At 54.8% G+C, this 70,662-nt stretch overlaps 1 protein-coding gene across 3 annotated transcripts; it reads right to left on the bottom strand.

Annotated features, from left to right (window-relative positions):
• Positions 1-20,539: 20,539 nt before the first annotated feature.
• On the bottom strand, positions 20,540-65,671 carry ACTR3B (actin related protein 3B). Of its 3 annotated transcripts, XM_054574774.1 has the most exons (12): positions 65,512-65,671; positions 56,351-56,406; positions 49,159-49,283; positions 48,264-48,374; positions 40,727-40,822; positions 39,610-39,717; positions 36,590-36,733; positions 34,553-34,726; positions 33,088-33,180; positions 22,632-22,757; positions 21,530-21,613; positions 20,540-21,022 (listed from the first exon to the last, which is right to left on the bottom strand). In XM_054574774.1, the coding sequence occupies exons 1-12, from the start codon at positions 65,553-65,555 to the stop codon at positions 20,927-20,929; spliced, it is 1,257 nt and encodes a 418-aa protein (XP_054430749.1). In that variant the 5' UTR covers positions 65,556-65,671; the 3' UTR covers positions 20,540-20,926. The 3 variants fall into 3 exon arrangements, with proteins under 3 accessions (XP_054430749.1, XP_054430750.1, XP_054430751.1); XM_054574775.1 differs by lacking the exons at positions 36,590-36,733; positions 39,610-39,717; XM_054574776.1 differs by lacking the exons at positions 48,264-48,374; positions 49,159-49,283; positions 56,351-56,406; positions 65,512-65,671 and adding an exon at positions 41,692-41,768.
• Between the last annotated feature and the right edge of the window lie 4,991 nt (positions 65,672-70,662).

The raw sequence follows: 70,662 nt of genomic DNA, 5'->3' as shown, positions 1-70,662 counted from the left end.
GGGACAGCCAGGACCACCTGCGTCCCCACCCCGGGCCTCCCGGACTGCCCCTGTGCGGACAGGCCCAGGAATCTGCGTTTTCCCAGGCTACCCCAGTGTTTCCAAAAGGTACCAAACTCCCAGGTCTCGGCTCCAACCCCCAAGGAACTAGAAACCTGGCCACAAATTTGCTGATGTCGTTTTGGTGAACCAGCTTCCCTACACAACGAAGCAGGCAAGGGGAGGGCGCAGGAAGGGCCCCTCCCCGTTCAAGAACGAAGTCCCGTCCTTTCAGCAAGTGATTCGTGAAGTGGGCAGCGTCCCGAGCACCTCGACGGACGCTCAGAGGGGCCGCGCCCGACAGGAGGTTCTTACACGCAGAAGAGCAGGGCAAAGGTGCTCTTTAGCCGAAGGGAAGACTGTTTCAGGTCAGGGTGTCTTCCCTGGGGGGAGGGGACCTGCGTTGGCCGTTGAAAGGCCATGTTCCTGGGCGAGGCCGAACGCTGCCATTAAGCCTCCGCTTGCTGTCCTTCTCGGGCAAAGGACCGCCTGTTGGGCCCGTCCTTGCCTTGCCTATCACCCTGCTAGCTTTAAGGAGATAACGCCTCCCCACCCCCGCCCAGGCATCGGGACAAGCCCTGGTTTTTCGCTTGTTTTGTGTTGTTTCAGTGCGAACCCACCCAAGACAATGGACCACCCTTCAAACAGGGGTCCCGGATGCGCATACGTCGGTAAAGGTGATTTTTTCCTCTAATGTTCTATATCGCTTCCAGTACACTCAGGATGTGACTTCCCCAGCACTGCAGGGCGACGTTCTTTACCGCCCCGTCAATCACAGGATAGGAGCTCATTGAAACCCGCTGGCCCTCTCCTAGCGGCTGCGTCTCTCACCGGGAAAGCCAGCGGCCGGCAATTAAAATGCTAATGCAGGCGCACCCCCGCTGGGTGCTCGCCGGGGCGGAGCGGCCTCCGCAGAATCTGTCTCAGTCAGGCCGACTTCATTTAGACGCTGTGGTCATCGATGTATCGGGCTGCTGCGGGCAGCACGGCAGACGCGGCTGGCCAACGGAGAACCACAGCAATGATAGCAATAGAAAAAGGACTGACCGCTGCGCACACAAGACATGGACTTCATGCAGATGCCATCGATTTAACAGAGCTGCAAATAACACTATAGGAAAGTAATCCTGGGCCCTGGCCAAGCTGCTCAGTTGGTCGGAGCATCGTCCAGACACCAAAAGGTTGTGGGTTCGATCCCCAGTCAGGGCACAACCTAGGCTGAGGGTCTGATCCCCAGTCGGGGTTCCTACAGGAGGCAACCGATCAATGTTTCTCTCTCTCTCTCTCTCTCATCAATAAACATATCCTCAGGTTAGGATTTTTAAAAACTTGCAACTGTAATGCAGAGATGAATGTTAACTAAACATCGTGGTAATCATTTTACAATATATGTGTGTGAAGTCATTCTGCTGTACAGCTTAAGTTTATACAGAAGCTGTATGTCAATTATATCTCAATAAAACTGGGAGGAAAAAAAACACCGTAAGGCATGTTTTGCCAATGGGAAATAACAGCAGCAGCTATAATAATAAAAAAATTGATCGTCAGGGTGCAAACCAAATGATTCTCAATGATCTGAGTGTAGTCAGCTCGGTTGTTTAGAACTTACTGCAGATAAAACCAGCATCTCGGGCTCAGCCCCCCAAGGGTTGCTTTTCTGGGGACCCAGCCTGTGGGACAAGCCGCAGCTACCACAGATGAAGGCTCAGGACCCCAGAAATGTCACCGAGGCATGTTAGCGTGGGCTGATCTTACGAACTCTGGAGCCGAACTGACCTCCGTCACTTGCTAGCGCCTGACCTCTGGCAAGCTACTTCCTTTCCCGCTGCCTCAGTTTCCTCATCTGTACAACAGGGAAATGAACAACGCCCGCCACACGAAACGATCGTGAGAGTTGAGTGATGACGAGCAGCGAGTGAACACCGCGCATGCCCCGGGGTCTGCTCACCTCAGGGATTCTCACGGCCGTCACCATTACCGTTCGTCTCCCCGGGCTCCGCCCGCTCTGGCCTCGCCCCCCCCCCCCCCCGCTTTGGCCGCCGCAGCTGCGGCATCTCTGCTTTGAGCCTGTTCTCGGGGCGTCTCCCCAAAGCCCCCCATCATGGCTCCGTTAGGAATCTCAGCCCAGACTCACGTGGCCCTGCTCCCCGGTGTTCCCAGGCGGGGGGAGCTCAACATGTACCTACCAAATTCCCTCCCACGGAGGGGAACTTGAGAGCCAACGATCTGCGTAAATTCCAATTCAATTCAAACACCAGTAGGCCCAGCGTGTGTTACAGGCCAGGCGCCGCGCGGGCGGGCGCGGTGTTGCTGCCCTTCCACGGTGCTTCGCTCTGGTGTTCGACGGTCAGCCCATCAGCTTCCCGCGCAAGGATGTCCCCACGCAAGGATGTCCCCACGCAAATCCCCAGCACCTGCTAATATGCTCCCTTGCACGGCCGAGGGTCTTTGCCACGTGATCGAGCTACAAAGAGGTCACGCTGGATTGGGGTGGTTCCTGAATCCAAAGGCTGGCGACCTCCCAAGGAAAGAGGGAATTGGAGACAGAAACATACACACAGAGGAGAAGGCCACGTGACAACGGAGGCAGAGAGCAGAGTGATGCACCTACGAGCCCGTGAACACTAAAGACTAGTGGCCACCATTCAAAATCTAGAAACCAAGCCCTGACCAGCGCGGCTCAGCGGGTTGGGCACCGTCCTGCAAAGCAAAGGGTCGCCAGTTCGATTCCTGGTCAGGGCACAGGCCTGGGTTGCGGGTTCTGTCCCCGGTCGGGGTGCGTGGGAGAGGCAACCAACCGAGCGATGCTTCTCTCTCACATCGGTGTGTCTCTCCCTCTCTTTCTCCCTCCCTTCCCGTCTCTCTAAAAATAAATAAAATGTTTGAAAACAAAAACAACCCCACAACCTAGAAGCCAGGAAGGATCCCCCCCAGGGCCTTCAGAGGGCACACAGCTATGCCAACACCTTGATCTCCAGTCTCCAGAACAGAGAGAATATATGTCAGATTTCAGCCACCCGGTCTGTGGTCCTTCGCCGTGCCCGCCCTAGGAAGGCTTTAGAGAACGTAAGTCCCCTTAGGCTGTTCTAGTGGCAGCAAACTGGGATGGAGGCTTGGACATCAACAGGCCCGTGAGTGGGGACAGCAGCAGAGCGGCTGCCTGAGTCATCCTGGAAGCTAGGAAGAGCCAACCACGTCTCTCTCTCTCCCTCTCTCTGATCAACAGAAAGATATTATGTGGGGTCATGAGAAAGGGTCCGATCATGCAGAGAAAAGAGAAGAAAGGGCCAGGGGCATCCTCACTAAGGAAAGACGGAGGGAACGGAAGCCGGAAAAAAAGAAATAGGCAGAGCGACTAGGACGAGACCCAGCTGAGAGCAGCGTCCCAGAATCCAACGCGGAGCTTAAACCATAAATGAATCAAGGCGGTGGAAGAGATCCCACGACCAGCACCGCAGAGTGACCTGGGGAAGAAAAAGGCTGGGCTCTCGGCTTTGAGTTGGTGCTTCGCAAACGCCAGAATCAATGAACAAAGCACATGGGCAAACCCTGTCATGTGTCACACAGGTGTGACCGTGGAGAGCCTCACCGGCGTACGAGGATTTCCACCGTAGTCACTGAGGCTCAGCCCTCCAGAATCCTGACTCCTTAGCCGAGCTAGGAACTGTTTCCTGTCCGCGCAACCTCCAAAGGTCCTTTAGAAACTCTTCCCAGTCGCCTGGCGCCCAGAGACCTGCCCAGGTCGGTCCACCAGGTCATCCAGCCACCGTGGGACAGAGCCCCCGCTGGGTGCCCACCCTCCCTCCCTCCTACCCCGCTCTCGGATGACGGCCCCGTTACCAGACTCTAACCGCCTGTCCGCCTGTGTGGCCTGTGGGTATCCTGCCCACTGAGGATGCTGTCTCTTCCTCTTTGTCTCCCCCGCCCCCGCCCTATGTCAGCCGCATACTGACGCTTGAGTAGACGCGAGAGGATCAACACCAGAAGCCACTTCCACCATGAAAATCCTATCTTCGTGACATCTCCGTTTTACTATGGATGCCCCAAAACGATCGGCTCGCTGGCTGAACAGTCTGCTGTGGCACCATCTTCTAAACGTCGTGGATTTTGGTGCTTCCCAAGAACCTGTGAGCCTTCTGCAGGCGTCTGTCCGGCACACCGGGGGTCCGCCGAAGCGGAACAAGGACAGAGACGCAGGGTGCACGTCGCCAGGCGACCTCGGCGGAACTGTTCACAGGAGCTCAGCTCGGACACGCAGCGCTTGCCGCGGCGCCCGCTCCTCCGCTCCCGGAAGAGAACAAGAAAACTGCTGCAAACCAACCAGCGAACAACCTCGGGCTAATCAAATCCACAGTCCCTGCAAATTAGGTTTGTAAATGGACGTGTTTAAAGACCTTTAAAAAAAACACACTGGGATTCTTTCCTTCCGGGGCCGACATGGGAGGGCAAGTCGGCAAGTGGGGGAGAGTAAAGGGAGGGCGCAGGACTGTCTTCGGCTGCCAAAAAGTCGGTTGTCATTGAGAAATGCCAGAGTGACATGTAAGGACCCTTTCTGCCCCCACGGAGCTCGTACCTGCACAATCCTCGTCAGCCGGGCACAGTCGCCCCTGCAGAGTCCACGGCAACAGCGAGCACTTGTCTCCCCCGTTAAACCTGGCACCCGGGGGTCCGTTTCTCAGACACCCTTGGGAACAGGGTGCTGCGGAGCACCCTGGGGCCCCAAGAAGAACAAACAACACGCCAGAGAGGTCGCCGCGCCGCGCCCTCCGCGGTGCCTGGCTTTGACCAAACCCGTTTGCTTTCCAAGCTGTTGCTTATTCGTAACACAGTGGACAAAGTCAGCCGCAACCGGCAGAGCTGGGGATGCGGGACCCGGGTTTGAAACGGTACGATCTGGAGCAAAGGCGGGCCATCCTAGCGACCCCAGAGGCACACTTTCCCCGTCTTCCCGCCCTGAAAGCGGGATTTCCTACAGTCCTGCCACGGCGGTCCCACTGCCTCCTCCTAACGCGCGACAGAGGGTCCCGCGGTCACGGCCGCCAAGCTGCTCGCCTCTCCTGGCTTCTAGACCTGCCCGCCTCGCCGCCTCGGACCCACAGCCCCTTCGTCCGCCTCCGGAGCCAGCAGCGCGACACCTGTCCGTCCCGCTGCTTTCTTCTCCGGCCAAAGCTCCCGCTGCCTCCCCTTCTGTAAGGGCACTGTGGCGGCTGTTCGGGCCACTCACGGGATCCAGGATAGCTCCCCAACGCAGGACGCTTAGCAATCACACCTGCTAAGCCTCATCTGCGATATCACAGCCACGGGAGCAGCGTCTCTTTGGGGGCAAGAACTCGGCTCACCACCCTCCCCCACGAGACGGCGGCCGCCCCTCAGGGGCAACGACGCCCTCGGAGACTCTGTACTTCGGGGAGCCTGTCCAGCGCCTGGTAAGCTCGACGTGCTCAGCAAAGTTCGCAGGATGAATCAGAGCCAGGCCCTGCCCACCCTTCTTCTGGGTTCCCTTGGCCGCGGACAGATCGCTGTTTTATACAAATACACTACTTGCTTTATACCCCGTTTTGCATAATCACTTTTAAAACGGCGAACCATCCATTTTTATCTCCGCATTCCCTTCTAACTCTGGCTCTCCGTGGTTTTGGAAAGATTTAGTGCCTCCCCTTTCCATTCATCTTCTTTGTTTCTCCAGGCATCCCATAAATTTCCTCCCGGCCTCGATCCCAGGGCCAGCAGGCGCCCGCGGAGAGGGGCCGCCCTGGTCCCCGGGCACCGCCCACTCAGGACAGCCTGTCCCATATCTCAGCCGCCAGCCGCTCTCATCGCCCCTTCGAGGGGAAGCTCGGCGTGTGGATAAATCAGAGCACCTCTGCGGGCGAGGTTCCTGGGGAGAAAACGTCACCTGCCAATGTGTCTGTTTCTAGGCCATCCGTCAGATCACCCACAGTGCCTTTCTCTGGATGAGAGACTCCAAGTCTCACAAGGACAAACTGCCCTGCGAGCGGAAGGAGCCGGGCTCACCTCACGGCGTCTTTTTTTATTTTTTAAGTACAATTTCCTCACCGTAAATTTGTCCTGGTTAACCCAAGGGGACGTGTGGTGTTTGATTTGTATGAGCAAACATCTTCCATCTCACAGCGAAATCCAAGTCCCTAAATCTAAGTGTTTCTGCTGACGAGAGAAGGAAATCTGGAAGGCTCGGACTGGACAGGCGTTTTTCTGGGTTTTGGCACTCCCCACCGGCGGCTGTCACCTGGACGTTGCCACTTTGATGAGGTTGTTTGGCCCCGAGAATGGAAAAGACAACAGGAGACAGAGGCCCGCCCCTCCCGTGAGCCTGAGCGACCGGCGACACCCTCGGGGGGCTGGGGACAGGTTCCGACAGCCACAGGGACAAACGTGTCCGGGGCAGAAGACACGCCAGAAATGCCATGGCGATGCTGCCAGTCCTTGGGCCCCAGTCAACATGCGAGGGAGGGGCCCAAACCAGCGGAATTGATTTATTAAAAACCGTGTATTAATTCCAACACGGTTAAACTTCAGTCGCCTTCGAAGTCCTCTCCATTGGATGCCACACACCTAGCGAGACGTTTTTCCCACTTCTCGGAACAGTGTTGGAACTCGTCGGTGATGACGCCTTTTGGTGCTCCTGCTGCTTTTGTTTCGCCTCTTCCACATCAGCAAAATGTTTCTCTTGGAGGACTTTTTTCATTTGGGAAGACAAACAAAAAAAAAAGTTGCTTGAGGGGAGAGCAGATGAATAGAGAGTGTAGGGCAGGGGGATCCTGCTGTTTTGGGTCAAAAACTGCCGAACACTTAGCGCGATGTGGGCAGGTTCACTCGTAGATCACCCATCATGCAATGGGCAAATGCGTTGAAAGTCTTCCAAAAAAAAATCAGTGAAGCCAAACGCAGCCTCTCACAATACCAGCCGGTCACTGACACAGATGGGTTCCTGGAACACTCACCCAGCAGAGGAAGCCTGTACTACAAGGGGCCAGCCCTCCAGAAGATAATTCCACTTTTTTTCCACATTCGGAGATTTTTATTAACTTAAATGGACACGGTTTGTATGCCAAGTCCTTGGTAAACATGCCTTTATTTGATGCAAACCTACACATTGTTCCCAGCATCACAGTATCATGAGGACCTGCAGTTTCTGGTGCTTTGTAATGATTAAAACAATGTTTAAATAACTATAACTAAGTTACCTTACTGAAATATTTAAAAGACCATCCTGAGGAGTGTTTGAAAGCTGTGTCTATAAATAGTGGTTGATAGATTTAGTTAGGTATTTGGTGTTGAGGATAAACACTTCTTAAATAAAACATCGTTTTATTCCATCGCTCTGCTAATTTGCAGGAAGCCCAGACCACACGGGCACCTGGAGACTGTTCCAGCTGAGAGTCCCAGGCAGGGGGTCAGCCAAAATCCGGCAGCCAGACATGTGAGTGAGTGAATGTCTTCAGAAGATTCCAGACCATAGGCCTTCAAGCCACCCCAGCTGATGCTCAACAGGGTAAACACCTGCTACCCCCACAGGGTCCTGTCCAAATTTCGGATTCATAGTCAAAATACGTGTTCCTTTTTTTTAAGTTATCAAGTTTGTGGGTAAAGTGTTACCCGGCCAGAGTCCATAGAACAACGTGGAGGCTGGAGGTCAAGACTGTCCACAGGCTAATGGCCAGGACCAAGGTGCTAAGCAGAAGAGCAGCAGGCAAAGCCGGCTACACGCCCAGCGCTGAGGCCGACGCCAGGTCCGAAAGGTCACGGGGCCTTGGGGGTTATGACATCAAGAATCCTCCATTTCTCCAGCTGTGGAAACAACTGGAATCTGTTTTCACAACCAAGGGCCGCCTCCACTGTGGTCAGGAACATCGTACGTCTCCCAGCTAAGTTCCCCTTTTACAGGACGAAGTAATCAGGGGACCCCCGGGGCCAGGATCCCCGCATTGGGCCATCGCGGCAGCAAAGATCATACCGTTACCAGCCTGACGGGAGAAAAACGTGGTCCCCTCGCTACGGTTTTCTTAATTAAATCTAGCCAGACTGAACACAGGGTGTAATTTAGAGAACAAGTGAGGTCAAATCTAAGTTTGATACCAGCTCTGCTATTTATTACGTCTGTAGCCTTGGAAAATCCACCTAAATCCTACAGAACGTGAACAGCAGTGGTTGTGGGGGCGAAATGGAGATCCCTTCGCCAAGCGCTGGACACAGAGAGTTCTCAGTGCTCCTTGGTTACTATCAAAAGTGGCCAGGTTTTTCCTCCAACCGTGTGGCTCAGTGGGTTGGACTATCATCCCACAAAGGGAAAGGTTGCCGGTTCAATTCCCAGTCAGACCACATGTCTGGGTTGTGGGTTCCATCCCCAGTTAGGGCACATTTGAGAGGTGTTTCTCTCTCACATCAATGTTTCTCTCCATCTCCTTCTCCCTCCCTTCCCCTCTCTCTAAAAATAAATTTTAAAAGATTTTACTTTAAAAAAAGTGTCCAATTTTTGAGCCAGCGCCTTCGGTAATCAGGGTTCTCTGGACGCTTCCTCCAAGTAATTACACAATTTCCCAGAAAAGAAATAACAGGCTCAACCTCCAGTTATTATTACACTTACAACGCACCAGGAATTGTTCTGAGTTATAAATACTATTTTTCATCTTCCCAACAACCCCAGGCAATAAGCTCATGATTAGCCTTAATTTACAGATGAGGAAAACCAAGAACAGAGAAATCAGTAATTTGCCGGGGTCAAATTACTGAGTAGCCCGGACTCAAGGCAGGTAGGTGGCCCAGCCACAGAGCTGCTCCGGGTCTTGCTAGCGTCCCCCACGGGGGTGGTTGGCACGTTCCCCACCCCATGCAGAGCAGGGGCCTCGCCCCAGGGTGCGTTCCAAGATAGACTGTGCATTAAAGACAGTTCAGGAAAGTAGACATTAAATTTGCCTCCAAGATGGTGTAGCGTGGGGAAGAGCGAGCTGCAGACGCACCCACCCCACATGACGTGAGGCCTCTGCTTGCCGGCCACCACCTCGAGCCAGAGAGGACCCTCCTGCCAGAGGGGCGGGGTGAAACGCGAGAGCCCCGTCACCCCGCCCACGGGGGAGGCCGCAGCAAGTCAGCTGCGCAGCGGCCTCCACGGGTGATTGGAGGGAGGAAACTGCTGTAACGAGCACTTTTTTCTGTTAATTCTCCTACATGAAATAACTGATAACATATCAAGCCTCTCCTCTAAGACATCCATCTTATCCTTGCGCTTAATAGACAGCTATTCTTGGCCCGCTCCCCTCGGCCGCAGCAAACGATTATTTCAACGGCTGCGTTTCAGCCCTGTGGTATTAAAATCATCGGGGCAGCTTCTCTGATGAGAGGAAACTGAGGGCAACGCCAGCTCAGCCCAGATCTTCGACGCGACCTATTCTCCCCATAAGGAGAGGCTGCCCGTGGTCACCGCAAATGGGAGTGGACTCGACTGCCCTTGCCGTTTAAAGGACCGGCGGCGTGACTTTCTGTCGACAGGGAAGCCAGCCTCAGGCCGCAGTGAGCTGGCGAAACTCCCTTTGCTATCTGGGCACTGGGGCTGTCCGGTTGGATCGTGTGGCCTTTCGGGATTCGGAATACACCAGCGATGTGCAATTCCGCCCCCTCTGCTCACGATACACAGCCTGCAAGGGTCCCGGACGCGGGTGCCCGCGGGCGGTAGTCCCCACTTCCCTTCAGCAAAGCGATGGCTTCTAGACTCTGCCAGCGTCCGAGAGCTCTTTATACTCAGGGGACCCTCCTCAGATGACCTGTAAGTAGCGGTGAAATATAATCCCAGATCAGCCAAAGAGGATGACCATTTATCCTTCTAGGGCTCGAATCAATACCCGGGGAGCTCCCACGGAGCCCGTAATCCGTATCTATTGTTTAATTGCTTCTTATTTTGACCACAGCTGCGGCCGCTCCGAGGGCCATTTGGAAATGACTTGGCCAGTGTGCTACTTTGTCAGACTCTGTCCCATCCCCCGCCCGCCCCGGGTCAGCAGCAGGCGCTCATTTCTGCGGTTACCACCGCACACTCAGCCCAACGCCGCAGTGTCCCCCAGCGGACCAGGGAGAACGAGCTACAGGCACTTCATTCAGACGGCTAATGTTGCTTTTCCTCGGTGGCCTCAGTTATGACACCCAGGGCGAGGGTCTCCCCCCTGCCCCGGGCGGAACAAGTCCCGAGATCACCTGGAAATCGGGTTGTGCCATCGGGAGGCACCACGGGGGTTGAGCTCCTGAGAGGCCCCGTGGGACCCTTTCCCACTTGAACTCCTGGACCCATGAGGCAGCTGACGGGCCATCAGAACTGCTCAAGGACAGAGGGAGGAGGGCTGGCCCGCCTTGGGGACAGCAAGATGCCACTGGAGGCTGAGGGCCAGGCCCCTTCCCTGGACCCAGAGCTGGGAAATCAGGCTGTCCCTGCGCAGAGCCTGCCTCTCGGAATCTGCGCCCGCTGACCTTCGTCTGGGCTGCCAAAATCCTGACGTTGGTTTTAGAAGGAAATACGAAGCTTTGCACCAAGTTTTCTGAAAGGTATATGGACAGTGCAAATAAATGTGAAAGAAACCAGTTTGCTAAGAATCCTGGAGGCCTGCAGGAGGCGCGTAACCCAGTTTTGCGGGACGGACAATCCCTGAAAGAGCCATCGGTCCTCCCTGCCCCTCCCTCGCCCTCCCTCTCCCCTTCCCAGGACCCATCTGTCCCCCCAGCCCTCCCTGCTGCCTGGCCTCCCTGATCGGCGTCCCAGGCCTCTCTCCGCCAGGACGGAAGCTCCGCGGAGCCCATGCCAGTCTGGCCTCTGCTGTGCTCGCAAGGCACGTAGCAGACCCCCGGCAGCCCACGCCCCGTTCTCCCGCAGGGTCGGTGGAGCAGTCAGGGTTCTCCAGGGCAACAGAACCGGGACCATTTAAATACAACCCACAGGAAACGCCCCTGCAGGCGAGAGGTCAGCCACCCCACGCAGTCTCTGAAGTCCACCTTCCACGAAACCTCTCGACGTCTGTGTGAGCGCGGGCCGGTGCTCTCTGAAGCAAGCAATCCCTTTTCCCCAGCACGTCCTGGGTCATCTGGAATACAAACCCAGGCAGGCAACCTCCAGGAAAGGATGGTGTGTTGTGAGGTGTAGGTTCCAGGGATCCCGAGAAAAGATGACCCAAAGGGTATGGACACCCAGGGACCTCGGGGAAAGGGTCTCGGGGCCTCAGGCCACGCCTCCCACTGATGGGACGAGCTCAGTGTCGGCTTCCGCTCTGTCCATCTGCTCTTGACTCGGTCCCTGAGTGCCCACGTTCAAATTCTCACAGGAGGATTCTTTGGGTCCGTCTTAGACCCAGCTCCCACCCTCGACCTAGCAGCCATGGCCGGGAAGGACGTGGGGACACAGCCCAGTCACAGCGGCGCGGACGCACTTCCTTAACAGAGCACGGGGTCCGCAGAGAACTTTGCGGATACGAGGTCAAAATGGCAAGTGCTACTTCTCCCGGTCAGGTTTTCTCCTGGGTGTTTCTGAATTTTCTCTCCAACGGCAGCATCGGTGCTGTTGTTTCTGCCTCTCCCCCGTCCTGGTTCATGGACCAACACCGCCCTCATCCCGCCAGGTAGTGAGGGCCTCCTGCCCGGGTCCCTGGCACATGCCTGGGTGGGAAGGGAGCCTGAGAAGGTGAGCACGTGGATTCGGAGGGAGAAGGGAGCAGAGCAGCTCTGCCCCTTGTCCTGTGTCCTTGGCACGTAGGCAATGTCACGGGACTTCACATGTGCACCATCTGTTTCACCGGCCACATGACGTGATTGATCTTGTTAGACATGACAAGAAATCGATGGGAAAAACATATAGGTACCTTCCCGGAATGGGCTCTCCATCTTCAGGTGAGAGAACAATCTAACGAGTGTCTGGGAAGATCCAAGCAGCAGCCTTGGGAAGCATTACTGAGCCGGGGCCCGGGAGAGGCTGCCTTCTGACCTCCAAAGGCCCAAGGGAACGAGGAGGGAGACAGGTGAAAGGGCCCCCTCCCAACAATCCAGGGCTGTCCCCTCCAGGGGACCCTGGGGGCTTCAGCAAAGACCAGCTGCCGGCCGGCTAAGTCACTCCCCTCTTGAGGACCGTGTCCTCGCCCGGGAAATGAAGAGGCGGGGCCAGTTCTGTGCTCTGCACCCCGCATCTCCCAGCTCGGGGTTCAGCAGTCAGTAAACCTGCTGCAAAGGATGCGGCCGGTCCCAGAACCGAGGCAGCCGCGGGGCTGGCGCGCCCTCTGGCGTCCGCCTCTGGGACAGGCGGCCGAGGGTCGACCGACCCACGTGGGCACCTCTGGAACCCCGGACGCTCCCTCCCTGAAGACCTAAGGGGTCAGAGAGCAAAGGGCGGCAAGAGAAGGAAGGACCAGGCACCCAGAAGTGTCGCACCTCAGTGCTGGCGCCTCCCCACCTCCTTCCCGCCTCCCGCCACCCTGACAGTTCAGTTGCATCCTCCGTGTCGGGACGAGGAAACGGAGGGCCAGAGGTGAGGAAATGCGCCGAGGTTCGCACGCTCACTCCAGGAGGACCCGGGACGTCAACCCTGGCCCCCAGCTCCTCAACTCGGGGCTTCTAACACCGTCTTGAACCAATTAACGGAGGAGAAGCGGAGCGTGGTGGGCGTGGCCTTGACCTTCCGGCGCGCTCCAGGACGAAGGGAGAGCAGCGCCCCCTCGCGGTGAGCGTGGCGAGTGACACCGCGCACCCGGGAGGCGCTCGGCACGCGCTGCTGTTTTTGCTCCCGGATAGTGCGGGCTGCGGGCCCCGGAGCCGGGGGGGGGGGGGGGGGGGGCCCATTTCCTGCTGCCCTGCCCTGGGCTGTTTCGAGGACGACTGCTGCGGAAAGAGCGAGCGGGCCCGCTCCCCGAGGGCCCGAAGATGCGTGTGTCTGAGCCTGCTGATGGACGCCCCCAGCCCCTGGCAACGAGCCTAGTTGTTAGGATATATTTGCTTCGCTTGTGAGCAAACATTTAAAAAATTAATCTGCAGTCATGGGCTGCGGTTAATTCTCCTCATTTATGAATGCCTCAATGAGACATTTGCATTCTGCGTTATTTCTAAGTGGAAAATTTAAATGACCTATTAGGCATTCACTCAAAAATGGGTAGTGTTGTATACCTTCAACTCTGACAAGGCTCTATGTGGCTTTTATCTCAACAAAGCCGGGGGAAACAAAACAAAGGAGGTAGTAAAATTTGGGAGGTGTCCGTTTGTGAGGCGGGTGGAGGATGGCAGGGTGTCCTCTTGGGCTCATCCTTGAATCCCTGTCCCCCCTCCGCATCCCCCCCGCACCCCGGCTGGGGCACCCTGTCCCCCACACACTCCTCGCTCCTCCATCAACCTCCCCACACTGAATGCAGCTCCCCCAGGAAGGGGCCACCGGCGCCGCAGCCTGTCTGCTGCCCACCGAGGGACGGCCTCAGGCCACGGAAGCACCCTGCTCCGTCCCCAGGGTACCCACCCCTCAGCCCTTCTCGAGGCCGGCTGCCCTGAGAACTCTCAACCATTCGACCACAAGCCTTTCTGAATTTGAATCCAGGGCTCAAACTTTGCTGGAATCATTAGGGCAAGTTTGTAGCAACTCCAATGACTTGTGGCTCCCCCCACACCACCCCCCCCAACAAGCGCAAATTGCCAGAGAGCCGGTTGCATCGTGTGCACGGGTTCAGCGCACCCAGGGTGCATCCGGGAGATGCTGCTGGTCCGGGAGCAGCACGGATCCAGGTGATCACAGGGAGGGCCAACTCTGACTCTGGGCCTCACAGCCCCGAGCTTTGGGGAAATTGAGGTTTTGTTTGGTTGGTTCTAAAAAGATTTTATTCATTTATTTTTAGACAGAGGGGAAGGGAGAAAGAGAGAGAAACATCCGTGTGTGGTTGCCTCTCACGCACCCCCTACCAGGGACCGGGCCCGCAACCCAGGCCTGTGCCCTGACCGGGAATCAAACCAGCGACCCTTTGGTTCGCAGGCCTGCATTCAATCCACTGAGCCACACGGGCCAGGACATTGTTTGTTTTTGTTTTGATTTGTTTTGTTTTATTTTCCTCCTCATCTTTCAAGACCCCTCGATGCTGAAACCCAGAGAGAAGTAAAAAGCTCGGGCACGGCCAGGGATGCCGTTCCCCTCGGCGGGCGCCTGCATCTCAGACGGTCGGTCTGAACAGATGTGTCCACGGTGACCAGCACAGGCGCCCGGTGCTGTCGAAACAAAGGACCACCGACTGGCGGCTCAGAACAGCAGGCACGTATCCCCTCCCGGGGCTGGCGTCTGGAAGTCCACACCCAAGGTGCAGGGCCGCGCTTCCTCGCCGAACTTCGGTGGTGGGTGGTCCACAGCCCTAGGCTTGGATAATAACTGCACCTTATTTCCTTTTGTGATTTTACCGTTCTAATCCCTGGATATGTTTTATGTTTCAGTCCAATAAGAAAACTGAACCTCTGTCTCCTCAGGCCAGTTTCCACTCCTGGTTCTTAGTGTCTGAGAAACACTCTGATTTCTACAATTACTGAAAGAATTTGATCCTGGACGAAAACACGGTTTACGTAAATTTGGAGCTGGTGTTTGTATGCCTGCGTATCTCCTCCCACACAATCCCTCTTCTCCTCTGCTTCTGTCCCTTCCTTCACCAACGTTCCAGGTCCCTGCGAGCAGCAGCATCCCACGGGAGCTGCTTGTGCGGGGTGGGGAGCTAGGCCGGCTTCCAGAGGCTCTGGGTGCAGAGTTCCGCTCCACCAGCCCAGGAATAAGGCAAAGTGTATGCGATCAGATTGGTTACAAATGAGCAGAGAGGACGGCAGGGGTCTGAGGAATCCTGACATGAACGGGGAACCTCAACTGCCTTCTCCAGGGATAGCAGTTCAAGCAATCCGTCCACGGGACACACCCCAGGAGGACACTGCACCTCCGACCGGCTTTCCGTGGCTGACGGGCACTCAGCCAGTGTGCGCTGACCCGCACGGGGACTGAGCACAGTACCCGGAACTGCACTAGCACTCAATAAATGATGGCTTTTCCCCATTTAAGAAAAAAAGTCATAAAATTCGAGGCAAGGAAGATCATGGCCCCAACCCAGAGGGTGTGGCTGCTACCGACTGCACACTGAGGGGTGCCCCCCGAGGTGGGCGGTGAGAGCGGTCACTCCCCCCAGCAGCTCGTCTCCCCACCAGACTCCGCCGTCTGTCTGTTGCCCCCGCAGGTCCCATGACACGACTCCAGGGGAGACGAGCCGAGAGGGGACCGACCTGAGCAGCCGAGGGCAACGCGAGAGCGAACGCAGGACGTCCGAGGCCTGACTCTGCTCCGGCCCCCAACCCTGCTACAGGGTTACGAGCAAATCACACGGCGTCACCCTCTCCAGAAACCGTTACCACTGCGTCACCCGTGCCGGTCGCAGACGAGCAGCAACAAGAAAGACGACTCAAGTCCGATGGAAAACTACTCGGAATTTATCTGCAGTGAGTCCTCATGCCGCCGAGAGCGAATTACATCAACCGGCACAGCTGAGCTGACACTTAATGCTGAAAAGGTAACCAGCACCACATCATGTCAATTTTCCTCCTCAAATCTGAGGATTGTAATTATTGTTTAATAACTTAAAGCTATAGTACCAATTAAATTTTCAATCCTCTTTTACCAATGAAAGACTTCCGAAATTCTTAGTAGCACACACTTATTTTTTTTTAAGATTTTATTTTTTTATTTATTTGTAGAGAGAGGGAAAAGGAGGGAGAAAGAGAGGGAGAGAAACACCAACGTGAGAGAGAAACATTGAGTGGTTGCTCTTGTAGGTGCCCCAGCCGGGAACTATACCTGCAGCCCAGGTAGGTGCCCTGACTGGGAACTGAACCAGCGAGCTTTCACTCTGCAGAACGACACCCAACCAACTGAGAGACTTTTCTCTTTTTTTTAAAGATTTTATTTATTTTTAGAGAGAGGGGAAGAGAAGGAGAGAGAGGGAAACATCCATGTGTGGTTGCCTCTTGCACGCCCCCTACTGGGGACCTGGCCTGCAACCCAGGAATGTGCCCTGACTGGGAATCGAACTGGCGACCCCTTGGTCCACAGTCCATCACTCAATCCACAGAGCCACAGCAGCCAGAGCTTTTAATTGATTTTAGAGAGGGAGAGGAAAGGAGAGAAACATCTGTTTGTTGTTCCACTTATTTGCGCATTCATTGGTTGATTCCTGTTTGTGCCCCGAGTAGGGACTGAACCAGCAACCTTGGCATGTCTGGACGACACTCCAACTGAGCCACCCAGCCAGGGCGGCAAATACTAGTCATGTATATACACAACTGTACATACACACAACCAGAAATAATCTGTAGCCCTCCCAAGCTAAAAGTAAGTGTAAAACTTGAGACGTCGACCTGCAGGGAATAAATTCCTGCTCACTTTGAGACATAATACAAGATAGAACAAACCAGTATTTTAACACTAGAAAAACCCTTCCATCACGTGAATATGAAGCTATCATTTATTTTCTTTTTAAAAAAATTTTATTTCCATCTGACCAAGTGAAATTGATGTAATTGCCAATGAAAACCCCCACACAATTATTTTGCCAATCTATTTCTCTTTAACAAGCCTGACAGTTACTTTTAAAAGAAACATAATGAAATATTCCTCAATTAAGTAAAGAATTATTTAACAGATAAATATTCTTAACGGGCTCTCTTGCGGTGTTAAATAAGCTGTGCACTTGATTAACCTCACAAGCTTGTTTGGCACGATCGTAATTTTCACAAACGAGATAGAAGGGAGAGATCACAAAGGAGGAATTAATCACTCCAGTCACACGAGAGCTCGTCAGTCACGGCGCGACGCTGGCTACTCCTACTGTAACACGCACGTCCGTCCGCCCTGTTGCCACAGGACAGCTCCTTCGGCAAGCTCCCCTGCTGGTCTCACGGCAGGCAGGCGGTCGCCGCGGTGGAGGGACCGGGTGGGCTGTGGCTCCCGCGTCGCCGGTGAGCAGCACGGACAGCCACGGGAGTCCCAACGCACGGGCTAGACTTCCCATCGTTCGGTCCTACGCCAACGGTAGCTGACAGCCTGAACGCTCCAAGCCAGGCTTCCTCTGCGGTTCCCCCAACGCGCCATGTAGAGCGCGCATCCTGGGAGACCGGGGGCGGGGCCCCTGTGGGGAGCTGATCAGCTCCGGGGGCTCCCCACCATCCTGCCGCCGAAACAGCAGTGACACCAAGAGTGGTTCTCGAAAGCTCAGAGGGTTCCACGGGAGCAGGGCCCCAGAACACGCATGACCAGAGCCGAGGACATCCTCACGTGGCCCACAAAGGATGACTCACGGGGGCGGCAGGGGGGGGGGGGGCCGCGTCAAGCACAGGGCGCCTTTTTATTCTGTAGACAGTAAGCGACTGGATGATATCAGCAATGGCACGGCAGGAACAGGGCCTGGAGATGTTCGGACTCCACAACTGTGTATTAGTATCTTTTAAAAAGTAGTGTCTTGCCCTGACCCATGTGGCTCCGTTGGTTGGGCGGCGTCCCGCGAAGCGAAGGGTCGCCGGTTCGGCTCCCGGTCAGGGCCCAGGCCGGGGTGGCAGGATCGGGCCCCGGTCAGGGCGGGTGTGAGACGCAGCCGATCGATCGATCGATGCGTCTCTCACACCGATGTTTCTCCCCCTCCCTTGCTCCCTCCCTCCCTCCCCGCCCCCTCCAAAAATAAATCAATCAAATCCTTTTAAAAATATTTTCTTGCTGGAAGTCCCAAAGACCACTTAGCTCGTGGACCTAAAATTCTCTTTTCTCCACCCAAACCATCTTTTTGATGCCACTCTGACGGGCAGGGCTCTGAGGGCACCACAGGTGCTTTCTCCCGGAGCGACGGCGGCTAAAATTCACTGGACGCTCGCTATGGGCCCTTGTGGCTCTAAGTGCTCAGATGAACAATGCCCTTTTATCACATTTGCCTTATGACACACAATAAAGCCAAGGCACATGGCAAACATCTATCAGCAACGCACTTTGAACAAAAATAAAATTAATTATACATCAAAACCTCCGGTATCAGCAGCTTCCTCGAAGACACGACCAACCGAAGGGTCTGCATCCAGGGGTGTTTTTTCTAGCTCCCCACTGCCGCTCCCGAACGCTACTTGTCAGCATCTCAGAAAATCACTCCGCAGACTCAGGTCCTCGGCTGACACCCCCCGCCCCCGCCCCACTCAGTGGCCGTTAATCTACCTACTTCCATGGGACTGGTTAAGAACGCACACTGAGACCAGATCAAGACTTCTCCGCACCCTCGCGGTGTGATCTCAGCCATGCCGGTGTCTTTCAGCCAGTTTCCTGCCTGGAAAACGGGGACCAGGCCCCGGTCTCACGGGGGCGCTGGCATGCGCAGCCAGCACCCGGCGGGGTTGCCGGCACAGCGTCAGCGCTCAGCTCAGGGCGCCCCCCCACGCCGGCTTCGGGACCCCCGCTCTGCTCTCGCCTCCGAGGCCCCGGGCCCCCCAGCAGACGCCAGCCCCCCGCCAGACCGCCCACCAGACCGCCCACCCGCCACCCTGAACTCCTCCGTGTCCAATGAATTTGACCCCCGCGCGACGACCCTGTTGTCGCCGAGAGGCACTCCACGTCCGTGGCCCGCCTCCGGACCTTGGAGCTTGAGGCCCTCAGCCCCCAGCCCCCTCCCCACCTCTCACTTCCCTTTGCTCCCCGCCTTTCCTGGGCTTCGCAGTGGCCTCAGCCCCAGGGAGCCCCTGGACACCTGTCACCTCACTTGCTGGCTAAACCCCGACCCGAAAGAGGCCACGTGAGGGGCCCCTCCCCTTTCCCCTCTGGGCTCCACAGACACTCGGCGGGGGTCCCCCTGCACGGGCACCTGCCCCTCACACCCCTGGTGCTTTCAGACCGCCCTCCTGCGTCCTCTTGAGGCCCGCCCCCTCCGACGCCGGCTCCTCTCGCTGGCGGTTTTCTCCCTTGCATATGTAGGAACAAAACCTCAGTCTTGCGCAATTCAATCCAGTCTTGGCTAGAAACGTAATAAAAGTGGAAGCGGAAGCCATCAGGAACAGTGGGCAGCGACCCCTGCGTAGAACAGAGGTGTCCCCCCACGGCACTGGCAGAGCAGCCCCGGGCGGCCGCTACCCGCTGTCAGTATGACGACACTAGAGAACATTCGCGCAGCAGTTACCAGACTTCGAGTCAACGCGTCCTGTGACGTCCTCAGCGTCACAAAGTGCAGTTTAGATCGACATCTGCTAAGCAGGGCAAAGCAACTTCCTCCACCATTAGAAAGTGCAACGGTTCCAAAAACTACTGAGTTATAAATTTTAGAACGTTCGTTAAGGTGTGTGTGTGTTGAGATGTTTTTACAGAAAACTTCAGGGAGGCATCTTATCACAGAAGGTTGATTTTACCCATCAGCATCGTTATATGACGGTTGGATTCAATCTGCAGAAAAGGTACACGCAGACTTTCTTAAAATCACTAGCGTAACTAGCAAATCCTTCTTTATGAGGGCAAATTTTGAGAGAATAAAACGTATTTTATGTCCCGGAAGAAATACCATAAACACCGGTTTAAAAAGGAGCCTAGGGCCCTGGGTGGGTGCTCAGTTAGCTGAAGCGTCATCCAACGACGACAGGTCGCGGGTCCAGTGTCGCGGGTCGGGTGCCCCGGTCCGGGCGCCTACGACAGGCGCCTGATGGGCGTTCCCCTCCCTCCCCCCACCTCCTTTCCCCTAAAACAAATAAATAGCGTTATATGAATGGAGTAAACTTATATCTCTTAATTTAGCAAATGACCTTTCAAGCCAGCGACCTACTGAGTAAAGGTCAAAGTACTTACTGAACTCTCGAGGTCGTGAATTCTGAATTCCTCGGAAAAGACCCTGGAAATCACCCGGGGCACCCCTCCCCCCACACACACACTGACCGGGTCACACCGCACCACCTCCGACGGCTGAGCGGTCGCTGCGCACGGGACGGGGCACCCACATCAGTCTAGGAAACTTCCTCCCACAGACTCGGTATGAACCATCAGACCCTCCACGGGTGTGAAGCCAACCCCAACACTGTTTGAAAGAAACATGGGCACCCAGGAGAAAGGCAGCGCGCCCCGCAGGCCATCCTACCGCGAGTCCTCTCCTCCCTGGGCAGGCAGCACCCCGCGCCGCGCGCGCCCGCGACGAGCCGGCACCCCCACCCACACCACGGCCCCCCAGCAGGCTCACGCAAGGACACGGCAGCGCCTGTTACTGGGGACGGCTCTCACGTGACGCTCTGCAGCGCCGAGGCCGCACGTCGCCCCGGCACCACGGAGTCACGGTCCAGCCAACGTGGCCGAGCCCGCAGTCCGATGCCTGTGCCTATGCCCCGACCAGGGCGCGTCCCAGGGAGGGGCCAGGGCGCCTGCCTTGGGGACAGCAGCGTCCGCTCGGGACCAGCCACTGCACCGGCCACCACGAAGTATGGAATGACGGGAAACATGGACATCTATTTGTGTTTCCAGATTATAACGTTTTATTTACAAAAATAGGCTGGAAGGACAGGGTTTACGGCCCCACATTCTTTCAGGGGGGACTAGTTTGCATCATGTTCTAGGCTGTTTTTCCTAATGATTGTTCAAGTTGCAGTTAAACGCCCTCAGAACAGTACTCATCACTAGAAGCTCGGGTGGACGGCAGGGACGTGAGAGGGAGGGAGGCCACGGAGGCGGCACACGATGGCCGTCACTGAGCTGGCGCCGCTGTGCCACCCACACTCAGCGCCACAGGTCCCCTCCTCGACATCGACACCAAACGCCACGTTCACAGGGGCCGCGGTATCTCCGGCTCTGAAGGACACTTGCTCACCGACATGACACTACTGGCTGGCGACGTCATGGCCAGCGCTAAGACATGACCCCAAAGACGGGGTTGTGGCGGCAGATGCTGGGGCCATACTCCTCGTAGTCCTTCTTGGTGTGGCAGACCTGGAAGAACTCGGGCTGAGGGGCAACAACCAGGAGACCGTGAATGTTCCAGAAAAGAAGGCGAGGCAGCAAACTGTCCAGCAAGCGAGCCCCTCCCCTCGTGCAACCTCCCCACCTCCAGACCCAGCTCGGACCACGCTGCCCTGGTCCAGGGCTGGACAACTCGTTTGTTAAAAATCTGTCCAGCCTGTTTAGGACCGACTATGCACTTGCCCTAAATCCGCAATTCGCTATCAGTTCGCACACGTGAGGAGGAGGGTGCGTCGTAAGTGCCTGGGAAAGCCTGGGACCCTATGGCTGACGCGGGCGTCTTAGGTTACATTTGGATTTCACAGCTCGCCACGCTCTCGCCCCTCGTCAGCAAGGACGCGTGAGGACTTCAACGGCCACGTGTGTTCTATCTCGCGGAGTTAAATGTGGGAGTGTTTTGAGCCTCGGCCACTATTGAACCTTCATGAGGCAGTATTTGTCCAAACGCAACAGAGGACCAGCGTGCAGGCATGGCGCCCACGGGGGACTTACCGTGGAGGCGAGCATGGAGCCCCCGAACCACACGGCGTAGCGCTGCATGTGGTGCGTGATCACCTGCACCTCCACGGGCCTGGGCTGCAAAGGAGGGGCGCGGGTCACTCGGGGCAGACCGACGTCTCCGGCCACCTTCCCCCGGACAGACACAGCCTCCTCCCACCCAGACAGCACAGGCTCTCCACGTTCCCGTCCCTCTGTGGCCGCGACGGCCACCTGCTGCCTCAGAAAGGAAGGTTCCGCTGCCAAATCCCCCCGGTCCCCCACCCCGGGCCCCCGGCTCCCCCACACCTAGCTCCCAAGTACCCTGTCCCCCCCACCCCCACTCCAACCCCTGGACCTCCACTCCAGCCCCCCGCCCCCCACACCCTGCCCCCAGCCCCCAGCCCCCAGCCCAGGGTGGTGCAGAGAACAAAGCAGGCAAGTCAGGGAGGGCTTGTTTTTCACACTAAAGGCATTTAAATAAGAATTAAATAATCCATGCAACTAACCCAGTTCATTTTTTTCAACTGAACAAATGTTTTAGTGTTGTAGTAATAATTCCAAATAACACTAAGTATCCCAAAAATGCTGCGAGAAATGACGTTTGCCAACAGTGTGACCAGCAGGTGAGGACATGCGCGTGCTCCTGGTCACCGCGCATGGAGGCCCAAGCTTGCCCTGGGGCCCGGGCGGGGCCTCCGAGCAGGGAGGGCTCTCTCAGGCGGGACCTGCGGGCACTCCCCGAGCGGGTGGGCCGTTTCAGTCCCTGGGGACGTTCCCGAAGGACTCAGCAGCCCTGCCTGTGAAGAGGGCCCCTCTCCGTGGGAGACCGGCCATCACAGGCCTGACCTCACAACCAAGGGCAATCTGGGGGCAGCCAGGGCAGGGGAGCAGACTGCGGCTGTGGCTGCATCGCTGGGCCCGTCGGTCTTCAGGACACACGCGAAGGGGTCCCGCAGCAAACATCGGAGCGCAACCTCGCAGCATGGCTGAGCGGGGATCCGAACACCGCTCTACACCCTGCCGCGTGGGCAGCCGCGCTCCGTGGGCTCCGGGTCAGAGAGAGAGCCAAGGCCGCCCGGGAACAGAGCCTCCCGCACCCCCGCCCGGTCCCCACCTTTATTCTGCCGCCGCTGAGCTCTTCGCTGAGTCTTAGCCTGGCATCCACTACCCTCTTCAAATCTCTCTGCAGCCGACGTCCAAAATCCCTGAACATGGTCGAGCCGCCCGAAAGAACGACATTCTAGAAAACACAAAGCAGGGGGTTTCCTTGGGTGGGCCGCCCGCCTGCCCCCCCCAGCTCCCCATGCGCCTGGTCACCCACAGGACCAGCGCATTTCAGTCCAGCGAAGCTCAGGGGCACCGCCAAAGAGGGGCGCGCGGCGCTTCCCCAGCTCACGAACCCTCCCCGCAGCTCTCCTCCTCAATCACAGCCCAGGGAACCGAGGAGGCCGTCTGCCGTGTGCCCGCCGCTTCCTATTCGGTCACCACGTCTTAGAACAGGACGCAAGTGGCATCCGGCTCGTGCACTAACGGCTGGTCAGACCGGCCGACTGTTTTCTGGGGGGAGAGGCCTCGGCTTACAGCCAAGCAAGAGCGGATCCCAGGCCGAGGGGGCAGGGACGGCGCCTGCCTGAAATCAGACGCTTTTAAGGTGCTCTGCTGAAGTGCTTTGTTTTGGGTTTTTTGGGGAGTCTTTTGCTATTGTTTTTCATTTACTTTTATTTCTTAAACTCCACAGCAGAGAGCTGCTCTGGAACCTTCTTTCCTGGCTAGGAGGACCCATCCCTGCTCCACCGCAGGGAGCTCGGAGGCTTGGCCTCCCGACCGCCTTGGCGATGGCCGAGGGGGTGGCCTGCCGACGAGCTTCCGGCGCCACAGCCCCCTCCGCGTGGCTCTGAGTCTCCTCCTCCTGTGCACGGCCGTCCAAGAGGGGGAGCTGCTTGTAACCGAAACACAGGAAACACCGAGAACCTCACCGCTGGGCTGCTGCCCTTTTGCAGGGTAACCTGAAGGGTGCGTGATCCCTTCGTGCCCGTAAGCAACCCGCACTGCAACGTCACTACAGCGCAACAGCCCCCAGAGCCAGCCGTGCCCCAGGGTCCCGCGGTTTCACGCGGAGGTGCCTCGCTCCACTCCAGGCCCCCCAGGCCCGGAGGCAAGGGCTGTGGGAGGCGGTTCACGTCGCCCCCTTCTGGGGCGGCTGGTGGAGCCCTACACCAAGGATCTGAGGAGGGGCTGTTCCCCAGGTCTCAGCGTCAGGAAGAGCCGCACCTCACGGGAGGACGCACTGGCCCCGCTCTGGTTGCGGGAGGCTCTGGGGCACGTGGGCCCTTCTACTGTTTCGGCTCGCCCTGGGCCACAGGTTCAAATGTGAGGCTTAAAACTAAAGGACTGCAGAAAAAATGTCTTTAATCTTCATGAATATGATATAGGCAAAAATGTCTTTGATGGGAGATAAAAACAATGAACCATAAAGATAAAAATTGGTTTAATTTATAACAGCTGAAAGAAGAAGGTAAGAACCGGTAATAAATAGGTATGATAAAGTAAAAACCCATTAATGTGAGAAATTTTCGCCCAAAGCTACCTATGACCTACAGCAACCTGGTAAATTACACCTTTGCTGCAAAACTAAAACCTTTATCTATTCCTACCTGCCCCCCACAATCCCAGGCGCTCTACCTATCCACGCGCGACCAAATGTAACGGTGCTGACTCCCAGATTCATGTTACCAGTTTAAAGAAATCCTGCCTGAACTGGACTGCCCGACCAACAGAGCGCGTGAAACTTCAAATTCCGTGGCAGTGGGGCAGGTGGCGTGTGCCGTGGACAGCCAGGCCAAGACTGTGGACCACGCCTGCAGAGTGACACCTCCTCCTCCTGTCCCCAGACCACAGTTCCTCCCCCGTTACAAGTAAGGTGCGAGGCCAAGCACTCGCTGCATCAGTTACTGTTTCCCTCTTTCCTGTACTTTTTTTTTTTTTTAAGATTTTATTTATTTTTAGAGAGAGGAAAAAGAAGGAAGAGGGGGGAGAAACATCTATGTGAGAGAGAAGCATCAATCGGGTGCCTCTTGCACACCTCCAGCCAGGGACCTGGCCTGCAACCCAGGCATGTGCCCTGGCTGGGAATCAAACCGGCGACCTTTGTTTTACAGAACATGCAACCCACTGAGCCACACCAGTCAGGGCTCCCCCTTATTTCTGACTGGGAAGTTAACTCCACATTGAACGTCATCTTTAAACCTATTTCAAGGTCAGAATGCACCACTAGTTGAACGCACTGCCAAGGACGTCTGGTATCTGTTGACATCAGCTCCAATAACAGCGCCAGATCTGAGAGGGCACTTTCCCTGGGGCGGGTATCACGGTAACCGCCCGGCAACAGCCCACCAGCATACACCATTCCATCCCCCTGCACGAGTTACGGAGACAACGGGCCGTCCCCCGGCTGAGCAAGGCAGGGCCCGCTATCGCTCAAGCTCCCGGCTGCACCGGGGTGAAACGTCTCTGCTAAGATAGGGCCAGGACTGGGGTTCGAGCCGAATGACTGAGTGCAGTGCCCACTGACGCCTCGTGGCCCCTGAACGCCTGCCTGCCTGCCTGCCTGCCCTGAGGTGCTGCCTCCTGGTTCAGATCCAGTCTTCACATTGAACCGAGCCTGTTCTTTGTTAGAGAAATTTCGCCTTTACAACACCGCTCATTTCGCGCAGCTCGATGTCCGGAAGACGCCACGCCGGCTGCAGCGGCTCAGCGCTTCCAGTTGAGCCCCGCGGCCTTTGCCATGTCCTACGAGAGCTTCCGGGACCCACAGCAGGTGTTCGCCAGAGAAGAAACATGGCGGTGAAGCCGCCCTCTGCTCTGACGCACCACTCCGGGCGCTCGCAGGGGCCCAGGCCTCCTGAAAACACACTCCCCCCTCCCCCACGCATGGGATACGACACACTGGGACGGAGCCCTCCTGGTGATGAGGGGTCAACTGTGGGGTAGGTCGCCCACATCAGCCACAGACAACGGAGAACCAACGATGCTTTTCATAACTCATCAGAGCGGCCTTCTGATGACTGATCAATACTGCTTTCAAGGAAAGATCTTGATCAAAAGAGGATCATGTTAAAAAAAAAATACCATACACAGAGTGACTTTATAAGGGAGCTAGAGTGCCCTGGCCGCTGTGGCTCAGTGGACTGAGTACCCACCAGCCAACCAAAGGGTCACCTGTTCCATTCCCAGTCAGGGCACAGGCCTGGGTTGCGGGCCAGGTCCCCAGCAGGGGGTGTGCGAGAGGCAACCACTGATGTTTCTCTCCCTCCCTTCCCCTCTCTAAAAATAAATAAATAAAATCTTTAAAAAAAAAATAAAAGGGAGCTGGAGCTGCCCCCCAGAGGGACTGCCCTGCACGCCTGGTGCCTCAGACAGAACCCTGGATGTTACCACGGGACAAAGTGCCCTTTGCAGGGGGCGGGGCGGGGGCGGGGGCGGGGGCGGGCGGGGGGGGGGCCTGCAGCCGCGGTGGATCCCAAAGGACCGTTCAGGAGGGTAACAGGAACGCAGCTCTTACGACTACCGGCCTGATGGCTGCCAGCCTGAGAACCAGAAACACTGCTGAGAAGCAGCGCCATGACGTGAGCTGCTCTGCGCCAGCAGCGCCCTCCCGCAGTGGGGTCGCTGCCCCCTTCCCGTCTGTCGCGCTGCCTTGCTCCTAAGTTCCCCCCGCCTCTGTCAACAAGACCTGGGCTTCTGCCTGAATCAGTGCTTCCTGAGCAGCTGTTCTTTGCTCTCCAATAAACGCCCGTTGCCTCTCGCTTTGAAAAGCGTTTTGTCTCCATGGTTAACATCTAATAGAGCAAAACACATCACACCCAACGCAGCAAGAATTAAAGGAAGGCCCCGGACTTTTCAAGTCCCGTTCAGGGAAAGGGACTAGGCAAGTTCTTGCAGTCACCAGCCAGGATGCACAGTGCAAACAGGAAATCAGAAATTAAGTGTTACAATAACTAATCAAGGAAAACCATTCTCACCACAACGCTCAACTATGAAGATACACCTTTCCCCTCACCCCAATCAAAATGTTAATGCAAAGTCCTCGCGTGCCCAGAAAGCAGGCCGGGCCTCACGTCGCTGCCTCCAGCGCGCGGCTCCTACGCCCGAAAACACGAAACACAGAACGAACGGCCGCGAAGCCGGCCCCGCAGTCCACCCCAAGGGACCCCAGTGACTGCTCAGAGGACAGTGCCAACGGCTTCAATTTGGCTTATAGGTTTATCATCACCTGCGCTCGCTTCACTCTCAGCGGGAGGAAAACAACGAAAAGTGAAATTATCCATAAATTTACTTCCGGTTCATTTCCAAGTAAAGCCACAGCGCTTATTTTGATTATTCTGTACCCCAGAAACACGAACCCTCAGCCTAACAGGATTCTTAATTTCCACGGGAAGGAGTTAGGTAAACGTGCTCCTAAGGAGGCCTTTAAGTAAGATATCGCACACCGAACTGTAATATTCTAAACGCGAACGCCTTAGTTACAGAAGAGCCGCTGGCACTGCCTCCCCCGCGGCAGCGCACGGCTCAGCGCGGCCTCTCCAGGGGAGGCTTTGAACCCGCGGCGCGCGCTGGGCCGCTGCAACGCCGGCGGAGCAGACCTTCCGCACGCTTTTCACGGAGATTCTAGACTCGGTCTTGTCTGAGCCACAACTCCGCGAGCATCAGACAGAGGGCCCCACTCTCCGCCCATCCCCTCCCCGGCACCGACACCCCCGCCCCCACAGCCCCGCGTGGTCTCAGGCGCCGCGCGTCCTCACTTGACTCACCTGTGTCTGACACCCCCACCGCGCCGCGTTCCCGTAGACGCTGCATGTTCCCACGTGACTCACCTGGGCCTGGCACACCCTCCCCCGGTTCCGCGTTCTCTACACACTGCGTGTTCCCACGTGATGCTGCGTCTTCCCACGTCACTCGCCTGTGCCCAACCCCGCCCTCCCACGTTCTCCTAGACGCCTCATGTCCCCACGTGACTCATCTGTGCCTGACACCCCTGCCCCACAGACGCGGGATGGAGCATTCAGTCCTATTAAAAAGGTTTTGAAGAATGGTAATTCAGAAAATGTTCACAATACTAATATACAAGATACAAAGTATAAATATAGCCTGACAGGTCTACCTATATTTAAGAATAAAACATAAAATATTCAATAATAACTGATAAGCGGTGGGGGAAGAGGAGAGACTTCTGTTTTCTTTATTAAAGATTGTGGTTCCCCTCAACCTCTCTAAATGCATTTTAAGCTGGAAATAATATTCTTTGCTCATCTGTAAAGACTGAACATTTTTCACGATAATGGCCCTTCGCAAGGCAGCCCCCGGGCCTGAGCGGCCGGGGCGGGGCTCCCTGAGGCCCCGCCCACCCGCCTTTCCACCGCCCTCCGCACCGCAGCCACACCTTGCTTTGCCGCCCAGGTGTCCTTCCGGGGTGTCAAGTGACAGCCTCCGGTGTAAGTGACCGCTCCAGAAGCAGGGGCCTGTCTCTACGCCAGTGAAACATCACACTCACACCACTGCAAACACCACGTATCACCTGTCCGTCCGGAATTTAAGTCAGAAAGACTCTTAACACCCCATACTGTTTAAAAAAATAAACGACGAAAATCCCCCTTGCTGTAAAGCTAAGCATATTCGTGCGGGAGGCGCTGCCCTGAATCCAGTGTGCCGGACGCGGTGCCACCTCCTGGCCGCGCCAGGTGACGTTAACCCCGTAACCGACCCCCCAGTCCACCGCAGAGCGACGTCAGCGCCCGCCCGCCGCAGGGTGAGAAGGCGGCTGTCAGGAGCCCCTGGCGCCGTCCCTGCGCTGCGGTGCTGGGGGGCTGTCCCTCTTTAGGGACGAGGAATTCTGTGTGCCGGACCCGGACCCAGGGCCTGCGGTGCCAGCAAAGCCGGAGAGCGCGAGCCCGCTTCTAAGACCCGAGCAGTGCCCGTCCAGGAGCGCGAGAGGAAGGGCCGCGGAATCCCGGGGCTGGCCCGGGACAGCGGCCGGTCCCAGGCAAGGAACGGCCGGGTCTCCGCCTCGGGGGAGCTGTCCCACGCCCGACCCGCCCGCGCATTTGTCTAATACCAGAACCTCCCCTGCACACAGGCCCGCTTTGAAAAGGGTTGAACACCCCCAATGACATCTACCTTGAAGTGTCTATTTTTCTCACATATTAAAGACATTTGAACTCATTCAACATTAAAAATGAAAAATGATATATATAACTCATTTATTCTGCAACCTGCTTCTCTACTTAAAAGGCATGAACACAACTATAATACGAACCCGATTCAGGCAATTTTGTTAAAAGAGTCATTCCCTGAATTACATCAAAATGTGTTCACACCTGCTTGACAAACATAACGAATAACAATTTTTCACTCCCAACCCACGGCTACAGCAGGTTTCCAACTGTTTTACCGCTGCCCAGCCCCCACCACCACTTCGAAGCCTCTGGGCCCCCCCACCCCCAACAGACTTCTGAAACAGCGGCCAGCTCGCCTACCTCTGTGAGTTGAGTCCCCCCACCTGGCGGTGTCCCCGCCCACCCCTGCAGGCCACGCCCTGGGACTGAGCTCCAATGCCACCTTCTCTCAGTGATCGCACTTTGTGTGACTCATCTGAATGATATTTAGCTTGTAGTGGTTCCCATTAGAATTATTTTGGCATTATTTTTAGCTTTTTTATAAGCTCTTGAAGACAAGAACCTTCTCTCATACATACCTGAATCCTCTGGTTTAACAACAATAGCGTCTTGTACTTGGTAGGCCCTCGGGTATCTGATAAACGGAATTCAGGAATGAAGACATCCAGTTGCATAATAAAGCAACTCAAAATCAGCCTGGGCCTCAGGTAAAGAAGGCCACTAAATGCTAAGGTGAGGCCAGCTGCTATCAGTGCTTCTCAATTTAGGTGCACATTCCAATCACCTGGGCCCCACCAGGCCCAGCGCCATCAGCATCCCTGGGGGCGGGACCAGAAGTCGGCTTCGGCACTCCCCGGGAGCGACGCCCGTTTGTTTTAAGCAGCACCTGCTCCCTGTAAAGACCTGGCCTTAGGGGACATCACAGGCCCGAGACACAGTTCTCACACAAGAGCCCCCCCAGCCCAAGGCCCTCGGGCGCCGACCTCCACGCTGTACTTAGAGGCTGCAAACAGCCCTTACCTACAGGCCAGACAGAAATAAAAATTGGGTTATGTACGACTACTCTCTTCTAAAAAGAACTGTCCTTCCTCAGAGACTCTCAGCTCCAAAGCCCCTCGCATCCTCCCCACCACCGTCCACACACCCTCGCCCAGCGGTGCGGCCAGGTGGCCGCTCCTGAGCAGCAAGGCAGCCAATTCAGGGGGCTGCGGCCGGGCCCTGCCACCAGCACCCCCACCCCCTGCCACCAGCTCGCCCGCCACAGAGCCTGCACCCGGGTCCAGGCAAGTCTGCAAGGACAGCAGTCCGGGCCTGGCCGGTCCGGATGGCACCTCTAGAATTTTAGTTTGTTTTTTTCTCCCATAAAGAGGGGTTCAAGTAGGAAATTTTTTCTGATAATAAAAATAACACTTTTTAACTATAAAATTTCAAACAATTTTAAATGACAAAAACTATAAAGTAAAAGTTATCCCTCTGCCACCCCAAAGACATCTTATTTAAGAGTTTAGTATACAGAGAGTCTAGTCAAGGTGGCTCGAATCCTCCCACAACCACATCAAAATTACAACTTAACTACAGAATCACCACCACTTGAGAACCGCCTGAAATATAGCTGAAGAGAAGTCCTATAAAACTAAGGGTTTAAAGAATAAGCCACGTCAAGGCTGGGATTCCACGATGGAATAGGTGAAGCGGAGGACTGAATCAACGATTTGGATGAAAAAGATGCAGGAAAAAACCCAATCAGAAGAGCAAAAAGAAAAAAAGAATCCAAACAAAATGAGGACAGTACAAGGAGCCTCCGGGACAACTGCCAATGTACCAACATTCGCATCACGGGGGAGCCAGAAGGAGAAGAGAAACCAAGGAAATGAAAACCCGGGTGAAAAAATGATGATGGAAAACTCCCCTCTCCTGGTGAAGGAAACAGACATGCAAGTCCAGGAAGCACAGAGAGTCCCACACAAGAGGAACCCAAACAGGCCCGCACCGACACACATCATAATTAAAATGCCAAAGGTTAAAGACAAAGAGAGAACCTTAAAAGCAGTGAGAGGAAAGCAGCTGGTTACTGACAGGGGAGCTGCCATAAGACCTCCAGCGGATTTCTCAACAGAGGCTGAGCAGGCCAGCAGGGCTGGCGAGAAGTATTCAAAGCAAAAAAAAGCAGGGACCTACAGCCAAGAATGCTCTACCCAGCAAAGCTATCACTTAGAACCAAAGGGCAGATAATGAGCTTCCCAGACAAAATAAATAAATAAATAAACCCTAAAAGAGTTCATCACCACCAAACCAGTATTAGAAGAAATGTTAAGTGGTCTTTTTTAGGAAGAAAAAAAAGATAAAAATATGTATACATGAGAATACCACAATGGCAATAAAGGCGTATGTATCAATAATACATACTTTAAATGCAAATGGCTTAAATGCTCCAAGTAAAAGACACACCATGGCTGAATGGATAACAAGACCCTTCCATAAGCTGCCCAGAAGAGAATCACTTCAGGTTGAAAGACACAGACAGACTGAAAGTAAAGGGATGGAAAGTGATATTTCATGAAAACAAAAACAAAAAAACAAAACAAACTAGGGTAGCAACACTTGTACCAGATACAACAGATTTTACAACAAAGGTTATACAACAAGAGACAAAGAAGGACCCCACAATTCCACTTCTGGGTATTTAAGAACCACAAAACACTAAATCAAAAAGATATATACATCCATATGTTCGCTGCAGCATTATTTACAACAGTCAAGATAGGGAAGCAACCTAAATGCCCACCAGCAGATGAGAGGGTAAAGTGGCACATGCACACAACGGACGACTTAGCCAAAAAAAAGAAAATGAAATCTTGCCGTCTGCCACAACAGGGATGATCTCGAGGGTACTGTGCTGAGTGAAGTAAGTCGGACAGAGGAAGACAAAGCCTTCTGATTTCACTTATACGTGGAATCTAAAAATAACAAAGCAAACAAACAAGCAGAAGAGAAACAAACTCAGAGAGAGCACATTTTCACAGATGCCAGATGGGAGGGGCGGGAGGGGGGCCGGGTGAAGAAAAGGAACAGATGAAGAAGTACAGACTGGCAGCCACAGAGATGTCACGGGGATGTAACATACAGCACAGGGAGCGCCGTCGGCAACACGGCACTGACTATGTGTGGGGTCAGGTGGGTACTAGATCCATGGGGGTGATCACTTCTGTTTACTCACTGTACATCAATAACTGGAAAGGAGAAAGTTATTCCAAGTTAAAAAAGGATTAAAGAACTGACATACCCCCCCCAAAAAATTTAGCATATATCATTCAGAACCTTTCCTTCTATATATATATGCAAACTATATTTTTACACAAAGCAAAATACGGTATGTAAATTTTACAATCTGCTTTTCACTTAGCAATATACACTGGTATCTTTCCATTTGAATTTACATGGATTTACCTCATTTAAAGGCTCCATCTTACAGATGAAAAAAACTTATCACGGCCTCTCTACAGAGCCCGATCCCCTCCTCTCCGCAGCGCACGCCGGCCCGGTGCGCGCGGTGGGGCGCGGCCCTGAGGCTGGGCCGGGAGCCGGGGCCTCACACAGACGCGCCGGTAAGTCAGAGGTGAAGGCTGCTGCCTGACCTGCCTCTCCACTCAGTATCTGACCGTCAGCAGTATCTCCTTTTATCCTATAATCACATGGATCGGCATTTTTCTCAAGTTTCAAAATTCCTGTGATTAAAGAATTTGGGGGGAAAAACACCGCATGAGTGTTTCTACTGGGTTGTTCCATGTCAGGCTCTGACTTCCTCCAGCGACACCGCTTGGGCACTGAACTAGAACCCGCATCCAACAGAACAGCACGAGAGGACAGATCACTTTTATCTTAAGCAATACATAGAGTTAACATTGTCCAATTTAATACACAGCTTGTGCCCTGGCTGGGGTGGCTCCGTGGACTGAGCGCCAGCCTGCGAACCGGCAGGTTGCCAGTTTGATTCCCAGTCAGGGCACAGGCCTGGGTTGTACGTCAGGTCCCCAGTAGGGGGCGTGTGAGAGGCAACGATAGATGTGTCTCTCACACATCGGTATTTCTCTTCTTGTCTTTCTCCCTTCCCTTCTCGTAAAAATAAGTATCTTTAAAATACACCTTGCCAGCTAAGAATAAAAGATAGTAGAATGCTTAAATACTTCCAGGTTCCAAGTAGTACTTGCAAACATTTAAGGCATCCACACTCTAAGAAAAGCCCTTTGCCATCACACTAGCCTTTAGCACGGCCTCGGAGACAGGAGGGGACACAGGGACGCCTGCACGTCGAGGTCCTCAGCCTGCTGTACAGACGCCGGGCCCCTGACGGCCGACTGAGCTCACGGCGCCGGGCTGACCTGAGCGCGCGGTTCGTACCTTGTAGAGCGGACGGCGCACGTCGATGGGGCAGTTCTGGATTACTTCATCCACAACATCCGAGATGGATTCCATGAAATCTGGGTTGGCAAACTGCATTTTATACAAACACAAAGAAACATGACACATTTCCTCAATAGGACAAAACAAAAATACTTCTTAAAAAGTAACCAACAAATACCTTTAAACACTGCACATGGGAACAAACAATAGCTCGAATGCCGCCCATGTGACTGTGCTGTGCATGGGCCAGTGACAGCATGTGCCCTCAAGAGAGGAAGGAAAACGACCAAACAGCAACATAAGCAGAGCAGCCCGCGCGGCCAACACAGGGAAACGAGCCGGTAAGAGGCTGCCAAAAGCAAGTGCGTGATGCATGTGATATAATGAGAAACACTGTGAGCACATAATGAGCACATCAGTGGTGACACTAATTTATGAAAAAATTAGCCAGGATAACAAGGAAAAAACAGAGCCAGTGAAAGGTCCTACATGGTGCCTTTAAAATGAAGCGGCATCACAGTCTTGTTGCTGAGGAAACAGCCTTAGCTTCAAGTCCCTAAATTACATAAGCTAAAGGATAACTAATTCCATTACATTTGCAATATGTTTTGAAATCAAGGAAAGCTCTGCGATGCACTGGCGCTGAGGGAGGGAGAGGCAGTGTCCAGCTGCGGGCCAGCTGCTCCCCGGACACGCTCAGGTTCCCGTATCTCCTATCAGTACTACCAAGGGCACGCGCTGACGAGTGGGACACCGAGGGAGTATGGTACCGCACACATTTTGTGCCAATTCCCTGTACAAAACAGTCACATGTACATCTAAAAATAGGCAGCGGTTTGCAACCTACCTATTGAATACAAACTGAATCAAGCAGGAAGATAAACCAAATTATTTTAAAAATGCATTTTATTGAAACCTTAATTACTGCTTCTACAAAAGTACCCGTGGTAATTTGTGACCACCTGCTAAAGTGGTAATAGCTGTGACTGTCACAGAGCGACTCCCAGTGGGAATGCCAGTCCTCGGACGGAAGCTGTACCCACAGTGGCCGGCGGCCGGGACACAGCAGGCAGGTGTCGTGGGTGAAAGGCTGGCACCCAGGGGAAAGGTTACGTAATCCCACTTTACACAGAGGCAACTTGCCCTCGCTCCCTGAGACCAACTCCTTGTCCTATCAGCGTACAACTCATTTCAACTCCATTAGCTTTGTTGCTCCTCAAACTTCCTCCTCACCGCTTGCGGCATCATCAGTCACTAACTATTGACGGATAATTGAGTCCACAGAGAGGCAAAGGGAACCCCCCAATCAAGCAGACAGAGAGATGCCACGAGCACCCCAGCTGGCCTCGCTTAGAGGTGGTCAGCTCGTTCGGGGACAGAGAACTGATCATCACGCACACGAGGTGGCAGTATTGCTCCATACACACTGCACTTCAACCCGCTCCAAAGGCAAGGATCTCACCTCTGGGTGAAAGAAAATTTCAGGTCCCAGGAACCGCTCATAGCCCACGTCTACGACGAACTGCTTCTGGTTGACGGCGTTGATGCCCGTGTACTGCTTGATCCACCTCCGGGGGTCCACGTCGTACTTGGCAAACTCCTTGACTATATCAGGGCAAATGTAACAGTATTTCTCCTGCATGGACACAGAGAGACATCCCTAGGCATTAGCGACTAGCCCAGAGCCGCCTGACTAAAGCCTGTAACCCCAAGCCTTGAACGCGCCCCTAACTCCGGCGTGGACGTGCTGGCCTCTTTGCAGCTCAGATCTTAGTCTCAGCTTTACCACGGCAAATTTGTGGCCATATTACCTGAGATAACGTCTCAAGTTGTCTCCAAAGCATCCTGTCTCCACCTCCTCTTCCTTCATTCCCGTCAGGCCCCCTTAGGGCGCCTGCCCCGGGGACCCCCTGCCGCGGCAGCCTCCTGGTGCCCCCCCCAACCCATCGGCCCGCTGTCGCCCGCTGTGGCCCTGCTGCGCTGTCCGGCCGGCGTGGTCGGCGGCCTCACGGCAGACCTGACCGCACACCGAGGCGCCCGGGATGCACACGTGACAGCACCCACTGCTGCCTGCCCCGGAGCGCGCCCCCGGCTGAGAGGCCCCAGTAACGAAGCAGGTGACACTGCCCGTTACACGGTGGCAGGAGCCACAGAAACAAAGCGAGGCAGGCCAAGCCGGCTGGAGGCTGCCGCCACCGCTGCGCGATAGCGCCCGTGGCTCGCCCTGCGCCCCCGGCCCAGGAGCGCAGCCTCCCCTGTGCCTGGGGGTGCCCGACGGGGGTCCCCGGGTGGGTCGCCTGTCCTCGGAGCGAACCTCAGCAAAGCAGCAGGCGCCTTGGAGCGCCAGCCTCTGGAAGCCAGCCTCCTGTGGGCAGGCGGCGGGTGGGCGCCTCGCCACAATCTCCGTGGAGACGCCACAGCCACGCGCTCGCAGGACAGAGCCCCGCCGGCCTGGCCTCAGGGCCGCAGGGCTGGCCTGCTCCCCGCGCACACGGGGCCCCCTGGTGCTCGCTCACGCACGCTGTCGAAGGACGGCTGAGGTGTCCTCCTGACACGAACTCTGAAGTGTCTTAGCTTCCCTGAACCCATATTCTAATACCACCCTGATATACTGACAGGAGAAAGGCAAGGACAGGGAGAGGGGAAACCTGGGCAAGCATTTAGGTCTAAAAAGAAAGCCTAATGGCACTTCCGTGAGCGTCTCCCGGTTGGAAAGGGCCGCCTCCCCTCAACCCCACGGCAGCTCCAAACCACAGGAGACGCTCACACTCCCGTCCCGACCGCACTTAAATTCCTCGCAAAAACAAAGTCCTCCTCTCCTCGTGTACAAAATAATTATCCTGGCGTGATGAAGCATCTTACATTTTGACTGAAAATAATAATAATGTGTCCTGTTTTTGCAACGTGTGAAGTCCCCGTAAAAGGGACCGTCGTCGTGGCGGGCACGGGGACACGGCTGGACCGCTGAAGCGGACGCGCACGCCGGCACCGGGGCCTCTCCCCGTCCTGCCCCCCGCCCGCCTCAGCGCTGGGGCTGCCTGCAGCTCATCCCGCGTGGAAACGGGGTCAGAAACACAGGGGCTTTGCCAGATGGCCCCGGACCGTCACACTGCTCTGTACTGCGGTTCCCGGGGGACAGCCACGCACAGCGCACCCTGGGAAGGAGCGCGACGCTGGCCGCCGGCCCGGCCGGGCCTCCCAGTGTCGTAGCTCCTGTTCCAGAAACAGACCGTGGCGGCGGAGGTGGGGAGCACGGCAGGGGGCGGGGGACAATTCAGTTGACTGGGGGTTCTGCGGAAGGAGGTCCCGGTCACCTGAGGCGGCACCGCGTGGCGGGGACACCGCGGGTTCCCGGCAGTCGCTAGGTCTTTCACTCCCTTAGGGAACTCGCAGTAACCGGGGCAAGACCCACACTCGCAGGGACGGGGGAGGGGGCGGGGGACGGCAGCAGACACCACCTCTCTCACCCCCAACCAGCCCGATTCCCGTCTGTTTTTACCTTAATGGCTTTTGCGGTCTCCAGCGATTGCTCCGGAGGGATTCCCACCTCCCTCTCCCTTAGCAGCTGTTGAATGAAATACGTAATATCTCTACCTGCGATCGGGATGTGTTTGATGCAGCTTCCAATTACATAGCCTTCTGCCTGGGGGGAGAGGAGGCACAAGAGCGCGTGAGCAACCCCTCAGTGACAAGCCCCCTTCCTGCCCCTCGCTCGCGCACTGACACGTGTCTACTGATCCCCACCCGGCACCTCGAACAGGTCCTCTAAAGTGACAGCATTCGCAGCTGTCAGCATGACCTGATCTCTCTCAAGCGACCGAAATGGCCCTTTCATCAGGAACGTGCCAAAAAAAGCCACAAGGGACAGTTCATCTCCCAAAAGTAACGTCGGTGTCAGAACCATGAACCCCATCTTTTTTTGTTCCTTATGAAGGAAAGAGTTTTACCTATAAACTGCTAAACCAACTATTTAATCTACTTTTATTTAAAAATCAACAATTTCATTACGTTCACAAGACTTCAATTCTAACAACCTGGATTCAAACTCCGGCCCCGCCCTTGTCAGCTGAGTGACGGGGACACGTGCATCCGCCCAGTACTTGTGTCCCCATACAGGGTAAGCGACAGCCCGCAGGGGTTACGATACAGGAGCACGAACTACTGAAAACCCAGCGCCTGCCAGGAGGGGCTCGGTCAGTTCACCTAGAGCCGCACTGCCTGAGACCGGCTCCCTGGGCCGCCTTCCTGAACCGTGAGGCTTGTCTGCCGGTGGCAGGATCGGGGTGCAGCCCACCCCAGCACCCCCGGGGCCGGGCCCAGGGCTCACACGTCCAGCTCACCGAGGCCCATCGCCAGCTTCCTGAGGGTGCGGCTGGCAGGGAGGCTGCGGGCCTGGGCACATGCCCAGTGCACTCTCCAGGGACCGGCGGTCGGAGGGGATCACTCTTACCACGGCGTCAGCAGAGAAGTGACACCGCAGGTCCCACCTAACAGCACTGGCCTCTGCGCCCCAGGCCCACGTAAGGCCCAGGGTGTGGCCAGGAACCGCTGACCTCGTTTCACAGACAGCGCGGCTCTCGTGGTTCCGACCCCGGCTGCCGTCACGGTAAGTTTCAGGGACAAGTTACCACATTCCCCTTCTATTCCGCCTCAGGCACCTAACATCTAAAAGCAAGAGAAGACTAGGCCTTTCCACAGAGTCTGAGTTATTTGTAAAATATTTTAAGAGGGGGATAAAAGATGTGTCCAAATTATTAACATACAAAGATCAACCTAAAGTCATAAGAATATCAGCCAACACAAAGCATTCACAACTATTATGCTCTCTACAAGACCTTTAATATTTCCTAAACTTAATTCAGCCGGAGTTTCGCAAGCAGCAGCTTCATCGCAGCACTCAGTGGTAAAACACCTGCCGGTCCGACAACAGGGAATCACGTAAGTGAGCTATGCTATTCTCACGTGACGGGCCAGTATGCAGTTCATAAATAGTTCTTCACAGAATATGCAACCATGAGAAACACTACTAGGGATAAATCAATACACAAAATACAACTTTAGGATTATATTACACAATTAGAACACAAAACCAGGCCGTTCTGCTTAACATGTGCACACAGTGTGTCTAACAGTTCAGAAGGCTCTGCAACCAAAACTAAACTGCAGTTCTTTAAGTTAGTTGATGGGTCACTTTATTTTCTCCTTTGCTTTTCTCTGTTTTATCCAAATTTTGTGCCACAAATGTAATTTTTTTTTTCCAGGAAAAAACTGAACCATGACACATAACAATTTTAACAACTTCCTCTGTGGGCCTCTACACGGGGTGGACCTTGGTTTCCTTTCTTCTCCTCAGTTGGAACCACGAGAGAGAAGGCAGTGGGTCCACGGCGCCGGGCCGAGGGGACAACCTCGGGGGGACGCAGACACCGGTCCCTCCAGCCGGTGTCGCTCGCCGAGAGGCAGGGACACTAACACGTCTCAGTGCCTCACAACAGGCACCGAGGTCGGAGACGGGCCTGCGGGACCTCGGAGCACGGGGACGCCGCGAGGCCAGTCCCACCGTGTCCCTGGCGGCCCCCGTGAGGCGCCGCCCAGGGCACCCTGGCAGGGCCCAGCCGGCGGGGAGGGGCTGGACTCCTCTCTGCGACCCTCCCCTCCGGGAGCTCTGGCCTCTGAGGAGGCACAGCGTCAGTGAACTGCGTTGTCGCTTCAGCTTCGTGGCGTGAAACGGCGGCGGCCTTCCCAAGGGAAGCAAATGCCCTGCTTAAGGCAGGCCCCTCGAGAGGGGTCACCCCTGCGCGCGCCTCGCGCGAGCCGGCCGCCGGCGCGCTTGGCTGTGACCAGCGGGCGGGGCTGCCTCTGGGAGCCAGGCCTCCCCCGCGCCCCCCTCCCTTCTGACAGTGCCAATCCATTTTCACAGAACCAACCTTAAACGATCCATTTAAAAAGTTTATTGGACCAAAAACAGAAAGAGAAAGCCCAATTAAGGATCACTTCTCCGATTCTCTGAAACCTGGTACTGACTGCGCAGAGCACCCGCAAGTCCGAGCGCACACTCTGTCTTCCTTGGCTCCTAAACAGGTTTCCAAGCCACGAGGGCCACCTCTCGGAAGCGGGAGGCGGGTAAAGCCACCATGTCCTGGCACCGTGTCCAGGAGGAGCGGTCACCCTGCCGGTGGTCGTGCACACGCCGACGCACGAGATGCCTAGGATGGCAGGTCTATCCCTGGAGCTCGGACCCGAGCAGGAGAGCCCTCCCTCCTGGTGACCGTGGCACCCGGGGACAAGGCAGAGCGGGAGGCCCCGCCGACACCCGGCCTCGACGGCAGGAGCCGCCCCTGCAGATTCAGAACCGCCAGGCCTCGGCGGCGCATCCGCGCCCTGCCCACGCGCCTGGCTGAGAGACTCTCCTTTCCTTCTCTACATACAGCTGTGGCTTGTACAGTGGCACTTCAACTACAGAAGAGGTTTCCGCCCTTCACGAGTCCCGCAGAGCGAGGCCCTGGCAGGCCTGCTTACCACTGGGATGGCGTGGGTGACGCCGTCCCCGCTGTCGATGATGATCCCGGTGAGCGTGCGCTCGCCCACCTGCCGCGAGGTCCACGAGGCCGCGAGGGCCAGCACCGCCTGCTCCGGAGACAGGAGACAGGGGCCCGTCAGCGGCGGCCGGGGCTCGGCTCAGCCGGGGCCGCCGCTGCGCATGCTCTCGCGCAGCAAGGTTCCTCCCACCGAGAACGCCTGAGCAGCTCCCTCCCCATCCTCCTCCGCCCCCCCGCCCCGTGCCCCCCCCACACTGGCCCGGCGGCATGCAAATTTTGTACGCTTAAACCGGAGGACTCTTCATAAAATACATCAAGCTTTTACAAAGAGAAGCCAGGGAGACAGGGATTTGTAGTATGGAATCGGGAGCTGGTGTTTCTAATCCCCCGGTTCCCAGGGGGGCCCCCGGACGGGCGGCAGGAAGGCCGCCCGTGGCGTTTGTGGGAGACAGGTCCCCAGCCCCACCCCAGAAACTCCACGCTGGAGAGTAATGGGGGGAATGGGGACAACTGTAACTGAACAATTTTAAAATAATAATTAAAAATAAAAGACACTCCACTCTGGTGGGACTCGAACACGGGCTCTCAACCAGGGCCACACTGCTCTCAGGGGACACTGGGAACGGCCTGGTGCCCATTTCTGTCACACCTGGTGGGGAGGAGGCTGGTGGTGGTGCTTCTAGTGAGTCAAGGCCAGAGATGTTGCTAAATGCCCTCCAATGCACAGGAAGCCCTGCCCCAAAGAACTGCCCGCCCCAAGGCGCTGAGGTCGGAAAACCTCGGGCTGAGGTGAATGGGCTGCGTGTGAGTGTGTGGTTCGGGGGGCGGTTGTGTGTATATGTGTGAGTGTGACTGTGTGCACGTAAGTGCATGCATGTGCATGTGTACATGTGTACATGTGTGTGAGAAAAAGTTGCGAGAGTGTGAGTGTGCACCTGCAAGAGTGTCTGTGTGTGTGTGTGAGTGTGAGCTGAGGCAGTGGAGAAGGGAAGAGCGCGCAGCACCAGCTTGCAACACGGAGCCTTGGGGATCAGCATGGGGTCCACTATTAGCCAGCTACGAGCCTGTGGGAATCAGAAACATAACGTGGCTTTTACCTGGACGGCAATGTAGAGTCCTGGTACGTTAAAAGATTCAAACATAATTTCTGCAAGATATTCTCGGTTTTCTGGTGTATTCAGTGGAGGTTCTGTCTGTAAGAAAACAATCACTATATTTAGTATTCACTCAGGTTTCATGTAATTACATCAGAACCGTACAGTCCACCTAGAAGCATGTTAATTAGGACGCTGGGCAGAGAGCAGACGAGAGTGACTCGTTAAAGAAAGCTGGCCGTACAAGCTGTCAGGTGGCAGGGTGGGGACTCTCCGGATGCTGCCGCGCTCGGCGGCCACCCGCACTGGGGGCAAGTCACAGCGAAGAAAGCTCCACCTTTGGTGACGCAGCACCTGAACACCCCGAAACGGGACAGACCCTGCACGCTGCCAGTAATACCCCCACCCAGACACGGGCGGGCGCCAAGGGGCCCCCAGTGACCTCAGGGAGCAGGAGGTCGGGCGAGTCCTCCAAGGGGCAGAGGCAGAGGCAGAGGCAGAAGCAGCCCTTGCCAGGGGCAGGAAGGTCAGTTCGGGCAGACCGGCGGCAGTGCGCAGGGGCAGGGCCGGACGGACGTCCTGGCCACCGGCCTCAAGGCAGGAGAGTGCGGAGCAGACGTGGCTTCACCCAGACAGCGCCCACCCCCGCCCCGCCCCCGCCCCTCCTGGAGCCGCGCACACAGGGGGTCAGAGAAGAGCTCCCCTCGTTCAAGGATGAGGAAAGAACCCACAGAAACTAGCCAGAGACCGTATTAAAAAACTGACGAAAAAGAGAGGGAAGAGAGAAAAGCCACAGGAAAAACAAAGGGCAGGAGGAGGACCCCTACCCAGAGAAATATAAAAACAAAGCAGATAAAATCACAGCCGAAGACCTTTCACAAAATTCCCGTAACCTATCGTAAAGCCAGAGCCACCATCGAATAGGAGGAAGCGACAGGATTCCAGGAAGATAAAACGAGTAAATAAACCTGCTCTCGGTCATTCGGCAGCGCGCTGTGAATTTTTCCATGTCAGTAAGTATGGACACACACCACAGACTTAATGCTGCAAAAGAAAAGAAAAAGAATAAAAATTCTGAGGGCCTTTTGGGTTAAAAAAAAAAAGCCTACATACCCTCTGCCATGGACTGACCTGTGTCCCCCAAAATTCATGCTGAACTCCCACACCTGAGCAGGGCTGTGTTTGGAGCTGGGGTCTATAGGGAAGTAACAAGGCCAAGCGAGGTCACGGTGCGGGGCCCAATCCAACAGGACCCATGTCCTCCTTAGGGAAGAAGAGCCACCTGAGCGCTCTGGCCTGCGCTAGCAGAGGAAGGGCCACGCGACTACGCGCCGGAGAGAAGGCGCCGGAGAGAAGGCGCCGTCCGCACGCAAGCCCGCAGGACCGGCCTCCCGGTGCCCGCCCTGCCTGCGCCCTGCACGCCCCGACCGACCGTGGGCCTAACGCCTGCAGAGCTGCCGGGCGTTGAGAAGACGGGTCTGCTGTCACAGCCCCCGCCCCCCTCGGCGGGTGGTAGCGCGTGGCTGCAGCCTGAGCGCCGCCTGAGTCGCCCTCGGAGCAGAGAGGGGGCCGCCCTCACCGTCAGCGCCCCCCACAGCGGGGAGGCAGGCCCGCACTCCCGCCCGGCCGCCCGGCCGCCCCGTGTGGGGCGGGGACGAGCCCCTTCCACTGCCGCGAGCCCGCAGGGGCCGCTACGCCCGCGGGACTCCGCCGGCAGAAGGTGAACGGCAGCCACACACGCAGGCAGGAAGCACAGCCGAAGGCGCGCAGGGAGCCTCGGATGTGGGAGGCCGGCTTTTCTTCCCTGGGAATCAGTTATAGAACAGCATGCAAATGTCAGATTAAAACAGCAGAAATGTTACCAAGTGAGGGATGTAGACAGAGAGGAGGGCACATAAAGGCACTGATATCCTCTCATGAGGGAATCTAAAGATAAAGTATCAGAGGTGTTATACACAGAAAGCTCTCAATGTTGCTGGTAGACTAAGTTCAGTAGCAAAGTCGATCACAAGCAGGTGGCAGAGGCGAGGGAGAGGAGGGACGGAAATGGGGGAATGTGCCCACACGGCCACGCATCACAGCAGGAAGTAATCACCCTAAACAAATGCAGGGTGAATGTGTAACACGAAATTAAACAAAAGCGGGGTAAACTTATTAGAACACACACCCGATGCAAAGCAAAGCGAAAACCAAGCCCGAGTGTTTGGGAGGTGATTCCCTCTCCAGTCACAGAGAGCGCCCACCTCCCCGAGCTGCAAAGAGGAAAGGAGGCCAGGGCTCAGAGCAGCACCCGGCTCAGGAGGGAGCTCAGTGAAAGCGGGTTATTGGTGCTAAAATCATCAGCAAACACCAGTGAGAAACTTGCCGCGAGACAGCTGCAGGCAAGAGACCACCGGAACAGGGTGCCTCAGAGCGGTCTAGGTCCGCGTTTCGGATACGTACGACAGCGCAAGATCAGAAATGACCTAAGAGCCCGTCATTGAGGAACCGGTTAAATAAAGTATGCCTGGCCCATAAAATGTAATACGTTGCGGCAATTAAAAACGGTGCGCTCCACATATGCTGATATGAGAGTCTCTATGATAAGCTGTTAAATAAGAGAAAGGTGTCTCTATATTGCAAACATTCTTAAATACTTTGTATTGACCATGTTTAATAAAAACTTTGTTTAAAATACAAGATGCAGGGGAGGGGGAAGTGGGGCACTGTTCAGTAAGTATACAGTCTCCGTGTTACAAGATGGAAAAGCTGGAGCCATCTCTTACACAGCAATGTGAGTACAGTTAACACCACTGAACCTCAAAGTGGTCAGGAAGGCAAATCTGTGATGCTTTTATCATGACTTTCTAATTATTTTAAATGAAAAGTCAAGGTGTTCCACGGTCTGTATACTTTGTTACCATTTGTGAAGAACAAAAGTTTATGTGCAGCCCACACGCCGGCACACAGTCACCTGTGCGGAGGCAAACCCCGGACTGCCGCAGCGCTGGCAGCGGGCTGGGGAGAGGCCCCGTGAGCAGGGCAGGGGCAGGCAGGCGGGCAGGCATGCCCTCCGCGGCGCACCGGCGGCTCCGCGGCCGCACCACCGGCCCCCACGACGAAAGAAAGGCCGGGCCAGCCTGAGCGACAGAGCCCCCCGTGGACTGGCCACCCAGAGGGGAGCCTCGCAGCGCAGCACGTAACAGGGCCCTGGCCTGCCAGCTGCCCAGGGCCGGCGGCGGGGCCGCGCAGGAGGAACGGGCCGGAGCTGAGAGCACAGACCGGCTCTCATTTCGCTGCGGTGGGCCCGGCGGGACGGCACGTGCCGCACAGTGCAGCGCCCGCCCCGGATCCATTCCCCCTTCGGCCTCCCTGGCCCACGGGGCGGAACCAGCACGGGAGGAGAGACAGGCCTGGAGGGAAGCCCACGCGGAGCGCCCTGTGGACAGGGGTGGCTGACAGGCAACGTTCTGGCCGGTAAGAGGCAAAAGCTGACGGAGGCGGCCTCTGCAACAGCGCCCCACCCACCAGGCTGGGGGCCGCAGGCTCCCAATGCACGCACCGCCGCCTTCTCCTGGACCAGCGGAGCCAGCGCAGCGGCCGCGGCCCGCTCGCGTCCCCAGGGGGGCGCCCCACAGTAATCCCCGGGCCACCGGGGTCCTTTGCGAGGCCGGGCAGCGGCCGCCCAGCACTGCCTCCCGGCGCCCGGGCTGGCGGCGAAGTCCCCGACGCTTCTCCCGGGACACGGCTCTGGGAGCTGTTGGTTCATTCAGAACCGTTTTTGTTAGAGGGCATTGTGAAAGCTGTCCTATCAGCGTGATGTGATTTTTTTCTTAAAAACTCATCAAAATTGGTGAATTTGGGGGCAGCCATTTTAATACTGAAAATGGAAGAAAACACGCATTTTTGGTGTGTTATGCTTTATTATTTCAAGAAAGGTGAAAAACGCAACTGAAACGCAAAAAATAAAAAGACTTGTGCAGTGTATGGAGAAGGTGCTGTGACTGATCAAAAATGTCAAGCGGTTTGCAAAGTTTCTTGTACTATTGACATTTCGGCCAAAAAATTCTTTGCCGTCTCAGGCCCTGGAAGATGTCGAGCGGCAGCCCTGGCCTCTGCCCGCTCGAAGCCAACGGTGGGAGACGGCCGGCACCCTCGAAATACCCGACCCAATGAAGTTATTGGTGGGAAAGAAGAATGTGTCTTTTACTTTATGGGGAAAAAAACCATGAAGGCCTTGTGGCCAACCCAATACAAACTTAACAATAAAACCCCTAACTGGTTTAAACGACTGTTTTTTTTAATACTTCTATTACTTGCTACCAAACAATTCACCACCTGTGAAGGATTTACATTAAAATCCATATACTTCCACTTAAGGAATGTTTACAATATAATTAGGTTCCCCTGGTTCCTGAATCAAACTCAGCTTATTAAGGGCATATCCTCATGGGTTCTGCGAACCGTAATCATAAATCCATTTCTCCCTCAATCCTCCGTTTCTTCTACATTTACTACCAGTAATTGTTCCTTTAGGAGACCAATTTAAATAAAACTTTCCCAAACCATTATTTATAACAAGCTCTAAATTGGAGGTATCACGTTCTCATTTTTTAATACTCAGACATATTAAAACATCACATGAACGCAAACTACATCAACGTTTTTATTCATAACAATGGTAAAATATCATCTGGTATTGATTCCAAAATGAATAACTAGTCATGACCATAAAACCAATCCGTATTTCTGGATGAGGACAGCAAACTGCACGCGTTTACCTCATACCGCCCCGCCCCACCCCCTCTAGAACTGCGGCAAAGCAACTTTATTAAAACACCTCAATCCTCGAGGAGGAGAAGCTGGGCAGGGATGGGGGTCGGGGAGGACAACACACTGGCAGCGGGCAGCACGCGGCCACCGGTAACTAACCGAGCAGGCCCAGGAAGCCGTGGCTGGCAGCACCAGACGGGGGGCGTCTCTGGACTCCTCGAGCCCCGGGAGGGACTACGGCTGGACACCAGGACGTGCCACGTGGGAAGGCGCATCTACCCTCAGCCTAACGGCCGCGGGTGCCCGCAGAGCCGGGTGCGTCGGGGAGGCGGTTCGGGAGAGGGCGCGGGTCAGCAGACCGGGGAAGGAGGTGCCCCTGCCGGCGGGGCGGCGTCACTCGTAACCCCCCACGGACCGGGCCGGGACAAGAGGATGAAGGAAGGGCTGTATCCTCTCTCTCTCTTTGCTCTTTCTTACTTGACTCATAGTCAGTTTCCAAATCTCTCCTGAAGGTACAACTCACTTTCTACCCCTCAGCATTGCTACCCTCTGAAATATGGGATTCTGCTTTGAACTCTGGGCACTTCGGTATCGGAGAAGTGATTCTCAAGCGCCCTCTGCTCAGTCCACGCGGCCAACATGAGCTGAGCCCCTGGAACTTCATGAAAGCAGGGGCCGTAAGGAGCGCCCTGTTGGCCGGGATGCGTGGTCAGAGTGGCCAGAAAGAACCACCACGTGAGCTACGGAGGGACGTAGCTCTTACTTGGACTCCTGTATGCCAAGATGTCCTTATCCGGCGCAGCGGTTCGGTGAATGCTGTCGACGCACTCTGACGCCTTGGCCAGGGACCCCTGCGCCTGCCCGCCCCTCTGCCCCTGCCCCTGCCCCTCGAGCGGATGAGCAAGGGCGTGACCCCGGGGAGAGGCACTGTCATCTCCGCCTCGACCACTTGCAGAGCTCCACCCAGCATGGGGGGGGGGCTGGGGTGGAGGGGCAGGGCAAGGAGGAAGGCGGACTCGTGGGCGCGGACCGCAGTGCGGCGATGGGGGGCAGTATAAGGGCGATAAATGGCGATGGAAAAAACACGATTAAAAAAATTTTTAAAAATAGAGTGTGGATCAGAATACAGTAATACAGTGTCTATAATACAGTATTTTCTGATCTTTAATAAACTTGACTATTTTGGAACATTCACTGCAGGTCTTCATTTTCGGCACATGGACCCGAGCTTTTCCACATCCACACCAAACACTCCCCACCCTCTCCTGGCAGCTGGCTGACCTCTCCAGCCTACACGCGCGAGCTGGATCAGAAAGAACAAAATTAGGAGACATTTCCTGCGGGCTGTGTCCTGGCAGGGCGTGCGGTCCCCCCCGGGGCACAGCGACCAGGGCAGGCAGGGGAACAGCTGGGCACGGCACCAGCTCCTACACTGTCCCCCCAGGCGGGAAGTCCCGTGACATGCCAGGGAAGGAAAAGTGCCCACGGGACAGGTGGGAAGCCGTAGTTTTTTTTTGGCCACACAGACAGGGCCGCCTGGGCACCCGGGCAGCTTCCCAGCCCGTTCACTGTGCGAGAGCCGCCAGGAGGCAGCGGAGGGAGGGCCGCAGTGCCCGTGCCTGCCGACGGCGGTGCGGACGCTCCCGGAGGGAAGAGCAGAAGAGCAGAGCCCGGCCGAGGGCTCGCTGTAGCCGGTACTAAGGGGACAGACTCCTCCACCACCACCACAGCCGTGGAGTTGGCACATTTGAGGGCAGAGGGCCCTGAAGAGCACTCTGCGCCCCCACTGGAAAGCGCTACATGCCGGGCCCGGCGGACCCGCTCATCCGCAGCGCGCCTGCGGGGAGATGTCCACAGCGACAGCGGGCGGCGTCAGCAGGCCACGCAGGGCGCGTGCAGTTGCTCCCCATAAAGCATGCATTTCGTAGACATACTTAATTTTAACCTACAAAGAGAACTCCATGGAAGAAAATGCATAATATTGAGTATTACACTTAGGACAGCATCCCCACCACGACCACGAGAGAACTCTTCCCATTTCTCTGCAGGGCTCGGTTTTGTTTGAACAAGATTAAGTGATGTAAGCAGGGCCCTCACCCAGCTCGACTTCACCTTACAGTAAACTTTAAACCCCGGCGAAAGAGCGCCTTGCCTCGGTTTCCTCTGCTCTCAGATGCAGAAGTCGCAGCCACGCAGTTGCACCCCCGACTGCGGAAGTGCGCGGCCCTCCCCCGGCCCCCCGTGCCTCCCGGCTCCACCCCCCTGGCTGCGGGAGGCCCGCGGAGGCCCCGTCCCCGGGCCAGGTGACGCGAGAGGCCCCTCACAGCCCAGGGAGAGGTCCTGATGGCTCTGACCCCATCAGGGCGATTCCGCTCCCCCACTGGTGACCGGGTTAAGCGTGGCTGACGGCCAGCCTGCTGGGAAGGTTTCTAGGAAGCTTAAAGGCGCACGTGCCCGCGAGGCGACAGAGAGACCCGGGCCTGCGGGGAGCCAACCAGGAAGCTGCGCGCGCACGCGCACACATGTCTGCTCCTCGCTCGTCACTGCGGGAGCCCACGCGGGGACCACCCGACTCTCACCCTGTGTGACTGTGTGATGACGTAACGAGCCCTTTTCGGCTTAACAGGTTTTTTGTTGAGCCTTCTGTTATTTGCCCCAAAAAGCAGCCCAATTCACACCAGTCATTTCAGCTGAAATCAAAGACTCCCCACAGAAGAACATCCTGGGTCTACACTCTGAGCACTTTGGGACTTACAGAGATATATCCTCCTCAGCTCCAGTTACTCACCATTAAGAAGTAATGATCCTCAGGCTCGGCTCGAAGGTACTTAAAAATCACTTGTTCCATGAACCTTTCCATCAGGTCCCAGTCTTCAATTATCCCGTGTCTTATCGGCCACTAACGCGAGAGAAACCAAGCGCGTCAGGCGTCGGTTCACACCAGGGGCGCCTCCCTCCACGGCAGGGCCCAAGGGACCGAGTCTTTGCAGAGTTAAGGTCTCCCTGGCACGACGTGAATGGCATTCGCGTGGAGAAACAAGAGGCACTTTTACAGAAAGGCTGTTATGTAGTTGTTCACACGGTAACGCAGGGACCCCCAACCCCTGGGCTGCAGACGGGTACAGGTCCGCAGCCTGCTGGGGACCTGGCCTGGAGGGACGCTCACGTGAGCTCCGCCTCCTGCCCTCCCCCCCACGCCCATCCCCGTCCGCGGAAGAACCAGTCCCTGGTGCCAAAAAGCTTGGGGGCCGCCGCTCTGACGCCACCCACAAAGAATGTGTTAACAGTGGAGAAACAGGCGCCCGTGCGGCTAACCTACCGCACCGTCGGTCGGGGTTTGTTTTCTTTCTTAGAACAAACGTCTCCTCAAACAATTTTAGTGCCTCCCTTGAATGAATCAGTCTGCCACTTTCCATTTCTGACAGTTAATTAGTCAACCTGGGACCCCCGTGGCGGCACCGCTGCCTGCGTGTGGGGCCCCGCGACCCGGGGTGCAGGCTGCATCCCGGGGCCTTGGAAATCCACTCGCTTCCCCACGTCAAACAGCAACGACCAAACCTCCCTTCAAACCTAAGGATAAAAGCGCATTCCACTCCCGAGTGCAACTTCTACACGGTCTACGTTCTGCGCGGCCCGCCCTGCCGCCTCCTCCTGGCTCACCGCCAGCCGCGCGCCGGGCTCACCTTCGTGGCGTACGTGGGTTTGTCTATCGCTTCATCCCCGATGAAGAAGTCCAGGTCGTCCACCCCCCTCAGCACTTTCCTCTGCGCTTGGTCCACCACCTTCGCCGACTCTCTGATGGCAATGCCTTAAAAAAAAAAAAAAAAAGCACAAAGGTTTCCGTCATTATCCACGTTTATCTAAAAGATTAAGAAAGGACAACGTAATCCCTGCGTATGTGCAAGTAAATTTTCAATGTCAGGGATTTACAGGGGGTCAAGGGTGGTCACAGAGAAGACGCTAGAGCGTAAGACACAGACGCCAGCTGCTGTGACCTGGCGCTATTCTCCGCGGGGCACAGGGAGCCGGCTGCTCTGCTTTCATCCCGACAGGAGAAGCTACGCTACTACACTTACAGTTCAACTTAAAAAGAAAAAATTCCACATGATAGTTAAATGTTCCTGAAGTGTCTATCAATAGGTTCCAAATTTCAAAACACAATAGAGAAGAAGACAAAATTATACGTACAATACAGAGGAGAAATAACTGAAAAATAATGCCCATATGCTCTTACTAAAGAGGATTTTACTAAATGCTCTTTACTAAAACTCTGCAGCAGATAAATTTAAAGTATACCTTTAGCTTTGTTACAAAAGAGAGAGAACTGACTTCCCACTGAAAGGAAAAACGAGAAGGTTGCTGGCTGGTACCTGCCACAAAAAGGGAGTCTGCCCGCCCCTCCTCCGCCACATTGGAGAGGGGACACAAAGCCATGGACAGAAGTCCTGTGGGGCTGGCGCAGTGGCCTGGCGGGCACGGGCCAGGGCCCGTGGGAAGCGGGGAGCGGCCTGGGGCCGGGGCCAGAGCACGAAGGGCAGGGACGCCCGCTGGGCCCTGCCTCGCTGAGGCCACCTGTGGAAATAAACACAGGCCACCCCACGGGACTGCCAGCACCGCACAGGGTCATCGGGGGCCCAGGGTCGGTGTCCGAAAGGGCCCAGGCAGGGGTCTGGCCCAGCCCTCGGAAGTCCGCGCACAGCAGCCCTCGGCACGAGGGATGGATCCCGTCCTCGGCACACGATCAGACTCGCTCGCACACGAGCTGAGCACTAAACTGCCAAGTCAACAAACAACTGCAAAGAGACAGAGGCAAAAAGATGCCTCAACTCACAACAGCATTCATGAAAAACTGCCACCTTGGAGAAAAGATGCTACACTTAGAAAAAACTACCACGCTCAAAAATTCCCGTGACGACACAGTAAATCTTACCCCTCCTGAAAAGGCAGGTGGAAGCGCTGTGACCCCAAGTCACAGCAGACCTGGGTTTCGCGGTCCTTACAAGTAACAGCAGCAGCAAACCTAAAATATACTTCTTTTGACTCTTATACAGGGAGCAACTGAATCCATGGAAAAGGATAAAGAATAAAGGCACACAGAGCATCTATTTGAGCCTCGGTGCAGCCTCATGAAAAGCGGACGTGGCCCAAACAGGCCCCGCGAACACGACGGGACTCGCGTCCGGGAGCAGCGCCGGCGGGCTCCGCGAGCGCTCGCAGCAGAGGGGGCCTGCCGTGGAGCGACGGCCCTTGGCACCCCGCGGCGGTCTCCAGCACACCGCGCAGGCCACCAAGAAGGCGAGGGGCACACGGGGACACGGGGAGGACAGCAAACGCAGCCGACGGTGGAAGCAGCGCGCCCGTCCCAGCGGGCGGCCTCGGCGGCCGCTCTCCAGGCACCGGCCCAGGAGGCTCTGAGCTGAGGATGCAGGAGGGGCACAGGGACGCGCGTGCGGGCTGCGCCAGCGCCGGTGGAGGCACGTCTGCGTGTGCTGGCTGCATGTGCAGCCAGTGTCACAGGACGGATCCACAAGAAACTGGATGCCGTAGCTACCACCTAAGGGGGAGCTACTCTGGCAGTTCCGCAAGAAGACTCAGCATACCGCTGCCACCCACGTGAGTGACTGCGCTCCACAGTGTTTACCAGGAAACTGAAAACTCACGGCCACGGGGAAACCTGTTCACACGGGTTCACAGCGACTGCGGCTGTGGGCGCGGAGGGCTGGCACAACCAAGGTGCCCTCTGCAGGTGAGCGTCTGGACCACCTGCGGCACAGCCCGCCCTGGAGGACGGCTCCACGACACGGGGCAAAGTTAACCGACTGGGACTGGGACGGATCTCTAGCGCGCGATGCCACGTGAAGAGCCCACCGGGAAAGGCCACCTACCACATCTGTCACATTATCACAGCAACAAACTCGGGGAGGCGGACACAGACAAACAGCGGTCCGAGGTCGGGAACAGTGGGAGGACTGAGCGTCGCGGTGAAGACGCGCACCGTGGTGGCGAGTCGCCCTGCGCCCGGCGCGGAGGCGGTGAGGGAGCCTACACAGCGGTGGGACGGCAGGGAGCGGCGCCCTGCGCCACGCCGCCACCCCGCGCCACGCCACGCCGCCACCCCGCCCCACGCTGCGCCACGCCGCCGCCCCACGCCGCGCCACGCCGCCCCGCCGCCGCCCCGCTCTGATGCCACTGCTCTAAGAAACTGCGTAAAATGGAACAGCTGCCTGGGGACCTACCATCATCCCAAAGCAGACTACTGTAAAGACAAAGAAAATGCAGTGTGCAAACGATTTAAACAAATCCAAAAATAAACACCTCAGCTGGCTGTGATGATGCATCAACACTAACAAGATTAAACTTAATGAAGGAAAATGCAAACATTCTGAAGAGTTTTAAAAATCGTATGGGCATAAAATGTGAGTGTAGCCAAGAGAAAGGCTATTTCCCGAAGGCCAAAAAGCCGTCAGAGGGCAAATCTAAGACGACTACCAGAGAGAGCACATCCGAGGAAGAGCCACCCTGGAGATGTCAACAGAACGTCTGTGTCTTTAAGACGCTTACTACCACCGTGACAGACAACACCAATATTTAAAATAAAAATATCCAATGTATTTCCAAAGACTGTTAAACATTTCACTAACCCTTCAAGATAAATAATTCCTAACTTGTATATAAAGGGTTCCAGCTAACAGGAAAAGAAAACACACCCATTTGAGAAAGCCAGTAAAACTGTGATATACAAAACAGACCAAAAAAAAAAAACCAAGTGTAAGAATGGAAAATGATAGACCAACCTCACTTTTGAGTGAGGACACCAAGGCAAAAATAAATATTTACAAATAAACTCCCAGATTCCCCAATAAATATCTGCAAACACAATTCAGCAGGTACTACTTGCTTTCATAACCCCGTAGGGTTTCTCTCAAAAATGAAATAAATGGCCGTTCCATATTTGAAAACAGAGGAATGGAATTCCTCACATGAGGAGCTTAAATGTGCAAAACCACATGATCATCTCAGCAGAGGCACAAAATGTCTTACCTGGCAACACCCACTCACAATTTAATAAAAGACAAAAACGAAGCGCTCGGTAAATGCGGCGCACAAGGACACGGCATTCTCTCCACCCGGGGAGGCCTCTCCACAGACGCCTACGGGAGTCGCCACTGCCAGGGGACACCTGCGACCTCCAGCTCCGGTCGCTGTGGACAGCGTCCCAGCCGGTGCACCAAGGCCAGGAAAAAACATGACACTGGGACTGGGGGAGACGGAACCACTGCGATTGCCAGTCGACCCACTGTTCCGCCGAGGCGACGGCAGACCTGCAGGCGGTCAGAACCAGCCAGACGGGTCAGCGAGGCTGCTGGGTCCAGAAACACCTAAACATCCCAGCCACGTCCCTCCTACATGCTGGCAATAACCAGCTCCAAGTTTTAATGCTAAAAAAGGTCGTAACAGCAACACAAACATCAAGGTATCTAAAGAAAAAATCTAGCAGAAGGTATGTGTGAGCTTTTGAAGAGCATTAGAAAATATTAATGGTAAACATGAGAGACATGAATAAACAATGAGACATAGACTACCTTCATGAATAAGAAAATTCGATTCATAAAGATGTCAAATTTTCCCCAAAATAGTCTACAAATTGAACGTGTCTCTAATCAAAACCCACTTATCATGTTTCACAGACTTTAAACTGCTTCTGGAATTTATAATAAGGAGCGAGGGCTTAAGAACAGCTACAGCCATCCAGAGGAAAGGAAAAAGCAAGGCGGACAGGACCCGCCAGACCCAAAATACATGCTCAAGAGGAACATCTAAGCTCGGGCGAACATGGAGCAGAGGAGAAACAAATGCATCAGTGAAACCAAATAAAAACACCAGCGTGTTCCCAGGCACACAGGGCACCTCAATAGGAGGGGACGGGCATGTCAAACTGGAATGTGCTCGTCAATGAGGGACAAGTAAAGTAGCCTTCCATTTGGAAAGCAAATGATATTAACTCTCTCACACCATACTTAAAAAAAAAAAACTTAAAATTTTCTTAAAAGAAATATAGAACATCTTTTTTTACTTTGGAGCAGGAACGCATTTTTAAAAACAGAACAATTTATAAAGGAAGACTGATAAATTTGACTATATCAAAACCTTTAAACTTCCAAATAAAAAGAAATTATTTTTAAAAGACGTCTTCGAAGATAATGCAGCAGGTTAGTAGAGAAAGTATACAAAGTGTTCACATAACTCCATAAAAGAGACAAAAACAGTGCAATAAAAAAATGTTCAAAGATACTTTTTCATTCTGCGTGCTGGGTGCATGGGTCTTTGTTACAGTATCTTTTGCTTTGTGGGGGGGGGGCAGTAAGTAAAGATCTATTTAATTTTTAAAAAAGAAACCCGTCTCTGTGCCCAGGCTTCCCCAGCGCAGCAGGCCTCCTCATTCGCCCGCTGAACCTCATGCGTGAGCTTCCCGAACTCCAAATGTCTAAAGGGCACGTTCCCCAACCCCCTCCCCCTGTCCCCCAACACATAGAATCCTCTTCTGAAACTTTTCGGTGACTCCCAATATTCTCCACAACCTCACATTTAAAAAAAAAAAAGGGCAAGGAAACCCTGTCTTCAAACAATCAAGCAAATTCTGCACAGTCTGCAGACAGACCTGCAGCAGACACGTCAGACCAAGCAGAACTGCCCTGCTCCAGGGGACCAGTCCCAGCAGCAGCCTCAGAAAGGAACCACTGGAAAAGCCCAGGAATGCAGGCGAAAATTCCTTAGGAGGGCAGTTCAGAGTCCTTATCATCTGGCCCCTCTCCGTTTCCACGTCTGCCAGGTCTTCCGGAACCAGAGAGCGCTGCTGCCCCCCAACACATGCGGGGGGCCTGGCCTGTGTGCCCACCAGCATCAGAAAGCCTGGTCCCCGCCACGGGCACACCCCCCACCAGCTCCACCCGCCCCTCCGGATGCCACTTCGGCTCATGCGCCTCGTCCTTCGCTTACGAACACAAGAATGTTCCACCGCAGCTCTAACACAGCAGCGGGCCACGCGCCCAGGTGACCACGGCCGCCCCCGGCCCCACACACCAGCCTGCCTCCTGCGCGCTCTCTCCCTGGCTACAGGTCACCAACAGCAGGCGTAGCTCTTCGCTTACTCCCACCTCCTGGACCCTTTAGTACCGCCGCAGCTTCGGCCACCGCAGCTCCGGTCTGGGAGGGCCCTGCCTTCTGACGGTGAACACAACGCCGTGGGTGCTACCAGGTGAAAGGGCTCCCAACGACGGCAGGGCTGGGCGCCGGGCGGTTTTAACGCCGGCGCCTGAAGCGCAGGGCAGGGTCGGCCTCGCAGAGCGGCGCTGCGCTCACCAAGGTGAAAGCCCCACCTGCTCTGAGGAGCCAGGAAGCCCGGTTCGTCCTTTCCGCCTGCGACGGTCAAGTTCCAGGCATTCCCGACGAAGAGGTTCGCAAAAGACTCATCCGCCCTGCAGATGCCAGCTGCCAGGGCCTGCAGTGTCCCCTCCCACGTCACGCGCTGAAGCCCCACCCCCCGTGGGACGTGCTGGGAGATAAGGCCTGTGCGGAGATAAACGCGGTGACAAGGGGTCCTGGCCGCAGGGCCCTAATCCGAGACAGCCGGTGTCCCCACAGGAAGAGGAGGAGACCCGGAGCTCCGTCTCGGCCGCGGACAGAGAGCAGGCCACGTGAGGACGCAGGGGAGGGCGCCGTGGGCAGGCGAGGAGCAGCCCCCGGGGCCAACCCTGCCGGCTCCAAACGTGGCCTGCGAGCCCCCATCCTGGGGCACCAACTAACGCACCCAGTTATCGGCCGAAACAAGGGCACCGCAGACCCGTCAGGCCTGCTGGCGAGGACAGCCCACCACGGGCCCAGGGCTGGGACCTGGAAAGCCAGACTCACAGTTGGCCAGCGGCCGGCAGGCCAGGGCCCGGCACTCAGGGCTCCACGTTCCCACGGAGCCGGGCGCGCTCTTCCCTGCGACCTGGGTGCCCAGCTCCGCCCCAAAGCCTCCGGCTTCCCGGGATTCACACTAGCCTCGCCCCGGCGCCCGGGGGCCTACCCGCCCGTCCCGCACTGGCCAGGGGCCTGCCATCCCGTCACTGGCCCCGTAACAGCGTACGGTTTCTAAGACCACAGCTCGGCGCACTGGAGCCACGCACGGGGGGCACAGTTTCATTTCACCCTCTGATGTGCCTTCCTCTTTGGCGAACTGTCTCCACATACTAGCCTAGAGCTGAAACAGTTTCCGAGAAGGGCCCTCCCTCCCAGCCCCCGCCCCGCCCCCGGAGCTGCTGCGGGAAGAGCAAGGCGTGGGCGCCCTCCTGCCAGAAACGCAGAGCATTTCTTCATTCATCGGCTGATCGCTCTCTGCGGACTAAACCGTACACGACAACACGACACTTCTGAACACAGTCAAGCAGTCATCAAGACTCTTGTATTCTTAAAAGAAAGCCTTTCATTAGAGTGAATAGTAAGTACAATGGATATTCAGTCCACAAAGCTGCTCGTTAATAAAACTGTACTGACTTAGAAATTACCAATTAACCTTTAGGAGACACATACACTCCTTCTAAATAATCCAGACGTTTGTGATTGAATGCCAGGCCCGTGCCAGCCACCCTGGCGGAAACGCCAAAGACAGTGACCAAGGGCTATCAGAAAGGGGGGGGGGTAGTTTCTAGGTCACAACTGCAGCCCAGAACAATATTCGGGAACGAGGTGTCAAAATCAACAACCCTCCTCGGAACAGGAACTGTCTTCTAAATGGACAGGGCAGGCAAATTCACGAGCCTCGCTCGGCAGAGTGAGCGGCTCAGAGCGGCCTGAGGAGCCCCCCACCCCCGCACCCAGGGAGGCCTTACTTACAGGACGGGATGATGAACTGCGGCTCGGTGTTGCCCGCGTAGCCCAGCTTGGTGTACCTGAAAGCACGAAGCCATCGACACGAGTTAGAAAGTGACACTCTCCTCCGCATCCCGCTCCCATCTTTTGTGATACACTCTCCACGTCCTAAAATTGCGAGCCTCAGAGGGAGCCCTTGAAATTTTTTTTTTTTAACAAAATTTTTTTTTAAAAACCAGCTGCGACAGCTGGGACTCAAATGCCAGTTTCGGAAAAGCAAGCAATCGCAAAAATGTGAGGCACTGCGCTTGTTTCTATGGGAAAAATTCTGGCACACATGCATGAACCCATAAATCAAACCTGCGGGTCCCTAACAACTTTAAAAGTGCTTTTACGCTCTTCACAAAAACCCTGTGAAGGAAGTGAACAGTATCACTGCTGCGAAAACGCGCGAACGAGCCAACCGAGGCAGTAACTCGGCTCCCCAGGGCCGAGCCCGGCAGGCAGAGACGGAGCCCCCGTTTCCACCCGTTGCCACGCCACCTCCACCTCCAGAACTGCCGCTCGCGAAGTCCCCACACTTGTGACCTTCGGGCAGGGAGGGGATGATTAGAAAGCGCTCACAGAATTCTCTTAAAATGCCACGGCATGCGGCAGCAACAGCTCCCGCCACCGCCTGCAAATGTCTGACAGAAGCGTCTCTTTACCATCCCGTTTCAGAACGAGCCCATGTTCTGTCAAGATACTCAGTGTGAGAGATTCCAAAAGTCTTGCCTGAAGTGAGTGCCAAAATACTACTATCTGTTCCAAAAGCATCTGCTAATCTCCTACATTTAAAAAAAAAAAAGGAAAAAAAGGTGGGGGAGGGGAAGCACCCCCCAGAGCCATCTGCTGGCAGCGCGTCCTGCCCGGCGCTGCGACGCTGCGACACTGCGGCCAACGGGCAGGCTGGACAGCGAGCCCTGCCTGCAGCGGTGCGTGTCCCGAATGGACGCAGCCGGCCAGGCTGCGCGTGGCTTTGTTCATTCAGTGCGTCTTACAAATTCCTTCCAGGATGCTTGATACTAATTTGTTGAGGTGGCAATATGTTCCAAATTCTAATAAATTAATTTTACAATTTTTAAATGTCTTCTGCCATGTGCTGATTTCACTCCTTTGAACGCAGAGTGAATGAACAGGGTTTGAGGAGACAAAACAAAAGCAAGTCAGCACCACTCAGATCTCACCGTACGGTCCCGTCTCCCGTGACCAGAGGTCTCGGTGTCACAGAAGCCTGGGCAAGGCCAGGCCCCGAGACCCATGTGCCGGGTCTCCCAAGTTCCCCAGACACGCGAGTCCACGTGCACCCCCCCGTTTCCCGCCCTGGGGTTCACCAGACCCACAGGGCGGGTTCAAACCCAACCACGGCCAGGGAGCTTTCCAGAGGGGTCAACATATATATTGACCTTAAAAAAATTCCAATCACTCCCAATTCAACCCTCTCTCTGGAGACAACAAACACAGGCAAACTGAATCACTGGCCCGAGGCTAAAGCCGCCTACCCGTCTAACAAGCAGCCAGAAGCCACTAAAATCACCCCTGCCAGGTCTGTGGCACCAACAGGCCGCGCTGCCCGCCCCCTGCAAAGCCACGCCCCTTGTGTTTAAATACAGCCCCTTCCCAAGCAGTGAAGCTCCTGACTGGCACGGTGACCCACGCGGGGTGCTGTCTCGACGGGGCGCCACCCGGCAGCGCCCAGCCCACAGCAGACACTCTGAAAACAGCCGCTGAGCGAGGTCTTACCAGACAGGGGAGGAGGCAGCCCCCACCAGGCTCGGGGGAAGGGCCCCGGGTTTAGGGGGGATGCTCAAAACCAACCCGGTGGGTCCAGAAAGACCAGACACCGTGCAGCACCTGTCACAGTGGAAGCGTCCCACCCGAGGACGGCGCCTTCCGAGCCCTGTCCCTGCAGGAGGCTCTCCACTGAGACCCTGCCAAGCCCAGCGTCAGACCCCAACGTCACCCGTGCGCACGGCTCTGCGCTCGAGACTTTCTCAGTTTAAAAAAGAAGTGAGACTTCGCTGCCTGAGAATATGGTTTTAATAAAACTAAAATCATCCCCAAGTCCTAATGATATATTTCTAGATCGTAATTAATATGTGACCAAGTTCCTCCAACGGTCCCTATGTTGCTGAACTGGAAACTGGCGTCTGCTTGCAGGACAGAGTTTGATGTGTACCTTCAAATGTATTGCTTTACCTAAGTCCAATACCCGTTCTTCTGGCTCTCTGACCTATAAATTTACGGTACCTAACATACAGCCTCCAGCAGAAGGAAGGCCTGCCTGAGTGTGGCTGGTAGGGTAATGACATGGGCGTGGTAATTTATAGTTTTAATCTGAATATTTCACCCAAAATGGCTTATGGTGTGCTTGAATGTGACAGTGTTACGTTACAGAATTTCGTGCTTACACTATTCTAATAAAAACCTCTATAATAAAGAAGGGGCTTTCTTTGCGTCAGACCCTGCGCTTGTCCATTTCTCCTACAGGCAACATTCTCCGCTCTCCACTTGGTAAACAGGAGATCGCACGGCACATACAGGCTCTTTGTAGATTCTGAGCATCATCAAGTGGATTCTGACTCCCAGGTTAAAGTGGGAGGCTAGACATCTAATTTCAGTCTCAAAGCCGCACTAAAACCAAAGCAAAATGATTTCTTAAAAGATGTATGGGGAAAAAAGGATGAAGCAATAGCAAAATTCCGACCCTGGGTAACAGAGGGTCGGTGGTAACTGGCTTTGGAGATACAAGAAAACCCCAAAAAGCCATGGCTGAGAACCAGCCCACACACCCCCTGGGTTCGGAAAGGCTCCGGAATCAGCAGCTGCACAGGACCCATGGAGCTGGGGTTCGAGGGCCCAACCCCGGGGCCTGGGGGAGCCTCCCCACCCGTCCCCCTCTGCTGGGTCATGGCACCCCCCGCCGGCAGCATTCTCCGAAACCTGAAGACCCTAATACACCAGGAGAGTCCCCAACAAACCACCTGCCTCAGGCACCCTTGCTGAGGCTCAAAACCAGCAAGCCAAGGCGACGCGGGCCAAGGTTCTGGTAGCTCTTCAGTTTCCCGACTTTTAATCCTGAGTCGGCACCCCGAAACTAGCAACATCAGAGAAAGGCCTTTACTATGAAATAGAAACGAAAACAAATTTAAAAAACTTGGAGAAACAGAAACTAGAGGGAGAAACCCCACCAGCACCAAAAATAAATCAGTAAATCAATCCATTGTCATGAATATCCTGAGAAGACATTATGTCCAAGAAACAAGAACAAAATGCTATTTTTTGTATTTATTTTTTAAGTATATTTTATTATGTTATTACAGCTGTCCCAATTTTTCCCTTTGTCCCCCTCCGCCTGGAAACCTTCCCTCCAGCAATCCACCCCCGATTAGTTCGTGTCCATGGGTCGTGCACGGAAGTTCTTTGGCTTCTCCATTTCCTATACTATTCTTAACCTCCCCCCGTCTATTTTGTGCCTACCATTTATGCTTTTTAATCCCTGTACCTTCCCCCCTCTCCTCCCTTCCCCCTCCCAGCTGATAACCCTCCATGTGATCTCCATATTTATGATTCTGCTCCTGTTCTGGCTGTTTGCTTAGTTTGGTTTTCTTTCTTGTTTTGTTTTTTTTTTTTAGATTCAGTTGTTGATAGTTGTGAACTTGTTGCCTTTTGAATGTTCGTAGTTTTGATCTTCTTTTTCTTAAATAAATTTGTCCCTTTAACATTTCATATAATAAGGGCTTAGTGATGACGAACACCTTTAGGCTTTACGTTGTCTGGGAAGCACTTGATCTCTCCTTCCATTCTAAACGATAGCTTTGCTGGGTAGAGTGTCTAGGTTGTAGGTAAGATACTATTTTTTTAAAAGAACATTTAGAAAACACAAAGAGCTTGTGGAAATTAAAAATTTAGAGCAAAGCCCTGGCTGGTGGGGCTCAGTGGACTGAGTGCCGGCCTGTGGAACAACGGGTCGCTGGTTTGATTCCCAGGCAGGGCACAGGCCTGGGCTGAAGGCCAAGTCCCCAGTGCAGGGCATGTGAGAGGCAACCACACATGGATGTTTCTCTCCCTCTTTCTGTCTCCCTTCCCCGTATCTAAAAATAAATAAATAAAATCTTTTTTTTTTTTTTTTGGCCTGGTGAAAGAAACGATACATAGGGAAGATGTACTGGCAACTTCTATGATGAAGGGTGGGTGCCCGCGGGGGCAGAAGGGCGGTGACGGGCCTGCGCACAGGCTCTGTCCTGGCTGGCGTCCGGGCGCTCGGGCCTCAGGAGGGGCCCGCCAGTCCCTGAAAGGTAAGAGCGGTCGCGGGTGCCTAACCCACGCAAGCAGCTGTCCACGCCGGGCGCCCGCTGTCTGGGACTCTGGAACGTCGGCCATGGCTGGCGGAGGGGGCCCGAGCAGCCCCCAGCAGAAGCCTGGGCAGAGCCGGAGCGAGCTCCCCGCCGGTGGCCCTGGCGCGCGGCTGCGGCGCCGAGGGCCCTGGGAGCCGGGCCTGGCCGCCGCCTCCTGGCCTGCCTCCTGCGCCTTCTCCCTTCGGCTGCCTTTGCTTTGCGCCGTTTCAATATGGTCCTCTGCTCGTTCCTAGCAAATCGCTGCACTCAGGGCCACATGCAGGACTCTGAACACATGCTAATATATGGAGAACTTCCAAAAATAAAGTTGAAGACCAAAAACCCACAGAAAAAGGGGCTAGTGAAATGAAGAGACAGAAAACAGAAATGCAAATGCTTCTCACTCATATGAAAGATGCTCATTTTCCCACGTAATGATCTAAGAAATTCAGATTAAAACTACAATAAGATGTGTCATTTCTGCCCTTGCGGATTGGGAAAAAATAATAAGAAACGGCGACACGCTGTGTTTGTGAGTCTGCAAGAAGACAGGCGCTCTCACACGCGGCCGGCGGGTACCCACCACCGGGGCGGGTGGGATCGGCACTATCTGGCAAAAGCACGCCCTGCGTTTCCTCTTTGACCCAGAAATCGCACTTCTAGAAATACCACCCAGAGGGTCTCCAGGAAGAAATATAACAAGATGAATGCATTGCACCGGCTATCATTGCAGTCTTTCGATAATAGCAAAATCCGCAAAAAACAACGGGGACGTGTGTGAGGAACGCCAGCAACGGGCCGACTGGGCTTCAGTTGGCCAGGCCTGCAGCAATTGAAGCACCAAAACAAAACTGGCAACAACAGAGTAACCCACTGAATACAGTAATGACATGATGGGTTTTAACCCTTTGAATAGAGCATCAATAATAACCCAGGCGGAAGATAAACGAGGGGAATGGAAAACTGCTTCCCTATAGTGAAATATAATAAATGCAGATAATACTTCCTTTTTTAAATCAGTTTTGCCGCTACCACTGGAATAACCACTACGGGCGAGAGCCACCAGTGGATGCTAAAACGAGTGGGGGAAAGTTTCAGGAAGAACGGGGCACCTCTGCACAGACGCCGCTACCAACAAAAAGGAAAGCAGAGACCAGGCAGCAAAGGAGACGCGTGAGCCCCGCCACACCCAACGGCCGCAGAGAACTTCATCCGGGACAAGGCCAGGCGCTGTCTCCAGCCTTCGGGCAAGACCAGTGGGACCGGGGAGCCGGCGAGGACAGCACAGTGAGCAGCCACCTCTCCTATACGGCCGCGGCCGTGACAGCGGACCTTCGGTGCTCTCCCTGCAGACAACAGATGGTGACTGTCCGGATGGAGGTGTCAGCTAACACAGGGTGATAACCCCTTCGTGCGTGATGATACAAATGTATCATCAAATCAACACGTTGGACACCTTAAACTCACAGCGTTCTATGCCGATTACACGTCCATACCACTGAGGGGGGAGGGGACGCCTTCTGAGAGGCCCGGAGGTGCCCCAAAGACTGGCTGCCGAAAACGTCGGCGTCTTGAAAGACAGAAAATGGCTAAGGAACTGGTCCAGGTAAATGAGACTAAAAGGACACGGTGATATCCACACAGAACGGGTGGAGCTAGATGACAGAGGGGACAAGAGTCCACAGGGCACACACGGGGCCGCGCACAGGAACCCGGGCCACCCGTCCCCTTACTGTATCAGGTTAACCCTTCCGACAGTCATCGTGAGCCTGTGCTAACACAAGCTCCTTGTTCTCAGAACAGACACACTGAAGCACACAGTTCAGAAAAATAATAATGTGGATGGATATACAGAGAATAATAAAGCAAATGGTGACAGTTGGTGAAACTGGATGAAAAACATAGTTTTTTGGTACACTTCTTGCAGCTGTTCAGTAAATGAGAAATTTTCAAAACAGGTTTAAAAAATACAGAATCTTCATTTTAAAAGTTTGGTTGTGAGAAGGGAGACTAGTATTTGTGGATGTTCTCTGCAAACTATGAACCCTAGCAATTCCTTTAAAATAAATGAAGTTTTATCTTTTTTTTTAAGATTTTATTTTTAGAGAGAGAAAAGAGAGAGAAACATCGACTGGTTGCTTCTCACACGCCCCCAACTGGGGACCTGGCCCGCGGCCAGGCCTGTGCCCTGACTGGGAATCGAACTGGCGAGCTTTCAGTTTGCAGGCCAGAGCTCAACCCACCTAGCCACCCAGCCAGGGCTGAGGCTGTATCTTTGGACGAGCAGAGCCCATGACCCCCACACAGGTGCTCAACGAGCTGGTCTGGGGGTTTACCAGGTGCTAGGCTACCAGGGTGGAATTTATCTGCTACAGGACCTACTACTTAGTACACTGTTTACTAAATCGCTGGTGTCCACTATGTCTAGTTAAATGTGGATTTTTCTTCAGTTTTTATTGTTGGCACTATTACTGACGTCCTCCATTTTCCCCCACCTTTGCCCCCTCCACCATCCAGGGCTATGCAGACTTGCACGGATGGACCCAGGCATTATTACGCTAAGGGAAATAGGCCAGTCAGGGAAAGACAAGCAGCGTGTGATTTCACGCAGATGTGGACTCTAAAGAACAAAAACTGATGAACAAAATAAAACCAGAGGCATGGACCCATAGGACAGACGGACAGATCTCAGTGGCGGGGGGGGGGGGGGGGGCGGTGGGGAGGTTCGGTGGGGGGTGGAGAAAATTAGCCAATGTGAATTTTTCTTTTAGAATTTAGTACTAGACAAGGCTCCTTCACCTGAGAAACAGGTATTTCTCTCCCTCCCTGATGACAGGAATTACATAACGAAGATGACTCTCAGTTTGTCACACAGGAAGACTATGGGCAAACACGGCCGGACTGCAGCGCCCCGGTCTGCGCCTGAGGGTGACTCCCCGCCCCCCACCCCCGCCTGCGCTTTTCCTTGGTCCTGGTTATTTCTACTCTGCGTTTTCCCCATTTTGTCCTATTTTGACGTAAAGTCAATCCAAAATCCCTTTTAGCTCTCTAGGAAAGATGAGAAGTACCAACGCACTTTAAGTAAACGTGGGCTCTTCTGGGCTGCTCCGCCCACGGCCCCCGGGCACCGACGTTTCCAGCACAGAACGCGCCCACAAGACGCCCCCGGTGCAGACTACCCACCCCTGCTCCTAAGTCTCAATGCCAAAGCCTATGGCAGCCTGGAGGCAGCAGGACTTTGAGCCACGAAACAGTGACATCCTGCAGTTGTAGCTCCTAAAGAGCCACGTTACATTGATCACTGGCCTCAGAAGGTCAAGCTCTCTGAGGTCATTTTAGATATTTATAGCAAGAATGATGAGTAAAGTCCCCAGCTTACTAATATTAACAGTGACAAATCCTGTGGGCATTATTGTATTGCTACGACCCAAGAAATGCTTTGGATTTCAAAGGTCGGACAAGACAAAAAATACACAAGCAAAAATCGCACATGCAAATGTGGGGGGAAAAATACTTTTACCTGTTGCCTTCATTCTTGACACCTCACCAAACCTCAGGTGGGCACGGGGCGAACACGCGGTGCTGGGCGGAGGGGATGGGCCAGGGAGCACACAACAGGGAGGCCAGGGGGTTAACACCAACCCCGACTTTGGCTTGTGTTTTGAGCAGTAAAATGACCTCTAAAACAAAGAGTCATAACACTTCTGGCACAATGTGTATTTCAAAAAGAAGAATTAGTACAAGCAAAAAGGCAGGGTTTTTTCCCCAGCCTGCAACCACGACTGGTGGCTCCAGCAGCAAAAGGAAAAAAAGATCAGTAGGAGATGAATGGCAGCAAATTAAAGAAGACACCCCCACAAGGTTGTCAGGGAAACCAAAGCAAGTGCATTTATGCACAGAAAGAATCAGAGCTAAGGTGAGCATGCATGATTTCATGACCAAAAAAAAGATTAGAATCCCATCTCAGAAAATCTTTGAGAGACTACATTTCCTTCCCGATTATTTTATTACGTACCTGAGGCTAAAAAGCAAGCAGGCAACCTTGAATTTCTAAACTACCAGCTGGGCAGATTCAGTTTAACACCTTCCCAAAATCAGCTAGGCTTGGACCAAGAGAGTACAAGAAATTTCCAAAGGTCTCTTTTGCCTATCTTGACATCAAGCAATCACACCCAAGAAGTAAAGAGGGGGTGGAGGTGGGAACCCTGTATCACAAACAGGCTTTCCCAAATTTGGACGATGTTTTTCAAAGTGGAGCCTTTTTATGTATTTAGTTTTGCTTTTTTTTTTTCTTTTTTTCTTTTTTTTTAAGAGAAAGGGCAAGTCTACGAAAACTACAGCCAGGGCTTAGCCTGAGTGAGCCCCCCGATACTGGGAAAGAGCAGAGCGCACTGCAAAGCAAGGTGTCCAGTTGGTATATGACTGTAACAGCCTCCGCCAATAAGTGGCGAACAGTCACCAGCCAGGAGCAATGACAGGCACCCGGGGCCAAGGAGAGGGCCACTGTTAAGGGCGTCAGGAGGTGAGGACGCCGTTAGGTGGGCAGGAGGCAGGGAACGCCGGAGTGTCTGCATGCATCTGCCTGAAGCTGGCATCCCGGGGAGGCTGGGAGGCCAGGGGACGCCGCCCGGGAGGAGAGGGGCAGCGAGGCGAACTGGACCGGCTTCTGCCCAGACTCCCTCCCGGTCAAGGTGAGAGGCCTTGGGGGGGCGGGGCGGGCCGCCTCCACCTGCACGGGGGTCGCCAGGTCCCGGGCGCAGGGGAGGGAGGGCGGCCGCGGGGCAGGTGCTCGGCGCCGGCGGCTCTTACCCGGTGCCGCAGTCCACCACGCAGGGAGGCAGGGAGCCCGCCATGCTCCGCACGCGCGCCACTCGGCCCACGCGGGCGGCCCCGGAGGCCCCACCGCCGTCCGCTGGCCGCGCTCGCCCGGCGCTGCCCGCTCCCGGGAGCCTCCGCAGCCCGGCCGCGGGAGCCCGGATGCTCGGCGGCCGCCCACGTGACGCCGCTCTGGCCGGCCAATCACAGCGTGGGCACACCCCCGACGCCCTCCATCTTTAGTGCTGGCGGCGAGACCTCGTTGCCCACACGGCCAACCTTCCGGCTCTAGAGATTGGGGGCTATTTTTAACTGTCTTACGGTGAACGCGACCCGGTTTCCGTGGCCTGTCTCCTCATCCTTTAAGTTTCGGCTCCAATGTCACCTTCTCAATGAAATGTTCCCCTCCTCGCTCCTTTGTATGGCAGCAATCTATTGCTTTCATTCACAACACTTGAAGCAAATTTTTATAAGTAATTATTTGTAGCCTGCCTCCCCCACACTCCGATAGGGCTTGTTTTGCCATTGGTGACCGGTATTGCACCTGTGTGCACAGTATTTGCTGCATCCGCGGAAAGCATCCGGATGTCTGTTGAATGAATGAATAACCTTCACCATAAAGAATGAATATATATACACACACATGCCCGCACACACACATACTAGGGTACATGTTGTTAGACTCATGATACCTAAAAACACTGCAGAATTTTTTCTCTAGAAGCACAATATGCACCCAAAAAATGCATGGGCAGGCTGAGGAAATGAATGATCTTAGACTGAGTTAATACCACATCCAGATCATTACAGGAAAATGTTTTCAAGTATCAAAGATGGAACCATCCAAAAGTTCTCACCAAAACCAGGGACCAAAGCAGGCCAGCACCTACCACGTTATAAAGGCACTGGCTTTCGGCTTCCTGCCCCATCGCAAACTCTTGACAATTTTTAGGAGCTTTCTGGAGACATAGTTCCGTGTAGCTTAACTAGTACTTAGAGCATTGTGTTTTTTCTCTGCGAGAATAAGTTAGTTGGTCATTCTATGTAACTCATGATCATTTGTTTTGCTTAATTTACCTATTAGGGTCACATAAGGCCCAGAGCTAGAACATGCTTCCCCTCGAGTTTCGTTAAGCAACACCATTAGCTTCCTGGAGCTGCCCTAACAAAGCTCCGCAAACTGGGCGGCTTAAAACAACATGTCTCCCGGTTGTGGAGGTAGACGACATAAGTCAAGGTCTGAAGGCCCTAGGGGAGGCTCTGCTCTGTGCTTTTTTCCCTAGTTTCCAGTGTTGCCATCCATCCTTGCGGTTCCTTGGGTGGTAGGTGCCTTGCTCCAGTCGCTGCCTCCGCGGTCACGTGGTCTCCTCCCTGTGCGTATCTGCATTTCACGTGACATTCTCTTCCCATAAGGATATGAGTTATCCTGGATGGAGGAAGGCCTACCTTAACGACCTCCTTTTAACTTGAGTGCTGCAAAAGCCTTGCTTCCAGAAATGATCACATTCCTTGCGTTAGGGTGGCTGGTGACGCAGGCTGTGAAAGAATTGATGAAAGAGGAAAATGCAGAGAGCAAAGTTTTATTTCTGCTTTCCCAGAGGAGGGAAAGGGGTAGGTGCAGAGAAAGGCACCAGCCCTGAGGGGTAGGGGTTGTGAGTTTCTATTGGATCAAAAAAAGGGGCGGGGCCCTGGCTGGTGTAGCTCAGTGGACTGAGAGCTGGTCTGCTAACCGAAAGCTTGCAGGTTCAATTCCCAGTCAGGGCACGTGCCTGGTTTCGGGCCAGGCACCCAGATGAAGGCATACAGGAGGCGACCAATTGATTATCTCTCACATGGTCAGATGTTTCTCTCCCTCTCTTTCTCTCTCCTTTCCACTCTGTAAAAATAAATTATTTTTAAAGAAAAAGGCAGCAGCTGTAGCTGGGTAGTCATGGCAATTAGTTGTAAGTCCGGAAATTTCAGGCTGATAGTGCAGCTTCAGTTTGTTATGCTGTTATCTTTGGGTTCAGGGTCCAGGCATGTCCTGTTTGCATAAGTTTTAAAACACCTGCGCGGAGGATGCTTCTAGTAATCTTCCCAGACCTGAGAATAGAGGCACAGAGAAACAACAGTCAGTGATGCCCGACAGACTTAAGGAAAGAGAGCGAGCGCAGATGAGGAGAGCCTGAGAGGGGCTTTTTGTCCTTTCATCTTGTACCAGGAGTTAGGACTCCGGCATGTCTTTTTAGAGGACACAATTCAACTCGTAATACTCGCCTATGCCCCAAGCAGCCATCGGTGAGGGAAGCGTTGTACCGCGATTGGCTTCCAGCGGTGTCCAGCCTGCGGCCGGCGGGCCGCGGGCCGCTCAGGATGGCTGTGAATGCGGCCCAGCACAAAAATGTAAATTTACTTAAAACATTATGAGATGTTTTTGTCATTAGGTGTTGCAGTGTATTTAATGTGTGGCCCAAGACAACGCTTCTTCTTCCAGGGTGGTCGAGAGACGCCCAAAGGCTGGGCACCCCTGGAAGGCCGACCCCTTCAGCTGGAGAGGGGCCGCGTGTCCCTGAAACGTACCGCTGCCGACACCTGACGGGAACTGGGTTTGATCAGCAAGAAGGGACTGACAACAAATAGTTTCTGCCTCACTCGTCATTTTCTTAATTAAACTTTTTTTCTCACTCATCCTGTGCCCTTTCACTCCTCTGGCCTCTGCTCAGGATTGTCATTTAAACAAATCATCCTGTTGACCCAGCTGGAGCTTTGCCACCTCTGTGGTCAAACCCAGTCCCGGGGGGGAGGGGGTGGGGGGGCTCCCAGTGTCTCCAGTTCACTGGCTGCTACCTGGCGACTGGTACGAACTCAAAAAATGGCTACCCAATCAGTAAAAGTCATCAGGCAGGTTTTGAACCTCTCGATTACACGTAACATTTGCTTATTATTAGCTTTTTATTATCCCAAGCAAATAAAGCAGAATATTATGTATTGCTTCTGTGTTAGTATTTTTACTGGATTTTTTTTTCTGTACAGGGTGGGGCAAAAGTAGGTTTACAGCTGTGGGTACGGAAAATAATACAGTGATAAATAATAATACGAAAACAAACTGCTTCGCCTACTCACAACTGTAAACCTAACTTTGCCCCACCCTATATATCACAGTATGTGCTTCTGAGTTCTTCTTGGATCGGAAACTCCCGTAGATAAGGGACAGATGACATCGCTTTTGACAGGGTCTAGAGCAGAACCCCCCTCCAGAGAAATAAAGCTCTTACTCCATAAGAAGCACTTCAAGTGCTGCTGAGGAGGTTTGCTCCTTCCAACAGGCTTCACAAAATTCTCTCTCCTGGTGATGGGGGGAAATTTTTAGTTGGTTTTCTTTAACAACGGGGCATCTCTATACGTGCTTCTGCCCAGCAACAGCCGCCTTCCACCCTCAATAGGCAGAAACGTGGAAACCGGAACACTCCCTGGGTAGAACTCAGCATCTGCTGGGTGGTGTGTGATGAGGCTTTTCCCTAGCTGCCACCCTGAGTCCTGCACAGCCCAGCACCGCCCTCGGGTGAACTTTTAATAAACACCTTTGGATGCGTTTTTATGCCTGTGAAGCCAACTTTAAAAAACAACCAGGGCTTAGAGGTCGTTGGCCCAATGGGATTTAGTCAGTGAGCCCTGGGACCATGTGATCTTAATTTCCTGCATTTAACTAGTCATGCTGGGCCAAGAAGGAGAAAGAACACAAAAACTAAAGGCCGCCTTCAAAGACAGCCCACCCGGCGGCTCTGGGAACCTTCGAGGGCAGAGCTGCGGGCAAGAGCCATCTGTGTGTTCCCCGTTGCCATGAGGACGCAAACGGAGGAAGGAGCACCCAGAAATCGGTGCCCTGCTCCTTTCAAAGCAGCTGGCATTCCGCTTGGAGGGGAAGGGCCCATCGCTGCGCTGCATGGACCTCCCAGAGGTCTTGGCAACAGCAGGGAGACACGGTCCAAGGGGGAGCGGGTCGGCCGCAGTGTGTCGACGGTGCCAGAGTTGGTAACACACCTGAAACCGGAAGATGGCACAGGAAGGACTGGCTAGCTGCTCTGACCGCGTTCAGGCCGACTCTGCCGGGTCCCCCACCCCACCCCACCCCGCAGCGAGGGCTGGTCCTGGACTCCCCCTCCCCTCCCCTGCTCCTCCACTTCCACGCGGCTGCCAAGTCCTGTTCACTCAGCCCCGCCGCCTGCTCCCCTGCGTCTACGGCCCCGCCTTTTACCTCCTGTCACTCATCCTCAGCTGCTCAATAGCTTCCCTCTTGCCTTGCTGTCTCCCCGCTTCTGCCTGTCCAAGACGGCTCCTGGGCAAACAGTCCTGCCCCCCGGCGCCAGGCCAAAATGCAGGGAGCCCGTACATCTTGTTCATCTCCTTTCCCCCGAAGCTTTGGCAACCCCCTATTATTATGGAATGGGATCCAGGCCCTCTCCTACGACAAGGTCCTCTGTGATCTGCTCCCGAGTTACCTTTCAAACCTCATCTCACACTATGCGCCTTGGCCCGTCTGGGAACAGGGGCCCCATGCCTAACCCTCCACGTTGCCAGGTCTTCTTCATGCAGGCCCTCTGCCTAGAACATTCTTTACCTGCTCTATCCTCTTCATCCTGCAGGATGCCTTTCAAAGCTCACTCATCCTTCCCGTTTCGATTCAAACCTGCCTTATTTTTCTCAACAGCATAGGGGGGGGACTTGTTTATGCCCCGACTCAGCCAGGCGCTAACCCTACGTTGGTGAGTCGGAATCTAGAGATGAAGCCTGGGCACGTGCATTTTGAGACAGTCCTCTGTTCTACCAAACAGAAATGTGGGTCCGCTTGGAGCTATTTCCTATCCAAGTCTTACGGTGAACTGAATTCCAGTAACAGCTTAGCTTACGAAGCATTTCGATGCATCATCGCCTTCAACCTTCATAACAATCACATGGGTAGATATTGCAAACGGCTCTCTTCATCAAGAAAACCGAGGCTCAAGCCGTGGCCGGGTAGCTCCATTGGTTAGGGCATCATCGAGATGCCATGTTTGTGGGTTTGATCCCCGGCCAGGACACATACAAAAGTCAACAAAAGAATGCCTAAATAACTGGAACAGCAAATCGATGTTTGTCTCCTTCGCCCTTCCTCCCTCTTTGGAAATC

This window comes from Pteronotus mesoamericanus, unplaced genomic scaffold, assembly GCF_021234165.1.
Source record: "Pteronotus mesoamericanus isolate MK-2021 breed Mesoamerican mustached bat unplaced genomic scaffold, CSHL_Meso_final contig_265, whole genome shotgun sequence".
In the NCBI taxonomy this organism is placed as follows: Eukaryota; Metazoa; Chordata; class Mammalia; order Chiroptera; family Mormoopidae; genus Pteronotus; species Pteronotus mesoamericanus.
The sequence above is the reverse complement of the archived record's forward strand: the minus strand, read 5'-3'. Positions and strand labels throughout refer to the sequence as shown.

Excerpts from the sequence above, each read along its gene's own strand:
- ACTR3B (XM_054574774.1), bottom strand. The coding sequence starts at position 65,555 with ATGGCGGGCTCCCTGCCTCCCTGCGTGGTGGACTGCGGCACCGG. Across the intron at positions 36,734-39,609 it reads TCACCCACGCCATCCCAGTG|GCAGAAGGCTATGTAATTGG; the intron begins GTAAGCAGGCCT and ends CTCTCCCCCCAG. Across the intron at positions 21,614-22,631 it reads TCAGCGGCGGCAGAATAAAG|CCCAGGCCCGTGGAGGTGCA; the intron begins GTGGGGACCGGG and ends CCTCCTTTGCAG.